General features: G+C 43.7%; 1 protein-coding gene across 1 annotated transcript; it reads right to left on the bottom strand.

The window, feature by feature from the left end:
- Positions 1-14931: 14931 nt before the first annotated feature.
- On the bottom strand, positions 14932-68411 carry RYBP (RING1 and YY1 binding protein). The gene is made up of 5 exons (XM_083493506.1): positions 67701-68411; positions 66248-66373; positions 23475-23651; positions 22928-23026; positions 14932-19194 (listed from the first exon to the last, which is right to left on the bottom strand). The coding sequence occupies exons 1-5, from the start codon at positions 67730-67732 to the stop codon at positions 18942-18944; spliced, it is 687 nt and encodes a 228-aa protein (XP_083349632.1). The 5' UTR covers positions 67733-68411; the 3' UTR covers positions 14932-18941.
- Positions 68412-72089: the final 3678 nt, after the last annotated feature.

Genomic DNA, 72089 nt, shown 5'->3' with positions numbered 1-72089 from the left:
GCAGAATTTTATTCCTTGTTTTTCATAAAATCCAAAATTCAACAGTATGTGAGGGAATGGGCAGAATAATGTGACTAAGCTTTAACCTTATTAAAGAGGTGTAGGGCAGAAATCTTACACCATTGCGGCCACCGTCTCCCCTTTCCCCTTCTTTCTTTATACTAGCAGTGGGGGTGGGGGAGGGACATGAATAAAATGGAAATGAAACGAGAATGCTGGACGTACAGTTAGGAGTCCTTGGTCCCGATTTGGCTTCAGCAATGCCAGATGTGCTAGGTCTGTTTAGCAACCCCTCCTTGATGGCTCCAGATGCTGAGCTGACCCCCCACACTAGCGTCACTCTGACAGTCTCTCATTTGCTTTGTAACATTCTCAGGGGCATATTACTTGAAAACCGATCCACACAGAATTGAATTCCATTTCACTAAGGAATCGGCTTTCCTTTCTCTTCCAGTTTATTGGTGCTCAGTCTGAGTCACGCCATTAATCTTAATGGACTGTCGTTTAGCTATGCGAGGGAGGGAGCTGCCCCTTGCTGCTTGCGACATTTTGTCAACTTGAGGATGGACAGAAAGCTGCTCTTGCATCTTCCTGAGAAGCAGCTGATACTCAGCATGAGCCTACACAGGTCAACTCAGAGAAGTCCTATTAAGCTCCACAGGACTTACTCCCCAGGTAAAGTGTGTATAGCAGGGATGACTCACTTTTTTTGACCCAAGGGATGCAGTCACTCCTTCACCAATCCTCCTAGTGAAGCATGCCAGTGGCTGGTATAAGCATCTCTCTCTGTGTGTGTGTGTGTGGGTGGGTGGGTGGGTGGGTGGCGCTGTGGTCTAAACCACAGAGCCTAGGGCTTGCCGATCGGAAGGTCGGCGGTTCGAATCCCCGTGATGGGGTGAGCTCCCGTTGCTCGGTCCCAGCTCCTGCCAACCTAGCAGTTCGAAAGCACATCAAAGTGCAAGTAGATAAATAGATGCTGCTCTGGCAGAAAGGTAAATGGCATTTCCGTGCGCTGCTCTGGTTCGCCAGAAGTGGCTTAGTCATGCTGGCCACATGACCCAGAAAAACTGTCTGCGGGCAAATGCCGGCTCCATTGGCCTGTAAAGCGAGATGAGTGCTGCAATCCGCGAGTGGACCTAACGGTCAGGGGTCCCTTTACCTGTTACACTCTCTCTCTCTCTCTCTCTCTCTCTCTCTCTCTCTCACACACACACACACACACACACACACACCGCACACACCTCTTCATCTGATCCATGTAGATCAGCTGAGACTTATGACCTCTTTCCCCACTCATCTGACCATTTGTCTAATTACCAAGGATGGGGCACTCATCCCAGCATCGTGTTTGCTTTCCCACCCTCCCACTTTTATCACAACTTCCCAAACTTCAGGAAGCCAGAGAAAAAAAATTGTGTTAGGGAGTGGATCCATCCCTACATTGAATTTTGCCACCTGTGGTGTAAAGGATCACACCTTTAGTTTGCTGAAGCAAGGCGACCAAAATGCAGTGGCATTCTTAGAAACTATGATCCCTTGTAAGAATAAGGCAGCCCCAGGCTGATCGACAGCTGTGCAGGATGGCTGTTGTGGACATCTGCTGACATCTGCAAGAGGCAGCTGGGATTTTATTCCTGTCATGGTGCTACAAATGTCTACCAAAGCAAGTAGAAGTAGCATCAATGCTTGGAAAGATAAGTTTGCAGGCAGCAGCAAAGTCCAGTCCCACATTGATTTCTAAATAATAATAATAATAATAATAATAATAATAATAATAATAATAAATTATTTATACCCCACACATCTGGCTGGGTTTCCCCAGCCACTCTGGGCAGCTTCCAACAGAATCTTAAAAATACATTAAAACATCAGTCATTAAAAACTTTCCTAAATAGGGCTGCCTTCAGATGTCTTCTAAACGTCAGATTTTCTTGACATCTGATGGGAGGGCGTTCCACAGTGCGGGCGCCACTACCGAGAAGGCCCTCTGCCTGGTTCCCTGTAACTTCTCTTCTTGCAGTGAGGGAACCGCCAGAAGGCCCTCAGCACTGGACCTCAGTGTCTGGGTTGAATGATGGCGGCGGAGACGCTCCTTCAGGTATACTGGACTGAGGCCGTTTAGGGCTTTAAAGGTCAGCACAAACAGTTTGAATTGTGCTTGGAAACGTACAGTGGTACCTCGGGTTAAGTACGTAATTTGATCCGGAGGTCCGTACTTAACCTGAAACTGTTCTTAACCTGAAGCACTATTTCTGGGTTAGCAGAGTCTGTAACCTGAAGCGTATGTAACCCGAGGTACCACTGTACTGGGAGCCAATGATGACCAACCATTGGTCATCACCCTGCGCTCAGCTGGGTGGTTCCTAGAAGCTGTCAGCATGCAATGGCAGCCACACCCTGGGAATGGCTTTGACTGGCTGGCTAAACCAGGTGAGGGTAGCTGATGAGTCTCAAACCCTTAGTGAAGATAAGCTCCAGTGGATTGATCAGATAAGACCAATAGTGGGTCCAATGATCAAGAAGGTGGTTTCTGCATGTGCTGTAGAGGGAGGTGAGGGGAAAATGGAAAACTCTGATCCTAAACCTTCTCAGCATTCCATGATATCTTCAAGAAGAAAAGCCTGCACAAATCCGCAGTGGAGTCCCTAAGACTGTTGGCTGGTGCCTTGAATGCCTCCTTCTGGCAACTCCTGCAGCCAAGCTGGTGCCAAACATGCTGCTGGTACAGGAATGAAAAAAACTGAGAAATTTGGAGAAATTGTTTTAATTGTCACACAACAATGGCTATTACTCATGTGTATGTAGATAAATAGATGATAGATATCCATCCAATTTGCATGTAGTCTTGTCCACCTATTCATAAGTCACCATTTATACTCATTTTATTATGAGTTGTTGTTTTTGGTTCCTGCGACCTTGTCTGTTGCTTTGAGACATACACAATAAACCCATTTAAAGCAACCATTTCCTTAAAAATAACGTTAAAGGCCAGCATCAACCATGCAAAAATAATAAAGCAGTCTAACTCTTAATATTTAGGAGCCAGACCACAGTTTGCAGTTTGCTCAACTCAAGAGAACAGCTCTGTCCCTCCACTCAACCTTGTCCCAAAGATGGAAAATGAAATACATTTCAAGAAAACTGACTCATTAAAGGATGGTTTCTAAGGAGGGGGTCTTGGAAGCATGTTCTTCACACAACAGCATGTGTCAGTTAGAGTGGGGCTTTGAAAGCTCCCATGCATAACAGAAGTGAAGAATCCCCCTATTGCTTAATGCTTATCTAGGACCAGAGGAGTGCTAAATGCGCCATCGAAAAAGCCCTCCAGCACAAGAGAACTCACTTTTGCTGGTTAAGATGATTTCCTGTTTTCTTCTGTGGCCTGAACATAAAAGATAGGCTCACTCCAGCCCCCCCCCCCCTTTTGGCAAAGCAATGCACACAAAACACATTATCACAGAGAAGCTGATAGTGCTCTATAGTGCTGTAGGCTACTGACAACACTCACCATTATAATATTCTTCAACTGGTCCTGAGGCTCCTGTTTCCTGCTGAGACTGAACCAGAACTTTTTTCCTCATAAGAATGTCTGGATGTTTTTCCACTACAGCCAGAATCCAGAAGAGAACCATTCTGAACTGGATGCACATTCTAGTACGTGAAGAATTTTCATTTTATTTTCGGACACAAGAAATGCAACAATTTAAGGAACCCAAACTCCTTTTCCTTTTTGTTTGATATCAGAGGTATCAATGTGGGGTGCTTGGATCTTTTTTTGGAACGGCAAAAAATAGTTCAGAGCAACAGCTGATGAAAATAGAACCCAGATCTTCCAAATGATATAGCAATTACTGCCATTTGGTATTTGTGTTTTAACAGTCACTTAAGGAGTGTGGAAGTTTGTGGGTTAACAGGCAAACCTGTGGGGAAAGAAAACCTGTGCTGTTAGAACTGTTTCTGAGCCTGCTTCCATATTTAAAAGATCTACATTTGTGGATTGTGATCTTTTCGCTAAACGTGTTAATATTCTGTTCTAGGTAGGAAAGAAACAAATAGAACCTTAACAGAAAGCCTAGGTGCCCAGGATTTTCTCTACTACCAGTCGGTCAATGTGGCACCACTGTGGTTCACTTTCCATGCTGTAACGATCCCATCCACACTCAGTTATAATAAAGCTAAGATTGATGCTCTGCATACAGCCATAGAAACATAGAAATGGTTTTTTTAAGCATCCAGAAAAGAGCATGCTTTGCCGATCGTAATCGTGCCATCTGTGTCTTCCCTGCCTATCTTTTTCTTTCCCCAAATGCCACAATTTCAGGATCATTTGCTATCACGAACATTTCACATCAGTAATTCCCCACTTTCCTTGCTATTGTACTCCAATGTCTGCAAATTACATTATTGTCACAGCATGCATGTCAGGCACCCATCACACTTGACATCTCTATGACTATGAAACCCTCCCTTTGGATTGGCAAGCACAGCACAGCAGTTATTTCTAAAGCCTATCCTTGTTTCACACAAAGCACACTTTAGATTCCAGCTCTGCTTCTTGCTTGCAAATTCATAGTAACATGTGGGTTTTCCATGGAATGAATGGAATCCAGCAGCAAATAATGAATGAGGCATCAGAACATGACTTTTTGCAGTGAGCGCCATCAATATTATTGTGTTCGCCAAAGTTATATTTACACCAGGGGTTCTTATTGCTATCACTTATCAATCACAGTTCTCACTTCACTTATTGGGTGAAAACACTGAATGGTGGGAGCAGCTAGGCTGGCTCATTGCAAAGAAATCTTTTAGAAAGATACCTGCATATTTTGCTTCGTAACGTACTTTGAATTTTATTTATTTATTTATCTATTATGTTCTTATAGCCTATAATAACATTGCACAGTAATAAAATATACTACCCAGATGATGGTGTTTAAGGCAACAGGTCCACAATAACATCCAAATAACATAGTAAGTTCTTATCCCAGAAAACCAATCTGTATAGAAAGTGATAAAACAGTTTGTGTTAACCTGTTTTCATATTTATTTGTATACATAATAAAGCTTTGTCAATCAGTTACAAAGGAGTCTTTGTGCTTCAAACCATGTGCCAATTCCAATTTATTAGTCTTTTTTTTGGGGGGGGGACATATACTATTTTATTGGTCAGAGAAGCAAGAACCCTCTAAGCAAGAACCCTCTAAGTTCTTCTACTATCTCATTACTACGAGCCTTGTTAACAAAAGAGAACTCAATAGAGGTTTGAGCTGTAAGTTAGTATTACTTCCCATGAAAAGATTGAACGGCACCAGTCTGGACATTTAGAGACATTTTGACTCCAATGCATAATTTTCTTTCTAGGAGGGCTAGAGACTTACTTTTTATAAATGAAAACCCAGAGCCTGAAGCATCTGCTGGGGGCACAATTGGAGACCTTTATGATGCGGGTGGCGCTAACCACTGAGCCTTGGGGTTGCCGATCAGAAGGTTGGCGGTTCGAATCCCTGCCATGGGGTGAGCTCCCGTTGCTAGGTCCCAGCTCCTGCCCACCTAGCAGTTCGAAAGCACGTCAAAGTGCAAGTAGATAAATAGGTACCGCTCCAGTGGGAAGGTAAATGGTGTTTCCAAGTGCTGCTCTGGTGTTGGGTGTTCCGTTGTGCCAGAAGCGGCTTAGTCATGCTGGCCACATGACCCGGAAAAACTGTCCACAAACATCAGCTCCCTCAGCCTGTAAAGCAAGATGAGCACCGCAACCCCAGAGTCGTTCGCAATTGGACTTAACTGTCAGGGGTCCCTTTACCTTTACTCTTTATGGACAACATGGTACCCACAGGCACCAGGGTGTCAACTTCAGAGCCAAACAGTGGAGGCAATGGCCTAGATCAGGGACCCTCTGCATGTTGTTGAACTCCAACTTCCATCAGCCCCAGCTGGTGGACCAACATCTGGGAAGCTGACAAGGTGCCCATTCCTGGCCTAGGCTGTCTCTTTGGTGGTCCCTCTCAGCTGGAGGAGTACCCTCCTGCCAAAGCTTTTGTGGACACCCCCCCTTTCTCCCATGATATGAGGCTTTAAAAAAAAGCACTGAAAGAAGCTAACCCACTTGTCAAATTTGTAAAAGAAAGGGGAGATCAGCATTTTACACAGCACAGCTATGAATTCCTATCTGCTCCAGACTTAGACTTTGGAACAATAATGTGCTCAGACTGTATCAGACGAAGAACAGGAATCACACCCCTGAAGGGTCTGTCCTCCACCCCTAATATTAAAACTACCATACAAGTAAAATACTAGCACATTTAGAATAAAAGTTATCTGCTATAGCCTTCTTGCAGCTGGGTTGGTCGTTTTCTATTCACAAGTCAATTTTCACACTGTTCACACAGTCTGAATTGGTCCAGGTGCTGGAGGTCAATAGTCTATTGTAATTCTGAATGTGTAGATCAGCTGACTTTGGACCTGAGAATGCACCGTGCCTGCCATGAAGATGCTGCCGCAAACAGTCCCTTCATGGCCACTAATCCACCATCCCACCATAACAGGAGGAATCACACTGTGATAAAGGCACCAGATCTTCAGTATGACAGCCAAGCCTTAGCCTGAAATTACCACGATGGAGTTCTCTCATCAGGGTGTATTCTAGTTATTCCTCATTCTTCAAGCCCCTCTGGCACATCTCCTTTCTCCTCTTGTCCTACTGCCCCTTGTCCTATGCCCAGTTTTCTTCATTTTGTCCATCCTCCAGATCTGCAAGCGGTGATAAGTTTCAAAGCCTCCATTATCAGGTTTCATTTCCTTTGGACGAGGGCACACTTGAGCCATGTAGCACATCCTCACTGCAGTATGTGCTTGGTTAACAAATATCCCAGCAAAGGAAGCAAAAAAGCACACCTTCCTCAAGCTATACCTGAGCACTAGGTTTTTTGCACCGGCCCCCAGATCTCCTATCCCTTCTATTTTTTTAAACATACTTTGTTTACTGGACAGCTTTCTCCCTGAATGTTTGCCTAAATTTACAACTTATACAGGGTCCCACCCCCCCAAAAAATATTTGTGCCATGGATCTGTGCCCCAAGTCTTGTAAGAACCTAGCCATACTATTGGACTACACCCCACGTTCTATTTCATTGCAGCCATAAACCCTGAGGCTGCATATACAACATACATTAAAAGCACATGTCTTCTAAAGAATCCTCGAAATTAGTTTGTTAGGATGCTGGGAACTGCAGCTTTGTGAGGGGTCGGCTACAGGATTATTGGGGGGAGGTCATGTGCTCTAAATGCATGGTGTGTGTGTGTGCAGCCTTAGTGAACGCTCTCTTTCTTTCTTTCTTTCTTTCTTTCTTTCTTTCTTTCTCTCTCTCTCTCTCTCACTCTCTCCCTCCCTCCCTCCTTCTCACAACTCCTCTTTGCCATTTCTCTCTAGCTTCCTCCTCTCAGCTGGAGGAGTGTTATCCTTTCAAGGCTCTGAAGGGTCTCTCATTCCAAACACTTGAGAGAGAGATTCCCCACTTATCAAGGGGCAACCTCCTTCTCATTATCTCCCACTGGCGAAACATCAATCAATACCCCCTGGGCTGGTTGCCAGCAAAGGAATGGTAAGGCTGCAGCCATAATACTCTGCAAAACAAACCTTCCAAACCTGAACTCTTCGCCAAGAAAAACACAGATCCCACAATCCCCAAAAATGGTGCACACTTGCAAAGATATGCACTATTCTCCTGCTTTCTTCGGAGCCCCCTGTGTGTGAGGTTTTGAACAATTTGGACTGCAAGGAACGCAAATTCGTTTTTTTGGGTACAGGGCTGCACATTGAATTTTACATGCATGGAATGAACAAATATGACTAGCTCTGTGTATAACCAGTAGATCAGTATTGGAACTGAAGAGTATGAGTCCAAATCTCTCCGCAGCCATGATGCTCAGTATGTGACCTTGGGCAGTTTAATATAATTCAGTCCTGCCAGATTTAAAGTGTTGAAAGGACAAAATGGGACCATCCCTTCAAGGGATGCCAAATTAGATAAAATTTTGGCAGAGCTCGTGTAAGTGCCATCACACATAACTGACCACAAGACATATGGAAACCATTTGAATGGCAGTGCCCATCAAATTTAGGAGGCCCTGACCCCCTCAAATATTTTAGGGCCCCCCACAAAAGGATCCCAGCCCCTAGGAGGTGGTCCCTATAATCCCTTCTTAACTAGGGTTGCCATATTTCAAAGTGAAGATCCAGACAGAAAAGTTGAGCTTTTCTCTATTTTTTTGGTCAAAGTTGTTGAGCTTTTAAAGCTATTTTTAGGGGGGGGGACGGGACAGCACTGCTGACAGCCCAATACAAAATGTGGCAATTGTCACTCCCTGGAGCAGAAGTCTATTTGCAAATGCAGTTTACTAAACTGCAAAGGCCTTGTACTCTCTTCCTGATAGAGATCAGGAACAGAAACAGCTGTTCGGTGAACTTTGAAAACACGTGACTTTTTGTTTGTTCCAACAATGCTTCAATATGGCAACACCCCATACTACGCGAGGCCCTCACCTGAGGAAGAGCTGATGAAAGAAATATTGCAACAAGGAGCTGGTACAAACACAGCTCCAGGCTGTCAACAAACAAACACGTCCTCATCCACACACCCAGCTGTGAGCATGTGCAACAGCTCTTTAGACCTTGGCTAATGGCATGTCCCACCAGCTGCATTCATAAAACAGGCGATTTGAGCAGCATTCTCATAACCCACTTACCTAAGAATAAACCCCCTTAAACGCAGTGGGACTTGCTTCTCAGTAGACAAGGACAGGATCACAATGTGTGTTACTATTGATTCATGAAAGACCTTTTACTTATATCTCAAGGGGATTTACAAACAAGCCATTTGAACAGCTAAAAGTAGTTTTTAAAAAGGTACAACACCACTGAAGATATGTAGGTTTCAAAAAAATAATAATACAAAGTGAACCCCTTGTCATCTAGCCGAAAAAGCTTGCTGAAATAAAAATACCCGTGTGTCTGGAAAGTGCAAATAATTTAAGTGTAACCTTTTCATGCAAACAAGTTCCTAAGTTCTCTCTTCTGAAGGAAGTTCTGAATCCAACCAACCCACAAATTATTCACTCAGTGGGATCTAGGATTATGCTTGCGTGAGTAGCCAAGTCAGAAGCCTTTCCTGTACTAGCATTAGGCTTCACACATTACATGAGTGGCATGTGAGGAGACCACACTACAGTAGCATTGATGCCAACTGGGTAACATCAGAAGAGGGAATTGGCAGAGCATGCAGAACTGGAACAATGAGCACACCAGTGCTATGTCTGCAAATGGTGAAAAAGAAACTAGGCCTCACAACCTTCCTTCAGGGCTGCAGCTCACAAAATGTCAGCTTCATGCCTCCAGATTGAGCATAACCAACCCCATCTAGAGAAGCAGTTCTGGCAATCTCTTACCACCATTTAAAGCACAAATTGGCAAACTACGCCCCCCGGGCCAGATCAGACCCACCTGGGTCCTAAATCTGGCCTGTGCCATGAAGCCAGAACCCGCCACGAAGAAGAGACTCCCGACGATGGCGACAGGAGGAAGAGGCCGAGCGACGGCGGCTCTGCCACTCAAACGCCACACCTGGTTTACCTCAGCGGCTTGATTGGCAGAGACGTCCCCGCGCTGCGCTGAGGTAAACCAGGTGCGGCCTTTGATTGGTAGAGCCGTCGCCGCTCAGCCTCTTCCTCCTGTTGCTGCTCGGCCTCTTCCTCCTGTCCCCGTCCCCACCCTGGTGCTCCTATGGGCCAGAGAGCGGAGCGGACAAGCTCGCTCTGCCTACCTATGAGAAGCAGCAGCAGCAGCCCCTGGGAAGGTAAGAGCAGCGGCTGGGGCTGGGGAGGACTACTTGCCCCCCTCGCCTCTTCTTCCAGCTCCAACCCCCCCCCCCCGGGTGCTGCTTCTCTGGCCTGCCACAAGGTCTGAAGGACAGTGGACCAGCCCGCTGCTAAAAAAATTTGCTGACCCCTGATTTAAAGAGTTGCACTTGCCAGGAATTTTTTTAAAAAATTGTCTTGTCTTGCAGTTCAGGTACACAATTGTGAAATAAGGAACAATGTAACTCCCCCGACAATGCAGAACATGAGACCATGGCCTTTTCACAACTTCCCTTTCCCCATCATGGGGGCCAACCATCTCCAAGACTCCCACATTCTCACATTCAGCCAAGGGTGGGATGAAATCTTATCTGCTCCCAATTATTCTGAAATCCAAAGAGGATTTTTTTTTTTTTGGCACGTTGCCATCTTGATAGTGACGCCTCTTTCAAGTTCTGCAAGTCAGATGACCAGTTCTTGGATTACAACATCCAAGCAAGTGCCCTGTGGGGTTCTGTTTTGTGCAAACATCCCTGAAATGAACAGACGTTTGGCATGGCCACCTGAACAGAGTTTGTAAAGACCCTCAGTAGTCTGCGCCCTTTTAGCAGAGTTCAGCTGTCTTGACTTCCACGGTGCCTTATGAGCTCAGGCTGCAGGACTAGATGGGTCACTGGCCTGATTCAGCAGGCGCTCCTTATGTTCTTCCCTTGGTGTTTAGGAATAAAACAGCAGCAGAGGCTATGCACCTCTTTACAGGAAAGAATGCCAGTAGAAAATGGGAAAACGGCAGAACACCATTCACCTTAAGTTATTCAACTTGCCCATGAAAACAAGTAAGGCAAAACAATACTTAGAGTGGGGTAGGTAGAAACGAAGTGCTAAAAACAGATTTAGAAAAAGAACACTGGGGTTGCTTACAGGTGCCTAAACGCAGCTAAACACCACCTCTTTACTCATGGTTTCTTTAGTGTTGGATTCCTGTGTTGGAGAGACAGCAGGTGCCACAATGGTCAGAACCCCATCGAATGCTATATAACTTTTAAGGCATGCCAGCACAGTTTAAACTCGATAGCTCCACTGGCACAGAGTCTCAGTCCTGAAAACCTCTTGTATCTTTCTACTTTCTTCATAAGCCTTTTCCTGTAACTCTTGCAAACTTTTGGAGTGATTTACTTATCTTGCTTTTCTTCGTGACTCTCCAGAGTATTTGTTTCCTGAAATCCCAAGGTATCTGGAAGGCACTCCGGCTCACCCATCTTGGTTCTGAGGCTTCTAGCATCAATATATCAACGTGTTTTCTCTCTGTGTGTGTCTCTCTCGGATTTCTTCCTTGTTATCCCCTCCCCACAATGCTACTTCTGTCCCTAGGGGGTCAGATAAATGGCAATCTAGCTTCTGTGAAGGAGCCGTTGTCGAACATTCCTTATCCGAGTCATTGAAATGTTTGTGAACATCCTTCCGCCATCACCCCAGCTCAGTGAACAGAGGTTACAAACTTCACTGTTACGTGCAGCGCAATAAAGATATTTTCCCCACCCCCGGCATTGGACAGTTGTAAAAACAAAGAAGGGAAGGTGTTTCAGCCACGTTTACATGGACCCAATTGAGTGCACTCATCTAAAGGAATTAAAATGGTTGACCGCACAACCATCTCTCTCAGTAGGCAAGGTGAAGAACATGGAACAACAGCAACAACACATTTCAAATTAACTCCACCCTTCTATAAGGGTATGGCCATTTTCAGCTCTGTAACAGGAACTTTTCTTCAGAATGAACTGCATTTTCAAAGCCAAATAAAAAACTAACCACTTTTTTGCCTTCTAGCTTTCTCTGGCGTAAACTTGGGATTCCACTAGTTTGCAGCTTTCCTGTCTCAACATCCCAGCCAGCTCCGGTAGCTGCAGCCAATTAATACTTCCTAAATGCTACCGGTTGTGTGGCACACAAATGTGTATTACACAGGGAATTTCACAGTACTTTAGTGAAATCTGTCACATTACACGCTTCAGATATTTGTGACTCACCTGCCTGCAGGAGGAAATGAAGGCCAAGCAAAGCACGGCGCTTGCAGAATGATCAGGGTTTTCCGTTCGCTGGCTATGCTGACCGGATCATTTTGTTAAGCATCTCTCGGGAGTTTTTTTCATTTTCAGGAAATCTATGGGCATGTTTCTTCAAAATACAGTTGGGGGCTGCATTTATAATCCTCTGAATGAATAGACGAGCAAGTTGTTCACAGCAAGAAGCTAAACTGAAAATCTATTGTGACTCTGTGGGTCGCAGCTTATCCACACAATTTTCAACACCTAACTTTAATGCACATATAGGAGACCTGTAAATATCAACAGATAATCAAAATCACCAAGTTCATCCAAAATGTAGCTGCTCATTTTTGAAGGAATCGTAGGACTAGTTAGAATATTTCCATTTAGAAGAATTTATGGGGCAGTAATTTTAGAAAACTGGCTATTTTAGTGCCCTACCCAAAAAATATGTCTGTAGGGTTGGAAAGGCAAAACACTGCACATACACACTGTATGAAGTCGCAGAGAATAACTGGTCTTGTGACCCTCTTCACTATTAGCTTGGAGAGCAATTCCAAAGCCTGCAGTTTCTACAGAAACCAGTCTCCCACTAAGCTAGACTGGGAATGGGGAACCTGTGGCTCTCCGGATGAGACTGGACCCCCAACTCCCATCAGTCCCAGTCAGCAAGGTGAATTGTGAGGGATGATGGGAATTGTAACATCTGGAGAGCCATAGCTTTCCTATTCCTTTCTAGGCAGTCCATGGGACACACAAATAGGAACGCACATTTGCTGCAATGGGAGCGATAACTTTCATCTAGAAGTCACTTTGCCTCCTGTTGCTTCCCAGCTAAAAATATATATAACTAAGTTAGGTGGGAGTATAAAGAGATGAGCGCCGCAACCCCAGAGTCGGCCACGACTTGTCCTAATGGTCAGGGGTCCCTTTACCTTTTTATCATGTGTGCAACAAAAGTTTGTGAGAACCTGAACATTTCTGTAGTAAAAGTATGATCTCAAGAAAAAACGTATTGCTAAGATCTTGCTCATTTAATACAAATTGTTCCCTTTCTTGCCTGTCAACTGTGTAAGGCGTGTTCCAGGATGTGTCTAACATGTGCTTTGGGCTCCCTAGAGGAATAGCTAGCTCCTTATTCTTGGCACAAATTTTGACAAGCTTCCAACTGAGATTAAAGCGTGTAATGGCTTACACTGCTCCTTTAAGCACTGCCTCTACAGCTCTTTGAAGCAATTTCTATGTACGCTGGTTCTCACCCACTGGAGGATCTTGAGTTAATAGTTTTATGGATGTTATAACAGATTGTGAACTTTTTGACAAGTATTATAAACTGTCCTTTCCTATAAATGAGGCAAAGACTAACTAGTTAACATTGCCTCCTTGCTCCTGACTCAAAGTCACACTTGATAACCAGCTCTTGCTACTTTTTAAGAAAAGGCTGTTCATAGAAACTTCACCCAGTCGTAATGATTAAAGTCTGCCTGGGTTATGTAGCCTGGGAGAGCAGCCCTGGTTCTGTGGCTTTTCTCTAAAAAAAAAAAAAAGCAGGTTCAGGTTGGATTCAGACAACCATTTTACCCAACAGTAATTTACATGTAACTACTTGATACTGGTTACCTTAGCCCAGGCGTAGGCAAACTCGGCCCTCCAGATGTTTTGGGACTACAACTCCCATCATCCCTAGCTAACAGGCCCAGTGGTCAGGGATGATGGGAATTGTAGTCTCAAAACACCTGGAGTGCCGACTTTGCCTACGCCTGCCTTAGCACATATAGAAAGACCAAACTATGGGTGATTTCTCTTAAACAGGAGTAAGTTCCTCAATGGGATAGCTCAGTCAGTAGAGTATGAGACTCCTTAATCTCAGTGCTGTGGGTCTGAGCCCCACATTGGGCAAAAGATTGCTGCACTGCAGGGAGTTGGGCTAGATGGCTCTGGTAATCTCTTCCAGCTCTACAATTCTATGATACACTTGAATAGGATTTTGCTGCTGGTCACTTTCATAAACTTGCCATGCCAGATGCAGATATGTTGTATAATAGTACTCTATACCGACACTCAAACTCTGGTTGCTGAAAAGATAACACAACTCTACTACTGAATAATGGAGACATAGCAATTCCCTTTCAACAGAAATTGCCACCTTTGACAGGTACTAATGGGCAGGAAAATTTTGCCTAACCAATATGTGGCTTTGCTCTTCCAGTCACAAGTGTTTAAAAGCTAGCTTTTGCTGCTGCTGTTTAAACCTGTTTCCACTACTGAAAGAGCCAGAAAAGCACAAAGAATTTAAAAACAAAAACAAAAAACTGATGTACTACATGGCCACAAAGCAGTATTTCAGAGAACGAAACTGTCAGCATATCACGATGCTACCTTAAAACGTTTCAAATGATCAGCTATCTAACTGTCTCAAGGTCTTTGGGATTCTGAGTACAGACTGTCACTCGTAGGATTAAGTACAGGAAACAAAGTCACCTGGTTTGGACATCAGGCTAAGCTAAACTAAGGGCTTAGGACAAACATGTGAGCTCACAGGACAGAGAACACAACCATCTTGCTTCTCTTCTCCTGGGTCAATTTCCTATTGCATCATACTAAGCCACACTTGGCTTAGCACATAGACTGAACCAGGGCTCATGGTTTAGCTCTTTCCAGACTAAGAATGAGCCCAAACCAAAAACAATCCTTCATCACAACTTGTGATAAGTCTGGAGAGCGCAAAACCATGAGCCTTGGTTGGCATAACAGCCATCATCCAGCAAACTAAGCCAAGCTGTGGCTTAATTCAGTACAGTGCAGGCAACCTAGCTTATGTGTTCACACTAAAACATTTCACTAAGCTTGACACACAATCCAATCTAACAAGATCAGCTGTCTACACAGATTTGCTTAATTGAAATATCAATAAATATACACTTTTTCTTGCAAACAAAGTAAATTAAGCAATACCAAAATCAAACACGGTCTAGAAAAATGCTAGCACAGCAAACTGACTAGTCCTTTCCTCAACACCAAAGAATAGAAATTCAGGTTTAATTAAATGTTACTATTTTATTTGTGAAAAAACTACAAGCAGAATTCATAAATAGACATTTCTATTTAAAGCAGGAAAATGATAAAGTGGCTTCTAATAACAGTCGTGCACATGCCGGTAACAGGAATATATTAACATCTTTTATTTGCTAGACAAAGAGCAGTGTCCAATATAAATTTTCCGAAAACATTTAAGACCTGTGAATTTTTCTGACCAGTTCACAAAACCACCATTGACACTTTTAGCATGAAGATTAAACAAACTTAACAGGACTGTCAGCTCTAAAGACTTTACAGAGCAGAAAACTTTCAAAAGCGTTATACAAGCTGTCTTTCTGGGCAAATGAAAAATATAGCTCGTATAATACATTAACGTAAAAATCCACAAGATAAAATTATGTCTTGACATACTTAAACAAGCATTCTCTATTTGTCTCCAAACAAACAAAGCTAAAGAAATAATGTAACCATCTTTACACAGTAAATTAAGGTTACAAGTCATACACAAGAACAGAACTGCTTGCGCATTAAAAACTGTTCAGCTCCATTGTCATATTCTAAATGTTGGCTCTTAAAACCATTTTTTTTCGGTTACATACAAGCAAAGGTTATTATAGTCAGCAAGTAATAAATTTTCAATAATTTACGTTTACGGTTGTCGTTTTTAAAAAAGTAGACTGAAAATGGTACTGATAAGGCAGATGGAAGTGTCTCAATGAGTACAACTACTGCCCAATTTTTAAATCTAACTGATTTTTAACAAGCAAAAGATTTTCAATTAAAACTGCCTATCCAATTGGTTTTCTTCTTATTCTTATTGTTCCCTTTGCATGACTATTTCAAACTGAGCAAGTCAAGCAAGCTGTTGTGCGTATGGTGTGCACGTGTGTGTGTGTGTGTGTGTGTGTGTGTGTGTGTGTGTCTGTGTGTATATATAAAGTGTAAAAATTGAAACTTGCAAATGTTAACACTGTGCTTTGTCCTCGCCTGCTTTCTGTGCCACTTGCTACGAAGCATTTCTGGCCCTTCTTCTACACTAGTATTTTAAAAACATGCTCTCAAAACTACTGTATGGCTAACTGAAATGCAGAAAGGTGAAGGAAATTCCATTTTTAAACATGCTTTTCTTTAAAAGAAAAGGGAGGGGTTGTTGTTATCGATTGCAGAGTTCGCAACGCAACAGCTAAAAATGCGGCCCAAAAGAAGTTTGAATGCTTAGCTGACAATTTCAGCCAAATGCAGTTTCAGCAGTCACACCACTTGTGCCAAAGACAGATTTGCATACTTTATTCTAACAGGTTAACATGCCAGAGGCACATATTATTATTATTTTTAAAAAGGGAGAAAACTAAAGAAAACCCAAAGAGGATTTCATTGAATTGGTAAGCCAGTGAGCAGTTTGTTACTGTTAAAGCTTTTGTTACCTAACCTAAAGGGCATATTCCACCAGGCAGAACCCGCCAACCCCTGCTGCTATGCACTATTTGAATGACGGCCCACAAAAAGCCGCACTAAAATGACTGGAGCAGCAGCGCTTGGTGGGTGGTGCTCACCATATTAAGCAATTTCATTCAACACACACAGTTTTTTTCCTACTCCAAAGGCCTTATTCTAGGAAGCCACCGAAGATGCACTCCTATTGCCCATGCCCGTAGATCAGGTTTTTGCTGGGAAGGGGCCAAATGCATACAGGCCTAATTCTTTCTGGTTCATTCATTTAAAAAAAGCTGTGCAAAATACACACATCTGGGACTTAAGTTCAAAACATCTCTTTAAAAATTATTTTTTTTCTCTCTCCAAAAATAAATTATGGCTGACCAATTTACCTCCCTGAGATCCTTTAAAGGAATAGGAAAACTTGGAAAAGGAATGTCTTTACAATATCATACCAATGCTAAAAAATGTGGATTGATGTGGACTATTAAAAACTACACTTATTGTATTTCAGAGCTTACGAGAATCATCTGGTTTTCCTTTGGTTTTTGTTTCTTTTTTTCTTTTTAATAAATACTTTTAAGAATAAGAGTTCAAAAAAGAATAATTTGATATATGAACAGTGAGAAACCCACCATGTTCAGAATTGAACTGCAGCTGCCAAGGCACTGCTCTGCTAATCTTACCTCTTTGAGCAGAGCGGCTTTTATTCAGTTAAGCATAGGTTAAAATTTAAGATTGATATGAGAGGAGCTTGTGTTTGTTGCTACTTAAAACTAATCTGATAAAAATGCAACTCTATACAACAGAAATAATTTATTTCAAGCAAGAAATTAGTACAGTAATTTTTCTAGCACCGAGTTCTGCCAAGTGGCCCACCAGGTATCCATTTTGATAATTGGGAAAGGGGCTACTGAAATTACAGCGAAGCACTCTGGGTCGCCTAAAAAAGCACACACACCATGAATTTTCTAAAACAGTGTTCCATCACTTCATTCTAGTGTTTTAAGTAGGGTAACATGTGAGCTAGGAAAAAACTGCAACACAACTTGAAACTGGAAAGCAGCATACACTCAGAAAAACCTTTCTAGAAAAGAATAAGAAGCTATTTGGCCATTCTGCTCCTAGCTTGCCAGTATGCAAGTTCTTCTCAACTTTAGCCCCCATAGCAGTTTATTTTATCTAGACATGTCTAAACACCAATAAACCCAAAGACATCATCATTCGATGACGGACTGTTGTTGTTGTTTTTAAAAAAGAGATCGCTCAGGATACACAATGAATTAATTAGAAATGAAAGAGCAGAGTCAGACATAAAATATTTGCATTGAGAATAAGCTGTGTGGCATAGTGGCCTAGTTATGATAGCAGGGGCAAGGGTGGCACCCTTAATATTAGGCTGTTGGCTGCCTTAAATCACAAATGCTAGCAGATATCCCCTGCCCCGTAGATATTCAATGTTACCCCCATAACCGATACAGAGCTGGAAAATGGCTAGATAAAAAGTTGTGAAACAGTTAAAGTGAGATCAGTTATGCAAGAACTAGGCAACGTTAATGTGCAGCCATCATGTACATTAATACTAGGTATTCTGAAAACAGTGTAGACTGCAATTTTTAAAATTTGTACACTACTGTAGGAAAAGGCTGGAATTTTATTGTTTTGTAGATATCCTACTGGGAATGCAAGTTACCTGGAGCACCTTTTGGATTTAAAAAAAGGAACAGAAAATAAGAAAATAGACATCTATCTTTGTCCAGTACTCTTCAGCCAAAGCACAAGAAGAAAGCCAGGTCCTATCTCCATTTGAACCTCCAGGAACACTCTCGTTAATCTAAAACTGGTTCCGGTTTTGTTTAAGCACTTTCCAAAGGGCACTCACCGTCCCAGATCTTAAATTGTTTCACTTCACAGTGTTTCAAGCACCAGCGTTTCCATGTATTGGTTTCAAATAACCCTATATATATATTTTATTTATATATATATATTTATTTATATTTATATTTATATATAATTTATATCAAAACTGATAGTACACAGTATAACTGGAAGAATAGGGAGAACTGAACTCAACAGGATATGCTGGGGTGGGGGAGAAGAATGAGAGGATGTAGTTTGTGAATACAATAAATAAAAATCCTCCGGCAGCCCTCCCTTCCCACCCGCATCATATCCCCTCACCCAAAACAAAACAAAAAGCTTCCAATATTCATGGGGGCGGGGGGGGGGCGGGACGACTGTGCACAGCAGATTTATAAAAAAGTAGAGTCAGGAGCACATCCAATTATAAATGATTGTTAGGAAAATCATATAAAACAATGGAATACGTAAGTGTCAAAAAGTAATTGTCAGGGTGCGAAATTCGTCGGTGGCCGGATGCCGGTAGCCTTCTCAAACGATCCTGGTGTCATCAGTTCAAGGGGACGATGTCCATAAAGTACGTTGAAGCACAGGAAGAGGAAGAGAAAAAGTGGCACTGGCAGCTTTTCCAGGACTACAGCCTAGTGGACAGATGGAATATTTGAATTTCATACCCTGATTTCATTGAGTTCCCCACAATTCCATGTGCAATTCTCAGAAGGATTCATCGTTGACTACGGACATGTCGCCCTTTGGCGTGGAGGAGCGGGACGAGCCCTTGTCTGTGCTCTCTGAGCCCGAGCTGCTCTGATTCTGCTGTTCTGATCCTGCACTGGAGGTCACTGTCGATGAAGATGTGGAGGAGGAGCGAGTCTTTTCTTTAAAGTCTGTGATAATTACTGTGACGTTTCCCACTGTGACTGCCAGCTGCTGGGCGGTACTTCTGTCCACATTTTTCAGTCTGGGCCTTAACAATAATAAAGAAGAATCATCAAAAAGAATGCCAATTACAGACAACAGATGAGCCTTCTGTTAAAATGTGTGTTTTTTCTCTTGGCTAACTTACAAGGAACAGGTCAAAAGACAGCAGAGGTATCAGCGCACTGATGAATGGCTATGCATTAAACGAATCAACTGCTGCCCCTCCCCCCACTCAACACCTGACCTTTTGCTCTCTCTAAATGATGAGTCCAGAAAGGCTTCGCCAAAGCATGCTCAATCCCCAGTGAGCACACGTAGCTGGGGAATCAATTTTGGGAGCTTAGCCAGAAAGAACGGAAATATGACAAGAGCAATCTAGGTATCAAGAAAGCCTCAGGGTCCCTTCCGGAATACAAGGATTCTGTGCTTGGAATTTGTTATCTTGTCAAGTGCCCCAAAGCCGTGATTTTGCAATACAAAACCACAAGAAAGCACCTGCGAGTGGTGATGTCATTTGCAAAGGGGATCTCTGCCGCTACAAACACCACAGGCACCAGCACAACTTGGCATTCCTTTCCACCTGCTGGGAATTTATACAGAGAAGCAACCCAAATAAGCCATGTAGAAAATTGCTCAATAGTCCCTTCTGAATATGCCTGGAGAAAACAAGGTTTGAAAAATTCACAGTCATTATGCAAATCGTTAGTTCTGTCCTGTCTAGAAATAGAAAGTTGCAGTTTATAGCTCATGAACCTCTTAAGAGAGTTCACGCTATCACGCAATCAACATGCCAACTCATAAGGCATCCGCTTATATTACATGTACATTCATCCTGTAACAACAACTCAGTACAAAGCGTTTGTAACTACTGTAATTAAGATTTTAAGAAACCGTGAGTGGCTGCTTTGCAGCAGCTAAAAAATGTACTCTATGGGGAGATTTGGGAGGAGTTTAAATCTTAAATAGCTGACTCAAGGTAAGAAGGGTTAATACAACTAGAACCAGTAGCAGTTTTAAAAGGAGTTATTTTTATAGGGATGCCAAATTTAGTCCAATGCAGACTCTTCTCCTAGTTTGGCGATTCTGCAACACCCAGACCTCAATTTAAATATATGACCACTTCAGCTAAAGATATGAGGTCAATCTCCTGCTGGGAAGTATGGGTTGTGGACAATAATCCTTAATCAATCTTTAATACACATATGAACACAGTCAGCACCACCAAACTTTATTCTGCAAATGAAGGTTTGTATACAAGTAAGTTCTACTCAGAGTAGACCCTTTGAAATTAATTGATCTAAGCCACGGTCAGGAATTTCAATGGATCTACTCCAAGTAAGATTAATATTAGGTATAGCCCGCAGTTTTAAGTACCTTATCTAACCATGCCAGCAACAATGAGAATATTGACCCTGAACCTCCTTTCACCCTTATCAATTCTTAGTAATCCCAGTTCATATCTATATTGGATTTGAAATTGTTTGTATATATGCAATTGCTCTAAAATTATTTTTATTGTACTGCTAAATTGCTTTGAGATGCTTCATAGGAAGTGATTCAAAAATGAGTATCTTATTATACAATAAAATTAATAATACAAAGAAGTCACTGAGATGAAGGGGGAAATATGTCTTCTTCAACTAAGCCTTGTTCCTAGTGCCAAGGGAACAAAAAGATTGCTTTTTTGTGCCAAGGTAACTAAGTGGTCGCTTCCCCCTTCCTGAAATTCTCAACTCTACAGGAAACCATCTCCTAGACCCACAGTCTCCAGCAATAAAACAAATGCATAGGGAAATAGTTTTGTCTCCTCTCCATTGGCCTGTTCTGGAGGTTCTTCTCACCTGCCCATCTCAAGCCAATGGGGTGCCGGGGGAAAGCCCTGCTGCTCAAGCAGAAGTCCTTGCACAGGGCTTCCACTGGTGGGACTCAGCTGGTTGTCAGGCAAACCAAAGCATCAAGCATAGGGCTTGTAAAGCCCCTTGCACAACATTTGCAAACCACCCAGAAATCAGTTAGTTGCTGGATGCTTGGGAAGTGCTGCGAAAGAGGCTTTGCAGACGCTGCCAATTAGGAGTGTCTGCTAAACCCCTTTTAGCCAAGACCCACTCTTACCTGCCACCTGTAGGTGGGTGTGGCTTGCCCTGAACAGCCTAGCAGGCAAAGTGAGGAGGCCGGGCAAGCCAAATTTGGCTCGTAGGTAGGATGTTCCGCACCCTGCCATATAATTTCAGACAGGCTGGGATGCTTTAATAAAGCAGAGAGCCACATCTCATCTTTCCACAGCCCATCTTTCCTAATTTCAATGTGCTTATGCTTGATGATGCACCACGCTGAGGAACACCCTCATGGCGCCCTACTTTTACTCATGCAGAGGAAAAGGAATTTCAAGTCAGGGTTTGAATGGCTCAAATCTAGGTTTAACATCTCTCAGTAATTTTGCTTGCTACCTACTTTAAGCTCATAGGGTATTCAAAAGTCAAAGTTAAAAATATGCCATAAAGTAGTAGCCACAACTCAAAACAAGGAAACAAAATATTGTGAAAAAAATTGCAAATACCGTTTCTAGATGAGTAGAGCTTGAAGTACTTGAGGAAGTTACTCAGTTTTAAAAGGATTAAAAACAAAAGGAATATCCAGTGCTGCATAGCATTAAAAACATTTTCATCCTATTACTCTACAACTGCCAGCACAGTAGCTTTCCATTAAAGCCAAACTTGCTGGTAGTTGCCCCTCCACCCAAAAAACAAATTAGAGAAAGGAAAACTCGGTTTACCAACTGAAATAAAGCTTTAAATGGTTCAAATCACATCAGCTAAGGTGCTACAACTGTCTGGAAGACAGTCTGTCTGCATGTTTTATAATGAAAGAAACAGCATTTAGATAGCATTAATGGTCATTTCACATGTTATCTCAACAAGGTAACTCATAAGTACTGCCAGAAAAAGAAGTTGCTATAGAATCTGGATTTGCCTCCTTGTTCTCTCTGGCAATGATTCCCCCACCCCACCCCCACTCTGAACTGCATGCAAGAGCAATTAAAAGAAAACTATAGACATTGTGGTAATTTTCTTTTTTTTTTCTGGGGAAAGCGGGTATTATGCTAATGAATAAGCAAGTGGTGGGGGGTGGGGGGTGGAAGGCAAAGGAAGGACTGAAAAAAGGACTGACAATCAGAGTCACCTGTGGCAGATCTTTTAAGAAGGAATGGTGTTAAGCTTCCTATTTGTTTTACCACATGTACATTTTTTTTCTAGGGTATTGACACCCAAGCCTCAAAGGAAATATCCTTTCTTTCCCATTTTGATGAGAGGCTTATTGATGGGCAATGGAATCAGACCTCGCAAAGGAGGCTGCAGCCTCTACTGTGGGGGGTGATCTTGTGAAAGGGAAACTGCAATTACCACTATATAGGTTTTAGCCTGCCTGACAGCCTGCAGGTCCCAGCACACACAAGTTATAGAAAGACCCAACATTCAGTGTCCACAATCTAGTATACAGTATCTGAATTGGTGAGCTGAAATTATCCCTAATTATAACACCACAACTACCAGAAAATGGCACTGCAAAGTAATAATAATAATTTGAGGCACAACCCCTTGTCACACTCCATTCCCTGAAGCTAGTGATTCAAGGAAGTAAGCTAATGCATGGGTTGCAAGGAAAAATTACCACCCCACTCCCCGTTCAGTAGCATGGAACCTAAAAATTTTCCCACTCCAAATAGAAACACTAATTCAGCAATCCTATAATCACGCAGTTCTTTACTTTAAAACAGTTACCTTGAGGTATGATTTGAGTCACTGGTCTTTGTTGTCATATTCCCAGACTGTATGCTGTTTGCTTCACTTGGGGGATCTTTCACAATATCGGACTTTGGCCTGAAAGAAGGAGACAAGAAGAAATGCTAAAGGGCTTTATACTGTAAAAATATCAACTCTGAAACTTTGACAACTTGTGCCAGAGTGCGCCTTCACACACCCAGCCACGATACAATGAACGCATGCAACCCTCCCACTAGTCAATAAAGCTACAGGCTACAGTTACAGAAGGTAATAATATACTTTCCTCTCCACCCACCCTGGAAAAGGACAAAACATGTCAAGTAAATCAAGAGATTGTGGTGACACGGGCAAGGGAAGAATGACTGAATAAAATCATCTGAGCGTCAGTGGAAATGTGCCTGGAAATTAAAGGTATTCTGGATCTGAGTGATATTTCAAGGCTGAGAGAACAAAAGTGTACATTTCTAGGAATTAAGCATAACATATTTGATGAGATCATTTGCATGAGGATACAGAAGGGGGAAAGGAAGGTCCAGAAACGTACTTGGTCTTCTTGCTGGTACTCTTCTTTATAACACTTTGACTAATTTCTTTTTCTTTGTCTGGTTTTTTCTCTTCCTGCTTTTCCACCTTCTCTTTCTTCTCCTTTTTAGGAGGCGGTGGTGTAGCATATTGCTGAGCAACTTGTTGTGCAACAAGCTGAGAATTTATCCTAGGTTTCCTAAGAGGTGAGATGGGGAGAAAAAAAAGTCAGTGACTTTATTTATAAAACGGGTGTGTGTGACTGTAACCAAACATCAATAAAACAAACCTATCAAAACAAGCAGTATTTCTAAGTGGTACAATAACATGTTAAAGGAATGGTTCATGGTACTTAAGAACTTTCTGAATATTCCCTGTATATAAAATTGAGGATCCTTGTCATCATTGATTTTAGTGAAAATCCCTCTACAGATCTTAACAGAATATAAATGAATGAAACCCTGCCCATTATGTGCCCAAACAGAAGCAGCCCTGGAACTTGAACCTGCCACACTGTATTCCTTCTTTAGGAAATTTCTAGCCATCATGGTTTCTGAAAAACTGCCACTTCAGAAGTTTGGGGATGAAGATGTGCCACACTGATTACCGAAGGCCAAGAAATCACACTCATTCAGTCTACACTTTGAAGTGCTATGCCAACAGACAGCTTTCAGACTGCTTGTATTGTTTCATTAAATGGACACTAGCAAATTGTTAAACATATAAAGCAGAGTTAGTAATGTCTCATTCAACTGTAATTATTCAGAATAAATCCTTCTTCCCTAAAGCTACAAGCCTGACAACTACAACACAGCGATTGTCAATCAGAGCAAATCTAAAACAAATGGTACATTGAGTGTGCCATTAGCAGTCTTGTCTCTGCCAGCCTACAACTGGCACTGTGTCTTAACATTATTTCCTGCAAACTCCCATGATCATTATAACATATTGACATGTAAACCTGCATGGCCAACAAGAAAGCAACAAATATGAAAGGCATTTTTAGCAAGTTCTGCACATAAAAGATGTACTGAAGTTGATAGGACCCTGTTGTTGTACTGACTAATAAGTAGCTGCTGTAATAACAGCTAGCAATCTTTCAGTCTATAGATCCAACACATTTTCAAGCCAAAGTACTTGGAGGTGATGGTGTGGTTTTTATTTGCAACCACAGGCATCTACAGACCCCAGTAGGTAAAGCAGTGTGAGATATCATTCTGGCAGTGTGTATTCAGAGAATGGAAATTGATCTGGTGAATGGCATAAAACTTTCGTGTGTAAAAAAAAAAGAATGGGTTAAAATCCACCTCAGATGCACTTTTCATTGCAGGATTTACATAGAAATAGATATTCTTCCTCATTGGTAACATAATGTTAAAAAAATATGATCCCATGTGTTTTTTCAACCAAAACCCAACCAGAAGGTCCTCCTTCTGATATTCTCTATAGTACATGGCTTTATTTTGGGACAATTTACTAGACCCGAGACACATTTGAATTATGCTTGGGCAGAAAAATATCTCTGAAATTGATTCAGGGGAGAAGATTAAAGTGCTATTCTCCTGACACAACACACATGAGCTCTGTTTGGCGCATTCTACTACTTCAAGATACACTGGAAGGTATCCTGGGGTAGAAAACTAACCCTAGAACTGTCTTTGTAAGTTTTTTAGTTTTCCTGGATGAAAATGAAGATCGCATGACCTGGCACATGTCCTTTAGAGGATTTATCAAATGTATACATAAGTTAATATATTAACTAACTAAAACAGGGTACCAAATCTCAAAAATTAGTTTATAGTTGTGTTGAGAGGGCTGCAAAGAAGCTTGCAGCAGCAAAGGAAGCAGTCAAACCCATTCCCAAATTCCTCCGTGCAGCCTCTCTCCAGAGCAACACTGCATCTAGAACTCCTCTTAGGTGCCAGGCAGCAAGGGCAGAGCACCCAGAGAAGCTCAGACGCCTGAGTAAGCAATGCCTCTGCGAAGAGTCACTGAAGAGCAACACTACAAGGGTGGGAGCATTGGTGAAGACTCCCTTGCTTGCAGCAGTGCCTCACAGCTCTTTTCACAGTGCCAAGCAGAAGGAAAAAAATAATTTTAAAGGTCCCACCCAACTATGAAGGCAGCTGCACTACACTGGATGGGCCCCTTTCAGAATGCTTTTCTTCTTCACTTGGTGCTGAGATGTTCCAAGCTGAACAACAGAATAACACTCTGTTTAATCCTTTTCTAACGTGGAGCTACACAATGTGAGGGACACTGAGGGAATTGAAGTAGCATCTTCCTCACCTGTATCAGCACTTCTCCTTCTGCTCTTCTTCTGATATGTCTACTAGGGGCATGGTCATTTGGGGAGGGTGTATCCTCAAACCTGGAGTGATCTCTTCCCCCCAAATTAAATAAGTACATTCCACTTAAATAAACAGTAAAAAAAACCCCAGTTACTCTTCTAAGTAAAAAGAAGAAGAGTTTGGATTTGATATCCCACCCTAAGGAGTCTCAAAGGAGCTAACAATCTCCTTTCTCTTCCTCTCCCACAACTAACACTCTGTGAGGTGAGTGAGGCTGAAAGACTTCAGAGAAGTGTGACTAGCCCAAGGTCACCCAGCAGCTGCGTGTGGAGGAGCGGGGAAGCGAACCCGGTTCACCAGGCTCTCAGCTGGAACAAGAGCTAATAATAAGCCACTTCATTTGCTTGATATTCAAAAATGACAGGCCCAATTACAATTAAGAGAAGACTACTGCTACTGATTTCCTGAGTCCTGGATGAGGTTTCACTTGCCACTGCATTAGGAGCCTTGCTAAACATTTATCACCTGAAGTGCCATGTATATATACAAAGCATATAGATTTCCATCGTCAAAGAAATAACAGCATGCAAATATCTCATTTGCTCTCAGGATTTGCAATATCCCTCATATTTTGCAAAATGGATTAACTGGACATTACTAGTTTGATCTTTCACAGCCTTGTTCTTTACAATAAAGTATTGTATAATAAAGGAGAAATCACCCACAAAACACTATATCCTTGCAGAGCTGACACCACATTTTTTAGATTATCCTACCCAAACTTACAGAGCCTTGGCTATTTTTAGTACTTATTTAAAATGGGAGCTTCCAGTAAAGGATGCAGATATGAACTGTGAAAGTATCAGCAGAAAAGTAAGGTGTCAATCTTCCACTCCCTTGCTGACCAAAACATTTTCATCACTTCACGGGATCTTGATTTCCTTTTGCTGGTGTTACCCAGTTTGCAATGCTTTTGCTATATAATTTGAAGCCAGTCTAATCTGCTTAGGTCTACAGAATACCTAGCACAACATGTGATTTCTTTTTAAACATCAAAACGTGACAGAGAGAAACAATATGCAACAACAATATGAGGCCAATGCTTACTGGAGAAAACACTGAAAATAGATATTTACTTAGCATGGAAAACCGTTATTGATAAATGTTTTCACGGGCTAATAACATCTATGGATTTATTTGCAAACATGACTTTCTGGCAAAAGAAACTACATTAAACACTAGCTGAAAACTACTTCAGCACTGAGGAATCATAGAATTGTAGAGTTGGAAGGAACCATGAGGGCCATCTAGTCCAATCCCTTGCAAGGCAGGAATCTTTTGCCCGACTTGAGGCTCAAACCCATAATCCTGAGATGTAGAGTCTCATGGGTCTACCAACTGAGATACTCACAGGATAGGCTCTGGTCTCCCCTACTTCTGCTTTGTGCATCATGGTTCTACTAGGGCACTCTACTAGTAAAGTAGATTTTAAAGTGAAATGGCAGTACTATGACCCTCTCTAGAAAACTAAGTAAAGGTTTAAAAACGTAACCCAAATTTCTAGCAAAGTTCCAAAGAAGAAAATAATCCCAAGTGAATACACTGCATAAAAATCCTTATTATCCAAGGTAAATGTAAATTCAAGTTTTAGCCACAAAATGTAAAAAATTGTCACGGGCCAAATTTGACAGGAGTGGGTCACAAATGAATTCAGCGGATTTGGTGCTTTGAAGTCCCAAAGTCATGACTGCAAGGCAGGTAGCAGGCAGCAAGGTGCTACTAATGGGAGCTCCCCCCACTTCCTTTCAAAGGAAGAAACCTTCCCATTGGTAGTGCCTTACTGTCTGTTACATGCTCTTCCAAACTGGCCGGGTTCATGTGCGTGAGAGAGAATTCCCTGTAGAAAGCTTTTTTGTACACTTGAACCTATAGCAGGATCCTTGTCACATCAGCTGGTGCCCAGGGGGACATGGTATGATCCTGCTGAGTGCTGGGTTTGGGTGTGCCAGAGACCTCCATGCAGTAAGCTCAGGCACGTGCCCAGAACAAGCTGGCTCCCCCTTCCATTGCATTGGCCAATTGGGGTGTCTGTGTCCTGCTTAGTGCTGGAGGCTCCCTTAATGTGCTTTGCAAAAGCCTTGCTTGAAGCAGCTTGTACTTGTCCTTTAAGTGAAGAGGCAGAGGCAGTGGAGGAGTACAGGAGAGTTGTCTCCCCAACCCTGGTGCCACTAGCTTGAGGCTGAAAGGAGAATAGTGAGCTGCTTCAAAGGGCTTTCATCCCCACTCCGTCTACAAGGTTTCCATTATTCCCACTGTATCTGTGCAGTCCTCTAAGACCAAAAATCCATCTTGACTCAGAAGCTTCTAGCATTAGCATATAGATAACTTGTACATGTTGTATCTCTCTAAATGTCTTTGGCACACGTTTTACCCTATGGTGCTATGACCTCTCTGAATTACTATTATGTGTCCCTGAACTCTCAATGCCAAATTCTATCCTCCTCATTTGAGCAATAATATACATTTCCCCTGCATCCCCGGGGGATAATTTGTTCCAAACCAGATGCTCTTCATAATGGGGCCGGACACCATCTCATAATAACCCTCTATTCTATTCCACCCTATACAATGCAGGCATATTTTCAACCTATACAATTTACCAGGTCTTTTGCCTCTTTCCCCATACGTTTAATTTTAGAATAACTCCTGCCATATTTTGAATGTATGTACACATTTCCCCAAATTCATTACGCTGCCCTCACACTAAACAGGTAGGCTTTATCAATTTAGTTGCCTTATGTAAAAACGTATGTCTACTACTTGAAATCTGTTTGGAGGTTTGTTTTGGCATTGAACAGTATAAATAATAGTGCTGATTAATGATAATGAATTAATTATAAAGAGCATTTTGTTTGAGGGCTGTTGATGCCTCTTTCCTGGAGTGCCTATTAGATTGCAAAGGGAATCGCTGCTGCTGCTGCTGCCCAACTCATTTCAGACCATATTCCACCCCCATCGTTCTGCCTGGACACTGAGGTCCAGCGCTGAGGGCCTTCTGGCAGTTCCCTCACTGCAAGAAGCCAAGTTACAGGGAATCAGGCAGAGGGCCTTCTCGGTAGTGGCACCCGGCCTGTGGAACGCCCTCCCACCAGATGTCAAAGAGAAGAACAACTACCAGACTTTTAGAAGACATCTGAAGGCAGCCCTGTTTAGGGAAGCTTTTAATGTTTAACAAACCATTGTATTATAATATTTTGTTGGAAGCCGCCCAGAGTGGCTGGGGAAACCCAGCCAGATGGGCAGGGTATAAATAATTTTATTTTTATTATTATTATTATTATTATTATTATTATTATTATTATTATTATTATTAAATCTCCTCTAGGAAAGGTTAACCTGGTACCTTCCAGGTGTTGTTGGGCTGCAACTGCCACAATCCCTATTTGCCATGCTGGCTGCGACTGATATGGGTTGGAGTCCAGCAGCATCTCCTAGGTATGTTATAAAGAACATCACAGAGAACCCTAGGAGCCATTTCTGAGAGTCAGAGGAAAACCCTCTGGCCTCTGCTTAGCTTAATCTAAAAGGGATTTGTTTTAGTATTTTAACTTCTGTATGTTTTAAAGTATGGTTATAAATTTTTCTTTTCACAGATCTGGATAATTCCAGCACTCATCTAAGAGTTCAAAAGCCACCAAACAGGGTATAACCAGACAGAATGGCAATGTTACAGATATAACCTCGGAGATGAAGCAACAAAACATGAAAACACAGAGCTGCCAAAGTGCTACTTATGAAGATATTTTAGTAAGAAGGGTCCCTAAACATTTATGAATGCGATTCTCTTCCTGTAACGCAAAGCACAAAGCACATCACAAGTTTACCTATTGACTTTGGAAAATTGAACTACATTCGCCCAACTTTGTGCTCCACATGAAGAACTCTGTTACAATGCAATTGTGTACTACACAACCAGATAAACTTTTGCCATGTGCTTGAAAAGTAAACTTTATTTATTATTTGTAATTATGAATGGCCTAATAAAAATTACCAGACAAAGCATGTTCAATAAAATACTCTGTAAAAGCCAAACCAGAATGAAACAAAGCAATTTTGAGAGTTCCACCCCCTCCCTAACATAAAGACACTCATCTACCATAAGAAATACAGTATTTTGTTTATCTTTCAATTGATGCTGTCAAAATGAATCAGTGGCTCAGAAAAAATCAGTGTAATTTTTTAATGCTGCTTGTTTCAAAAACTGCACAGCACATTAGATAATATAAATTAGTATTAATTCCAAAACCTATGGATACAATCATGCTTTGATATGAGATTCTAAACTTCACTTCATTCTATCTTCGATGCAAGTACTACTACTGAAGAATGCTTAGCAGGTGCTACTTTAAATACTGCTATACAATATGGGCATTTCTTGTCAAAATTTTGTCTTCATCTGCCATTTCATGCAAAACCCTGTTTTTAAAACAAAACCCAGGAAAATCATGATATGCAGAAATTCACATATATCTGACAGAATGGAATGAGCATCAGCATTAATTTAGCATTATTCAAATGCTCAAAAAAGTTGATAGAATCTGTTATTTCTTAATGCTTTTAGACTAACAGAAAGGCATACCCCACAGGATCTCTACAGTTAAATGTGTACCAGTCTGCAGATTTCAACTTCCTTCCCATGTCAATGAAAATTTGGCAGAATTACTAGCTGCATTAAGTACTGAGAATGATAAACATGATCTGTATTGGATTATTTAAAGCCCAATTAATGATCTGTATTAGATTATTTAGAGCCCAATTAATCATGTCATCTTCTTGAAAAAACTGAGCTAAACTCACAAAATCTAAATTGATACACATTCAACACAGAAAAATACTTGTCAATTCAACAAATAGGATTCTAAACCTTTTAAAAAAGCAAACTGATTCCACTCAAAAGAGTTTAATTACACCAGACCAAATAGTATGCTATTCTCCTGTGCGAGTCCTCTGACCCCAGCCAGCCTTTTCCAGTACATCATAAGAGCGCAGAAAAACTTAGTGTTGCTTACACAGAAAAATCTCAGTAAAAAATAGTTCATTCTTTATAGGAAACTGCTTTCTTGTGTAAAGGGGCTTTGCTTTCTCTCAGGTGTGATTTAGATAAAACTGGGCAAATGAGTTGGACGCGGGTAGCACCACTGAGCCTCTTGGGCTTGCTGAACAGAAGGTCAGCAGTCCGAATCCCCGCGATGGGGTGAGCTCCCATTGCTCGGTTCCCGCTCCTGCCAACCTAGCAGTTTGAAAGCATGCCAAAAAGTGAAAGTAGATAAATAGGTACCGCTCCGGTGGGAGGGTAAACAGGGTTTCCGTGCACTGCTCTGGTTTCGGTGTTCCGTTGCACCAGAAGCGGCTTAGTCATGCTAGCCGCATGACCCGGAAAAACTGTCTGCGGACAAATGCCGGCTCCCTCGGCCTGTAAAGCGAGATGAGCGCCACAACCCCAGAGTTGTCTGCGACTGGACGTAACTGTCAGGGGTCCTTTACCTTTGAGCAAATGAGTTATTTGGGAAAACTCAGCCAAATGGACAGGGTATAAATAAATTATTATTATTATTATTATTATTATTATTATTATTATTATTATTATTATTAGCAGCTTCTCACTCACTGGTATATAAAATCAAGTGAACCAGGTGAGGGTGAGGAAAGAGTTTCATAGATAGGAAACAGGGAAGAGTGGAGGGATGGAAGCCTCATGCCTCTCAAACTGAATCTTTGACCTAGTTTTTCAACTTTTCCTTCTTTGAAAGAAAGTACTCCCTCTTCCTACACCTCTGTTATGCACAAAATAAAATCAATTTTGTATACTTCAGGAGCAGATACATATATATTTGAAGCTTTCCATACAAAAAAGAAAATAGATACATGTCACAAACTCAGAGTAGTAGTAGTTTTTATTTTATTTATTAAATTTGTAGCCCACCTTTCATCAGAAGTTTACAGAGCGGTTATTATGAAGCATGCACTTGGGTCTTGCTTACTGTGGTCTGAAAAGTGTTAGGATATTTTGCACAATAGAGAAAAAGCTAACATTTGTCATATATGCCAATTAAACACATACTATTTTGTATGTTTTACAAAAGAGACAACACAAAGCCTGCTTAGTAATAGTGGACAGAGCTCCAGCAAACACTGATTTAAGCATGAGTAAAGAACTGTACATTCTACAGCTCTAGCCCAATCTTGAAAACCGAAATTCTACATTCACTTCTCATCTTGGGACACGAAATAGATTAGCCGAGTGTTTCCCAACCTTTTTCCAACCATGGCCCCCTTCCGACCTGGTTTCTTTCCTGTGCCCCTCCCCAATGGACGTAGCCAAGGGAGGGCAGGGGGGCAGCTGCCATACCCCAAATAAGTAAAAATCAATACAAATCAATACAAATCTGAGGTTCTGCCCCCCCAAAAGCCTATCCCCGCTAACAAAAATCCTGGCTACATCCATGCCCCCGTCCTACCAGTAAAAAAGTAGTCATTTAAATGTTTTGTTTGCAAATAGAACATGTTTTATTTATATTTTTTGTAATTTATTCAAAATTACCCTACTGGTCAAAATGGGAGCCTCAGCAATCATCCTCTCCCACCAGAAACAAACCAGGATTGCTCCAAGAAAATGCACGTGGCAAAAAGTAGCACTAGGCTCTTGTGAGCCACCCCCCTTACCCGCTTGTGATTGGCCAAGCATCTTGTATTACAAATACCCTGTACAAAAAGTACATTTCCCCTACAGCTGTGATGTTCAAAAAAAGGAAGATGACCAAAAGTTTCAAAAATGCACGAGTCCTGACTTATATGCTGCTAGTATTATACCTACAGTCTAGTCTGCACGACAATTTAGAAAAACCTTATGAGGAAGATGGAATCAGAATTCAAAATGACCTGAACAAAATGAATTTCAGTAGGGACAAATGTAAGGTTCTGCACTTAGGCAGGAAGAACCAGGTGCACAAATACAGGATGGGGGACATCTGGCTTACTTAGCAGTACATGTGAAAAGGACCTAGGGGTCTTGGTGGACCACATGAGTCAACAGTGTGATGCAGCAGTGGAAATAATCAAATGCCCTTTCCCTTGCTACTCTAAATTACCCACTCTCAAAGCAGTTGTGTTTGTGTCACTTTTTTCCTTAAAGTTATTGGGAGTGCTGTTAATTGTGTACCTAGCCCCACTTAGCTGTATACCTCTTTCCCCCAAGCTTCTTCCATCTACTGCCTATTCTGCACATTTTTTAAGCCTCATTTTCTTTGGGCTCTCCGATCCTCGGAAACCCTATTCTCTCTTTCCAGACCCCACCTTGTGTGTTTCAACTGAACTTTTCCTTCTTTCCCAGATATTGAACTGCTTTATTAACTCATCAAATGAACATTTCAGCTCAGCCAACCCGTCACAGACGTCATTGCTACAAGCAAATACAGATGTGTCCAAAGCACCTCACATTTCTACTATCAGCTAAAAATTAGTGAAAAATAAGTAATTCCATCTGTAGGCTAATTCTAGCTCTGCAGCTATAGCTCTCACGCAGAATGAAAGCAATAGGGAGAGCTGACTCAAACAGAGACTGTGTAGATGCCACAATCAATGAAATAATTAGCTCTATTACCACAATTAGGACAATAATTTCTATGATGAGAATTCAGAGCTTGAAAATGCATCAAGTTAAAAAGAAGTAGTTTTAATTGGATTGTCATATGCTGTATTTTCCTTTTGAACAGTCATCTTCTGAAGGCATGTAACAGAAATTCTAGCCATTTCTATAAGAAAACGAAGTCCATTTTATTAACTGGATTACTTTGCTTTAGGTTCCTCAAGTGTTCCAAGGGTGCTTCAAGGGGCTTTGATAGATCAGGAAAGAGAGGCTTAGAAACAGGAGGGAGACATTGCAGGGGGTAGGAGTAGAATGTTGCCTTATTTATCCCCTCTGTAAATGGGCTCCCACGGCTGAGGGTTAAGTGGTGAATGGCTGTTTCCAAGCTGTCTGGCTTCTCTCCATGATTTCACAGCTGCTCCAATACAGACTGCTGCTGGAGAATTTCACATGTGCGCCACAGGCTCTGACAGCAGCCTGCCAAGCTTTTCTTCTCTGCTCCCACAGCATTCATCACAGTCATTACAGCACATGCAGCCCTGCCCAAACTGTCACCAATGAACACTGCCAGTTCTCCACAACCGAGCAGTAAGTGGCTGTCTATGTCTCGCTAGACGCAGCGGCAGCAGGTGTGAGAGGAGGAGAGAAAGGAGTAAACAGTTAATGGCAACTAAACCAGAACATAAAAAGAGGGAACTCTGAGAACAGTTTGCTTTATCCCGCATCTCTTGCCCTCTCATTCCTTTGCTTAGCAGGTTCCAAATCATTCTGGGAAACCCTTTTCATTGCCAAGCAGAGCAAAAATATAGGAAGACCCTGCTGAATCAGGCACCAAAAGCCCTTCTAGTCCAGTACTCTGTTCTCACAATGGCCAACCAGCCAAAGGCATAACCCGAGAGCAAGAGGGCTCTCCCCACCTGCAATTCCCAGCAACTGGTATTGAGAAGCATACTACATTTGGAGGTAAGAACACGACCATCATGGCTAGCAGCCATACATAGCTTCATGCTTCATGAATGTGTCTACTCCTATGTTAAAGCCGTCCAAGTTGGTGGTCATCAGCACCTCTTGCAGGAACTAATCCCATGATTTAACTGTGCACTGTGTAAAGAAATACTTTTGGCCTGAATCTTCCAACACTCACATTTATTTAGTATTTCAGATTAAGTGTATTTCTGTGCCACTTTCTATTCAAGTGAATCCCAAAGTGGTTTACAAGTGGCAGCTGGTAACATTTTGACTTGGTAGGGTGAGAAGTTTTTAACCTGCTGCTGCCTGAGTCTTGGAAGAAAGACCGCTCCCTTTTTACCTGGCCTAGGGGGCAGGGCCCACACTCACTTTGAACAGCTAAAAGAGGCTCCTGGGAGGCCACTCGGATGTTGCTGGAACAACTCTTGGGTTGAGGCAACTGGCTAAAATGTTTTAAAAGGTTCTAATTTTGGTTCCCCTGTTTGTGTCAGGTTGGTCTTGGATAAATATTTAGTTGGGGTTGGTAGTTACTTTAATTTGGGTATAACTGTAAACTGTTTGTTGTTGGTGGTTTCTATTGATTTATTTGTTGCTTGTATAGGATATTTTGTTTTTTCATGTCTGATGTGTTGTAAGCCGCCCAGAGTGGCTAGAGAAACCCAGCCAGATGGGTGGGATATAAACAAAACAAAAACCTTGTTGTTTTCATCACAATATGATTTGTATAGCACATGTGCAAAGTGTCATTGTCTCCTCCTCTCTAAAGCAGTGTTTCCCAACCACTGTTCCGCGGCACACTAGTGTGCCGCGAGATGTTGCCTGGTGTGCCGCGGGAAAAATTTAAAAATTCGAAAGATTTTTTTTTTTAAAGTCAAATTTTCGATTGGGGCGCCGTCACTAGATGACCCCTGGGGTTCCCTCCCTCCCTCCCGCTCTGCGCCTCCCTCCTCCTCCTCCTCCGGGGAGGCCCTTCCTGGCTCTCGGCCAAGGCTTGGCGGCTGCCACTCACTCACTCGCTCGCCCACCCGTCCCTCCATCCCTGCACCTGGCCTCTCCCCCTCCGTCCCCGGCGAGGGGGCTGCTGGGATCCGTAGTCCCCTTGCCCTTGGGCTCCGCGCCCGCGAGGGGTGCGCGAGCTACGTTTCCCAGCGTGGCCTGGCGGGCCGGGTGTTTTGTTTGAAGCGCTCTTCTCCTGGCCATGGAATGAGCGCAGCGGCGGCGGCCGGGCGGGCAGGGGCTCTTCCGCGCAGACCCCGCGCAGCCTGCCTGCGCCCCCGCGGAGATCGGGCGGCAGGATGGAGCCCGGGGATCCCCGCGGAGGCGGAGCGGCGGAGGCTGCCCCCCAGGTAGGGCTGCGTCGGGGTTTTTTATTTTTGCAATGCTGCATCCGCGCCGGAGGGGACGCATCGGACCGCGGGGAGACCCCTTGGTGGGCGTGCAAGGCAATGCATGCATGCAGGCGTTGCATGGAGTGCAGTGCAATGCAATGGCAACGCGGCGCCCTGCATGCATGCATGCAACTTCCACCGGCGCTCCGGACTTGGCAGGTGAGGGGGGTCCCCAATGGGCGGCAGAGAGAGCCGGGAGGGCGAAGGGGAGCCGGGGGGGGGGAGCAGCGCTGCTCCCCGAGCCGAGCCCGGGGGGGAACTTCGGCGTCGTTGCGCCGGGTGTTGGAAGCGGAGGCTGGCGGGGGCCCCTCACCTGCAAAACCTGGTCGCCTCTCATATATTTCGTGCATTGCATTCATCGCCCGCTTTCTCCTCCAAGGAGCTCCCGGGGGCGCGCGTGGTTCTCCCCGTGTTATCCTCGCAACAACAGCCCTGCGAGGTGGGTCAGGCGAGTGGCCCAAGGGAGCACCCAGGGATTGTCCTGGCCAGGTGTGGTGATTTGAACCCTGCTCTCTGCCCGGTCTTCGTCCTCATTTAGCCCCCACATGTGCATGACTGTGCATGACTGAGGTTTTCCCCCCTCGTCTTGGCTATGGTGTGAGTCTGTGCTGTTAATTAATGGGGTTCTGCCTTCGGAGAAGATGAGCCAGCCCTCAAGGAGGTGATTATGTAATTTGCTAGCAATTCATGTCCCTCCCGGCGTGACGCTGCGCGCTGACGTCACGGGGCTGTAATGGTGGTGTGCCTCGAGATTTTTTTCATGAAACAAGTGTGCCTTTGCCCAAAAAAGGTTGGGAAACACTGCTCTAAAGAACAAACAACACAATTGTTCTCATCTGTGGGCAGGGGAAAAGCTTCCATTTAGAGAGGGCCTAAGTATGATTTTCAGACAAAACTGACTCCATACCTCTTATTTAGAAATTAAGTCATACCACATGACGCAAGTTTCTGAATTCAAGTATTGTTTACATCTAAACATCCATTGCAAAAAAACTGAAAACTTTAAAAATGTAAGTAAAACTTGCTTCCAGTTACATACAATTTTCCGCCCCCAAAAAATCAATTTAATTATTCATTATCCAGAACAAATTTTCTCTAAATTAGAAGAACTGAGTACTCCAACCAACAGACAAAAAATGTTTTGGGGTTTTGCTTTTTTTTTCATTTGAGCCAGGGTACACCAGAGCACAGCAGAACATATCTGCAATGCTTGGTTCAGTCCTGAAAATGTGAAATAATAATCTCTGCTCATGTGCAGAGTTCATCACACCAGATTAAACATAGTCAACCTCCATTATGTCTGAGTTTTGGGAGACTATCTTCCTGGTTTGGTGAAAGAAGTGGACACATATTCAGCCAAGCACAGAAACCGAACTTCTCTGCGATAGCTATACTACTGCATTAGGATCTGCTGAGTGATCCACAGCTTCTAAGTGTGTAGGACAGGAAAGAGTGTATGGCTTTGAGATTCTGAGGAGGAAACGTTTAGAAATGTTTTGCCTCCACTGCAAATGACGACGACAAAATAACAGATCATAATAATTGCAGGTTAAACAACAAGATTCCTAAATCTTCAATAAAACAATACTAACAAAACACCAGCTAAACATTGTTATGTTCACTCTCCCCCGACCCACAAGCTCAATAATTATTCACTCTCCTCATTTCATAAAAGCAAACAGAGGGTCCTGATCCAAAAGAAATGCCTACAAACTGTAGTGTAAAGGGCACCCAGTCGCCTACACAGCAATTACACAGATGTGTGTTCATGCCCTACTCCCAAGCAGGCTGCTGTCTTCCAAAGCCAGGTTTTCACTGAGAGAATAGGGTAAAATTCATTCACTCTTCCTTAGGTATCCACACGCTCACTCAGTACTGCCACCGTTGTTCTCCGCAAGCAGTACCAGCAAATCAAGAAAGGTGGTGATAGCCTTTAATCGATTTATGAATTGGGTTGCAAACAACTGGCAGCACTCCATACCCCATCATTCTTACCAACAGTTTTGCTATAACTCAAGGCAATGCCACAGAATGCCATAGAATGCCATTCTAATGCAGATGGTTAACTAGTCATTAACTAGTTTTCTTGAAGGCCCACTTTATGGAGAGAGTGGTGGACCTGTGCTTCAGCCTAAATCTCTTAAAAGTGATCTGCCAGAAAAGTTCTGTTTCATCACAAGGGTAGCAACGGTTGGTGTGCAGGGGAAAGAACATGTCACTTCTCAGAATCCAGGAGCCTCCAGTTGTTGTATGGGCAACAAAATTAAGCCAAAGTAAAGAGTAAAGTCAGCAAGCCCTAGGCTCTGTGGTTTAACCCACAGTGCTACCCACGTTCAAATCCCCGCGACGGGGTGAGCTCCTGTTGCTCGGTCCATGCTCCTGCCAACCTAGCAGTTCGAAAGCATGTCAAAATGCAAGTAGATAAATAGGTACCACTCCGGCAGGAAGGTAAACGGCGTTTACCAGCACTGCTCTGGTTTGCCAGAAGTGGCTTAATCATGCTGGCCACATGACCCAGAAGCTGTACGCTGGCTCCCTTGGCCAATAAAGCGAGATGAGCATCGCAACCCCAGAGTTGTCCGCGACTGGACCTAATGGTCAGGGGTCCCTTTACCTTTTAAAGAGGAAAGTCAGTATCTCCAAAGCATTGGGGGGGGGAGGCAACACCACCCACCCAGCCTCCTGTCAGCAGAGCTGCTGCCACTTACTGACAGGGCAGGGGCCAGGTGGCCAGAAGGCCTGTGCCAACCTTCCCACTGGCTCACCTCTCTGTCTCTTGGTAACTGTAGAAACTTTGCTGGCAGAAGACAAGGTGTGCAACAGCTGCTCTCCTCACTGGCCACTACTGCTTCACATACGTTCTGGGAATTCCTGCCAAGCTAGGCTACTGAATTACCATTTATCTGCCACTAAAATCTTCTCCTTGAACATTTCACATACCAGTGTTGCTACATACAGCAAATATGTTATGTCACTACAAGCACACCTCCTTTGCTTTACCTGACTAATAAATGAAACCTGCAGATTGAGTCATACTGTAATGAACAGGCGGATCCCACCAGTATTACTGTGATTACAAAACATGAGGACAATGCCTGCAGAGATATGCAGAGACAATGCTTGCCTTTCCTCTGTTTTTCATTGTTGGTGGCTAAATTCATTATTAAGATGAAAGACTGAGGAGTCTACCTTTTCAGAAAAGACAATGTCTAAATCTCTTGGGACGCCACTTGCAAATCATGATTCGAAGACATTTCTTTTCAAGCAATTTAGGTAATGCAATTCACGACCAATTATAATCAGTAGCATGATCCTTAAATATAAAAGCAAAGCTTCAACAATTGCCAATAGAAAGGAAACAAGTATAAAGGCAGGTCTCCTATGCATATAGTGTAACATTCAATTTCTCCTGCATTCTTTGCATCTCAAGTTTTCTATAGTGTTTTTAAAAAATAAGTCTTAAATTTATATATTGCTTCTTAACAAGATTCTCAAATTAATTTGTGAGAATGCTGATATAAATATCTTCAGCAACAAGACCTGTCAACCCCAATCCACACTTCATACGGATTATTCAAGGGAGAAATCTGGGAACAGACCTTGCACTCATGTTTTTCCTCAGTTAAGAGATTGGGTTGAAAATGAGCAGAAAGGGAATGCAATTGTAGTCCACAGCAGTTGGAGGTATGTCAATGGGGAGAAGTTAGGGGGAGTGATATTCAAACAGGCTCAAATATAAAACAGAACATAAACTACAGAGCACATGCTAGGAAAAGTTAACAGGACGGAAAGCTGTAATATGTTCTCAAAATGTGCAAGTCTGGGAGACTTCTGACTCAATTTTTTTGCAGATTTAATCGTTCAGGTGGTCCATTCTTAACCCAAAACTGTTCTTAACCTGAGGTGCGCTTTTGCTAATGGGGCCTCCCGCTGCTGCCATGCCATTGTTGCACGACTTCCGCTCGCATCCCAGGGCAAAGTTCGCTACTAGGAGACCTACTTCTGGGTTAGTGGAGCTTGTTACCCAAAGCGTTCTTAAGGAGGACGGTATGTGACCAGAGGTTCGACTGTAGTTAGTAATCAGTTCAATAGACTGATCTGAATTTTGGCAGAGTAGGCGACAGTACTCTTGACGATGGCATGGTCATGCCAAATTTGGGGCAGAAAGGATAAGAAATGGCTTGTTTCGAATGAGCTATTATGTTTGATGAGAGACTTTGGAATCTGACAGGTGGTGCGCCTTCATAAGACTTTGTTAGAGTGGTTTTTCTGGATAGACTTCTCCATTTGTGCTGCATGCTCTGAGAAACAAGTTGTGTTAGGTCAAAAGAAATACCTAGTATGCACTTTTGTCTAATAGTGTAGCATGTTTGGAGTTTTTTTAACTGAAAATTGATTTTTATGATTGATAATCGGTGACAGTTCATGAGGGCGTCCCCTGCACACGCTCAGTATGAACCTGTTTTGAGATAAGGTTAAGTAGGGGAAGGAGGTAAACGAACAGAATTTTCTGGCTAAGCAGTAGCCTATTGGTTCTGACCCAGTGCCATGACCAGCAATTCTGCAAAGGTGGCCAAGAGACAGAGAGGTTGGGGAGGGGGGCTCCCTCCCTCTGAGGGAAAGTCACCAGGGGAGGTGTTGAAGGGAATTAGACAGATAAATAAAATGTTGGGGGGTTTTAAGTAAACTGAAGTGAATGTAATAGGACGAATGATAGAAAATTGCAATTTAGGAGAAGGAGATAAGCATAAAATGATAAGGGTGAGGGAAATGGCAGATGAGTAAAAGTGGTTTGAGAGGCACAGGGTAAGAGAAAAATATAAAACAAAATGCCCTCTTTGTTTAGACCACAAATTCTTTCTAAAATGAGGAGCTGAATCAGAATACCCGCACAAATAAAATGTGTATTTAACAGGAAACCCATAATTCTACAGGTGCAGCTTTCAGAAACATTCAAAATGTGAACACCACAGCAACATGTAATGGTAATTCAGGCAGAAATTCTACAAATTGTTTACACAATATGGATATGACACAACATCCTGTGTTGTGGTTAGTTCAAGCTTCACCACTACTTTGGGGGTAGATGCCTGTCAGTGTCAAAGAGAGCTAGACTTAAGTCTTAAATTGGTGTGAATAGACTCATGGAGTCTACACAACAGAAACTACAGTGGTGCCCCGCAAGACGAATGCCTCGCAAGACGAAAAACCCACTAGACGAAAGGGTTTTCCGTTTTTTGATGTGCTTCGCAAGACGAATTTCCCTATGGGCTTGCTTTGCAAGACGAAAACGTCTTGCGAGTCTTGCGATTTTTTTTGCTTTCCCCCCCTTTTTCTAAGCCGCTAAGCCGCTAATAGCCTTTTAGCAGCTAAGCTGCTAAGCCTTTAATAGCCGCTAAACCGCTAATAGCGCTAATTCGCTAAGCCACTAATAGGGTTGCTTCACAAGACGAAAAAACCGCTAGACGAAGAGACTCGCGGAACGGATTATTTTCGTCTTGCGAGGCACCACTGTACAATTCCACACTAAAAGCACCCAACTGGCAAACAATACTATCCACACAGATTGGCAAGAAGGGGAAGGGCCTTCAAGGTCACCTACCATAACCCCCTGCCTAGTGCAGGGCCACAAGTGAAACATTCCTCTTAACCCCATCTGTACATTTCACACAGGGTAAAATCCTGTACTGTCAGTTACTTTGAAGTACTATGTTTATGCCACAGGAAGGATTTAAGTTTTATGTTACTGAATTGCACTGTAACTATATGCAAACTTAGTAAAATGCAAGCCATGTGTAAGGACTGGAGTTAGAACGCTGAACAACTGCACATACTTTATATTAGTACAGTGGTGCCTCGCAAGACGAAATTAATTCGTTCCGCAAGTCTCTTCGTCTTGCGGTTTTTTCGTCTTGCGATGCACGGTTTCCCATAGGAATGCATTGAAAATCAATTAATGCGTTCCTAGGGAAACCGCCTTCAGACCAGGTCCGGGGACAGTCTGACAGGCTGGGGGGGGGACAAGGGCTTTTCTTCCCACCCCCAGCATTTTAAAAAACCCCGGGACAGCGGAGGACTTCTCCGCTGTCCGGGCGATCTTAAAATGCTGGCGGGCGGCATTTTAAAATCGCCCCGGACAGCGGAGGACTTCTCCGCTGTCCGGGGCGATTTAAAAGCCCCTGGGAAGGCAGGCAGGGGGGACAAAGACTTTTGCCCCCCGCCAGCCTTCAGAAGAGGTCCTGGACCTCTTCTGAAGGCGGGCGGGGGGGGGAAAGTCTTTGCTCCCCCCGCCTGCCTTCAAAAAGTGTCCCCGCGGCGGCGGGAGGTGTCCCCTGCCCCCCGCCCGGCTTCGGAGCACCGGGAGAAGCGATCTCCCCGCAGCCCCTTGCTTCAAAAGAGGTCCGGGGGCAGCGGGGAAGAAGCGCTTCGCTTCCCGCTGTCCCCGGACCTCTTTTGAAGCAAGGGGCGGTGGGGAGAAGCGATCTCCCCGCAGCCCCTTGCTTCAAAAGAGAAGACCCGCTGTCCCCGGGGCAAGCTTCGTTTTGCGAAGCAAGCCCATAGGGAAATTCGTCTTGCGAGGCAACTCGAAAACGAAAAAACCTTTCGTTTTGCGAGTTTTTCGTTTTGCGAGGCGTTCGTCTTGCGGGGTACCACTGTAGTAGTATTTCTCTTTCCGTAACTTTTGTTGTAAACCTGAACTCCCATCAAAATGTTGCCCTCATTGGGAGAAGGAAAAAGCCTGAGGAAGGGGCAATAGAGTTCAGAGAGCTCTGAACAAATTATATGACAAGGTATGAGAAATGAACAGCAGTCCACCAGAATTGATTCTCTATACTTAATTAGCATATCTGCTCTCTAAAAACAGCAGGGACTTTTGGGGACTGGGAACCTTGCAAGGAGGTACAAAGCTTTAAAATGAAAACTTACTCCACTGGTGACACATTTAGGAGAAAATACACAACAATTCCATTCAGGCATCAAAGCATCCTTAATTTTTTTTTAAAAAAAACAGTCAATAAAACAATTTAAAATCATTATAGTTAAAACAATAAAACCAGAAGTTCAGTGCTTTATCAGGGGGTTGAACTATTTGACCTTCAAGGTCCCTTCCATTCCCCACTATTTTGTGTGGGTGGTTTGATTGCCATTTGGGCACTGGTCATACAGAATGGTAGTTTCAGTTGCATAAACTCCATATGTCTATTCCAGCAGACAGACCAATTTACCCTTCTGCCAGTGACATCCATCAATCTCTTGAGGTAACGGTGAAGACTGAACTAACTTCAACATAAGATACCATATCTTACACATACTGCCTAAATAATACATCTATTCGGGGCGTGGGCACTTAACAGTTGCAAATCTCCCAGCATTTTTGGAGCTCAAGTGAACACAAAAAGTCATTAACACAACATGAACTGAATTTCCTTCTTAATTGAATATATCATCTGGAACTTCTCAGTTTCTGTCCTCTAATCCAGTGTTTCCCAACCGGTGTTCCGCGGCATACGAGTGTGCCGTGAGACATCGGCTGGTGTGCCGCGAGATGCCTGGAGGGAGGCGGGCGAGTCGGGCGGCGAGAGGCGGGGCGGCGGCGGCGAGGAGAGGCCGCGCCTCCTGCTGCTGCCTGGCGCTCCTCCTCGCAGCCGGCAGCGCTGCCTGGGCGCCTCCGCGCGACTCTGCCTCGCTGGGTTTGGTCTCCCAGCAGAGACGGGTCACACGCGCCCCTCCCTCCCTCCCTCAGCCTGCGCGGAGGGAGAGCCAGAGAGAGGCATCGCTCCTGCGCGGCGGGAGAGGGAGCAGCCGGAGCGATGCCCCAAACGAGCCCCAAACGAGGGGGGAGGGAAAAAAACTTTCACTTTCGTGCGTCCCTCCCGGCGTGACGCTGCGCGCTGACGTCACGGGGCGGGGCTTTAATGGTGGTGTGCCGCGAGATTTTTTTTCAGTAAACAGGTGTGCCGTTGCCCAAAAAAGTTTGGGAAACACTGGTAGAGTGCAGAACAGCTTAGCACATAAAATGCTTTATTTCTGTTACATTAGCACTTTTTGAAAACCTTTCTCAACAAGGTACTGTACTGTATATGTAAAAACCTAATGGAAAACCATACCAGAGGAACTCTTCCGTTCTAACAATACGAGTGTTAGAAACCAAGTTGAGGAGTTCTCGCTAAGAACTCGCAGTTCTGCTGTGAGGCTGTGCCAACTGTAAATTCATGCCAACCATCCTGGCACCATCAGTTATAGACATTTTCTATTTAAAGACTCTCACATCAATGCCAGTGTAGCCTTTCATTATCCAACCCACTTAATACCCACAATCTCTCCGCAGTTCACTTGCTCTGCCTCTCCACTGACCAAGGAATATAACACAGGCTGATGTGTGGATTATTGGGATTCCTATTTTTTCCTCTCCTGCTGGCTAAGTGCTAAGCACTTGGCAGTGTGCCTGACCCACAACACGTGTGGAATTGTCAGCCTAAATATGTCATCTGGAGAGCATTGATGGGAAGCATAACTAAATGTTGCCGTCTTAGCAAGAGCTCCAGGCTTACAAACTTTGCAGTTTTTGTAAGTTCCATTAAAATTAGTTTGTTTGGTTTTTTTTAAAATGTGAGTAAACATGAATTTTCCCTCCTGTGTTATGCAACAGATGAAAAGTCAGGAAGAATGTGATTTCTTACTATTTGCAAAAAGCAGGTTAAAAAGAATGCAAAAAAACCGAAGTCCCTCTTATACTCTAATTTTCCCACTCATAGGACTTTTTTTTATATGTTTTGCGTGGGGGTTTTTAAGTTTTTTATTTATATACAAAGAATGGATACAGCATTTAACTAGAGAAATGATAAAACTATCAATGGTTACTTTAGTAGACTTTTCTGAAACAGGAAAATCACAAATTATAATCTGGTAAGCATAGCTCATGGTCTACTCTGACTGGCTTTCCCAAATCACAAGCAGCAGATCTTTTCTAACACCTAGTACAGGCATAGGCAAACTCGGCCCTCCAGATGTTTTGGGACTACACTTCCCATCATACCTGACCACTGGTCCTGTTAGCTAGGGATCATGGGAGTTGTAGTCCCAAAAATCTGGAGGGCCGAGTTTGGGGGTGCCTGACCTAGTACCTGATCATTTGAATAGGAGATCCCAGTAACTGAATTGGGGGTCTTCTGCATGCAACGCACATGCACTACCACTAACCCATGCCTCCCCTCTAACTTACAGCCAAATTAGCCATGCTACAGTTCAACAAACCAGGAGGAACGGAAACAATGGCCCACATGGGCAAGCCCATACAGACCAGAGGTGTGGGTTGGACAGCATTTGGGGCTACAATATTTTTTGGTTTTTTTAATAGAAAAAAAAATGGACCAATAAAATAAAAGGCAGATCTGGCTGGCTATTAAAATTAAAGACTGGTGCAGCATAATCCTAAGCATGTTCACTCAAAGGTTCACCAATAGTGCAACAGCATCAGACCTTGCTCCTTGCCCTCCATCCAAGACAGCCTATAAGAAGGGTGCTCTCCTTGGCTTCCGATGTTCTGTTAAAATTCTGAGGCTGAAACATTTTTATTGCAATGATGGTATGAGGAAACACAGTTTTAAAAGTTACTTGCAAACCATGGTGTGCACCTTTTGGGGGGGGGGTCAGAAAGGCAAGTTAGAATTTTTAAAAAGTGGCTTTAGCACAAAACACAATGAGAAACAAAATATTTTTCCCAGTCTCCTGCAAAATCATAACTTAAGTAAATAAATGAAAGCTGTTTGATCTCATTTTATTTCAGCAGGCTAAAACATTACGAGTCCTTATAAGCAGTCCAAATTTTAAATTTTTCTAAATATATCTAGGTTAACTGTAACTTCACTCTGTGTATTACAAGTTCACAGGAAAACAATTTATATTTAAGTATTAATATTTTCTTCCAAAAAATGACAGTATGTATGCAAGAAAAACTACTAATTCTAAAATTATTTTTTGCTTCCCTTTTGCCAGAACGTATTGACCTTTTTTTAGGGGGAAAAACCACAACCAACCAAAATTGTTGAACTCTGTTCCGGAAAGTTCCAGCTGAAGAAAAGCCCTGCCTTTATTCCATGTTCCCTAGCCTCTCCCCAAACCTACACACCTTATTTCTGTTAGTTAAAATGCTAAACAGGCTTCTCCATTCAAGTGGTATTCTACACATCAGCCTGAAAGAAATGCTATGTCCATTTCACACATATACAGAATATAGAATACAGTGGAACCTCTCCTCACATACGGAATCCGTTCCGGAGGTCTGTTTGTGAGTCTATCCCGGTCGCTGGGAAAAGCGCCATTCTGCGCATGTGCCGTCGGCAGAAGCCGCTTCTGCGCATGCTCAAATTGTGGCAAACCCTGTATTTACTTCCGGGTTTGCTGGGGTAGCGAGTCAGATTGTTCACGAGTAGGGGCGGTGGTAAGTTGAGGTTCTACTGTAATCTATTAAAAAACTTGATTCTGCCAAAAGGCATGAACAAAAGAGGAATTTCTAGATCCTAACACCTCTTTATTTCCTACTATGGATACAAATGCACATGCTGATTAAGCATTGTTAGATTTGCACAACTGTTAGTTTTGCACAAACACCAAGTTTTTTGGAGCTCATTACGAAAAATAGCCACTTGCCTGAAGTGACTCAAGAACTGCCTTTAAGCAGGCAGGCAAGCAGGTTCTACAAAAGAATACGGTATTTTATAGCAGACCACAAATGATGAACTAATAAATATTTTGGGGTGATCATAAATATTATGTGCAGAACAATCCATGTTTACTAAGAAGTTAAGTTCCTCTGAGTTCAATGAAACTCACTCCCAGGTAAGGGTGTAGCCTGCGCGGACTTATTGGGATGACTGCTTTAATACCACATTACTCATTATGTTTTCATTGTTTGTAAAGAAAGGAAGGTAAAGTAGAAGTTTTCATGATAAACAAAATCCAGGCCATACTTTGCTATACAACAAATAAATACAGATCAACCAGCTGTTTCTTCCATTCTGGCCACGCATAAAATGTCTTCTTGCAGCGATAAGAACCCAAGAGAAACCTTGCCGGATCAGGCCAAAGGCCCTTTTAGTCCAGCATCCTGTACTCACAGTGGCCAACCAGATGTCTAAATCGAAGGCTCTCTAAATCTTCACTGTATTCCTACTGTTCAGGTATCAAAAACCAAATAGACCATCATTTATTAAAGTTTGGGGCTTTATAAACTAGCTGTAACCTTTCCTTCAAAGGGGAGTTGCTCAAATCCCTTGATCGTTTATGGTTTCCCATTTCTGAATTTCCCCCAGCTCTACAATGCCCTTTTCGCAGGGAGGTGACCAGAACTGTATACAGTATTCCAAACATGGAATCACACTCAATCAGAACTGTATACAGTATTCCAAACATGGAATCACACTCAATGTGCATAATGGCATTATTATATTGGCAGTTGTTTTCAATCCAACCCTTAAGGCTCCCTAACATGAAATTCATCTTTTTTACAGCTATCACACACTGGGTCAACATCTTCATTAAGCTATCCACTATGAGCCCAAGGTCTTCTTCCTTGTTCCAGGAGCTCAATGCCATGAACACACACTCACAACTTCTGTCTGACTGGTAGATAAATGTACGAGTGACATTCCAGGAAGTACACTGAATAGTGCCCATACCCCTTCTAGCTTGCTCCGTGCATCTCTGTAGTTTATTGAAGTGGTGACCTAACAAATTCCAAGGTCCAAAATAAACTAAAGGGAGGGGCAAAGCAGTTTGCCCTGGCATCCCACTGAACTCACTCCATTCCTTATTGCCTTGACTCTTTGTCAGTGGGGCAGAAACACTTCATCAGCTGGGCCTTGCCTCTTGCTTGTTCATGGCACATTACTGCCTATATATCTCACCCAAAGGTAGAATCAAACAAGCTCAGCAGAGAAGAAGCTGCAAGGGCATCCAGTAGTTGTTGTTTAGATTGTACCACAGAGATTGACCTTTGGTGGGGGGAGGGGGAGTATGACAGTAATTTACTTCATGTTCAAAATTACTAGAAGCCAGAAGAGAAAGCTGGTAGGATTTTAGCCTACAGACATAAGCAGGCTAAAAATAGCATGGTTCTCTCTGGAATTAAGCTAAGTGATGGTGCAATAGCTCATAGTTCAAGATACAAAATGATTTTATTCAGTTCTATAGAATACCAGTACAGTGGTACCTCGGGTTAAGTACTTAATTCGTTCCAGAGGTCCGTACTTGTTGTCGGGGACCGCGGCAGATAAATCAAATTGCACAGTACTTAACCTGAAACTGTTCTTAACCTGAAGCACCACTTTAGCTAATGGGGCCTCCTCCTCCTGCTGCTGCTGCTGCTGCTGCCACGCCGAAGAACAACAATTCCTGTTCTCATCCTGAAGCAAAGTTCTTAACCTGAAGCACTATTTCTGGGTTAGTGGAGTCTGTAACCTGAAGCGTATGTAACCCAAGGTACCACTGTACTTGTTGGCTTTTCAGCATTTTGATTAATCAAGCCTTCTAACAGTAACAAATGTTCAGATCAAAATCCTAGAGAAACTTGTAAACAGGCTGTTGCCTGCAAGGCTTGCGGACACCTGCATGAAGCACGGGGTGTCCTCTGGAGGACGCCCCATGCTTCAGGCTGCAGGCTGCCGCCCGCAAGCCTTGCGAGCCCGCAGGAACTCCCCCCGGGCGCACAAGGCTTGCGGACACCTGCGCGAAGCACGGGGCATCCTCCGGAGGGCACCCCGTGCTTCGAGCTGCAAGCTGCCGCCCGCAAGCCTTACGAGCCCGCGGGAACTCCCCCTGGGCGCGCAAGGCTTGCGGATAGCTTCCTGAAGCCTGGAGAGCGAGAGGGGTCGGTGCGCACCGACGCCTCTCGCTCTCCAGGCTTCAGCGAAAGCCTGCATTCGCCCCATAGGACACACACACATTTCCCCTTCATTTTTGAAGGGGGAAAAGTGCATCCTATAGGGCGAAAAATACGGTATCTGTGTGAATAGCACACGTTTAACTTTCTACCACTATTTGCAAAGAGTGGTCCACAAAAATTTGGCTTGGCTTACTAGCTAGTAACAGTTTTGTGGTTGCTGTTAAGACCTTCCTTCCCCTCTTCCCCTAGTCCTTTGTGCATACCTTGTAGTGTCTGTGTCCTGTTGCTCTGAACTTTGAAGCATGAACATGCCTGTTTAAAAGTCTAGTTCAATATGAAATTCCCCTCTTTGAATGGGTGGGAGGAGAGAAAAGCAGAATGAGCCAGGAAGCCTGCACAAAAAGTGCAGTGTGACATATGAAACCCTCTTGCACTCTCTAAAGTAAACAAAAAAGAGGGTTTCACGGGTATTGAATGGGGGGGGGGGCTTGCACCTCATGAGAAAATATTTAGAAATCTCTTTTGAAGTATTACAAGGAAGAAATTGATGTCAAGAGCTTTAGCCAATATTGTACTATAATAGATTAGCTATAGAAGGTGTCATGCTGTGACACGATTGTTTCACATCACACTATATGACATGACATGATGTTTTCCTATCATGTAACGAGAACAGAGGCTTTTGACAAGAACTGACAACCCTACACCTATCCTGACATAATGGTTACAGAATGCATCACAACTGCAATAGTGACTTGGCTGCAACTCTGAGAACCAACCACATGAAGAACAGTAATTCTGTGCATGATTTTCTCCAGCATTTGTTGGGGGAAGGGGGCCAATGAATTACGCTATGCCACAATCTGTCACTGTAAGTTTCTCTACCACTCAACTGTTAGACTTGAGTAGCAATTATAATATAAATCAACACCAGCTGACTGCATCGTTTCTCACAGAACAATTGTCCTAATACTTTTAAGAAGTTTCCACAGACAATGAATGCAGATGTGCTAACGGTTTGTGCCAAAATAAATAATTAAATAATTGCTTGAAGCAATACGCTTACCACCTTCTTGTATATATTTTTAGCTACCCCATGAATGCCAATTGACACTGAATATACATTTTATAAAATGAAAAAATAATAAAGCTAAAGGAGCAATAAAAAAACACCCCTATACTGGGGAGGATGTGTGTGTGTGAGCAGAGGTCTCCTTCCACTCAACTCCACCGGCTAAGCAGCCTCCCGCTGGCTGCAGAAATGAAGGAAGCATCACTGCATTGGCATGACACTCCTCCTTCTGCACAGGCCTACTCTGATACACGGGCAGGGCCACTCACCTGTCAACCTTTGGGCATCATAATGTTGTGACACTGATGGGTGTGCAGGGAATCCCACCCACCTGTGAAATTTGAGATGTGGGGAAGGGGGTAATAATGGTAACTGACAAAGCTGGATTGAACCGTTGAGTTAAATTCTGCTACTTTGGCTGCATGTACCAGTTCCCCATGGGGAGGGCACAGCCAACAAAAAAATTAACCCTACCCATCAGCTAATTATCATTTATCCATTGTGCTGACAACAGCTGATGGGACAGGTGAGAAGGGTTTAGGAAAATTTCATTACAAGCTAGACTACACCTCCTGGCAGGCCAAAATTTACCTGCAGGCTGGAGGCTCACCACCCTTGTTTTATATTAAGAATGCAAGAGGAACCTTACAGGGTCAACCCAAAAGCCCACCTAGTCCAGCATCCTGTTCTCACAGTGGCCAAACAAGCGCCTATGGGAAAGGGATAAGTTACATCTGTCACCTAAGCTCTGGTCACCTCTAGGTTAAATAACTGCTATGCGCTATATATATGTGGGGCTGCCTCTCAAGAAACTTCAGCAGGTGAAGAATTCAGCGGCCAGGTTGCTCACCGGTGCAAGATAGTTTGCATATATACTGCCAATTCTGGAACTGGCTGCTAATTACTTCAAGGACCTCCTCTTCCCATACAAACTGTCCCAGACCCTGCAATGATAATTTGAGAGCCTTCTTCATGAGACTCCTCTGCAAGAGGCCCAGAAGACAGCAACATGAGAATGGGCCTTTTCTGTGGTGGCTCTCCGCTTACGAAATGCTCTCCCCATGGAAGCTCACCTAGCTCCTTTGTTACATACCTTTAGGCGGCAGGCAAAAACATTCCTCTTCTCCCAGGCCTTTGGCTAATTAAATAACCAATAGCCTTTTAAACTGGGGGGGGGGGTGTTTCTGTTTGTTACTATGTTATGTATTTTTGTGTTTTTATATTGGTAACTCACCCTGCAATCCTCAGATGAATGGCAGTATACAAATTTAAATGAAAACAATAAAGATAACAATAATTCCACAAGCAGAACCTGAGTGCAACAGCACTTTCCCCACTTGTGATTCCCAGCAACTTATTTTGGGAGGTATACTGATAACAACAATGGAGGCAGAAATGGCTATCACAGCTAGAGTCACTAATTATCTTTTCCCAAAAGGAAAAGCTAATTAGCCCTAGTTTGGGACCTTAGTATTTTCAAGAAAAATTAAAAGCATCATACACTAATTATGAAAGTAGCACAAAATAAAGTGAGAGAGACATATTCAAGCCCCACCTCTTCAAAGGACTCACTGCATAGCTCTGAACAAGTCACTGTCTCAAGTCCCACTTCCTACATATAAAAATGGGATTATCAGTCACTCATTTTTTATTTTATTTTTTAAATGATATTTATAAACCATTTTCCCTCAGAGTTCCCAGGGAAGTAAATACCAAAATATTCAAATCAACTGTTTAACAATATTCAAAACTAAGAGCATATGAATACACATATTTGTGGTCAATGAAGTTAACTTGGTAGCAGGACACAATACAAGTGTCTCAATCTATAGTGTGCTTGCCTGAAATGAAACTAAGGATAAAGCATGTCACGCATCTAAAGGGAGGTCAGGCTTGGTGCCATAGCAGAGAAGACCCTCTCACAGACCACCCCCCATTACAGTGGGACAACCACAAAAAGGGTCCCTTCGGCAGATCTTAATGCATGGGCAAGTTGTTCAGGAAGAGGCATTCTTTCAGATATTTGGAGCCCAAGGGCTTTATCTATCACTATAAGCACCTTGAATTGAGGCTGGAAGGTAATAGGTAACCTGTGCAATTCTTTCAGATTAATGGTTATAAGCAGTATATATAAGCACCCTAGCCACAATTTGAACTACCGTATTTTTCGCCCCATAAGACGCACCGGCCCATAAGACGCACCTAGATTTTGGGGGGGGGGGGGAAATAAAGGGAAAAAAATTTATTTCCCCCCCAGGTGCGCTGCGCTACACCAGGAGCTTGGGGCGTGCGGAGCTCAGGGCGCCCCAAGCTTCTGCGTGCCGGCAAGGTCTCCGCTAGCGTGGGAGAGCCGGGCGCCTCTCCCAGGGCTAGCGGACCCCTGCGCTAATCCAGAAGCTTGGGGCAAGCTGAGGTCAGCGCGCCCCAAGCTTCTGCGTGCCGGCAAGCAGTCCGCTAGCCCTGGGAGAGCCGCGGGGCTCTCCCAGGGCTAGCGGATCGCTGCGCTATACCAGGAGCTTGGGGCGTGCTGAGCTCAGCGCGCCCCAAGCTTCTAGGTGCGCGCAAGCAGTCCGCTGCCGCCCCAAGCCTCGCGCACCCGGCAGGAGGCCCCACCGGGTGCGCGAGGCTTGGGGCGGCAGCGGACTGCTTGCGCGCACCTAGAAGCTAGCAGTCCGCTGCCGCCCCAAGCCTCGCGCACCCGGCAGGAGGTCCCACCGGGTGCGTGAGGCTTGGGGCGGCAGCAGACTGCTTGCGCGCACCTAGAAGCTAGCAGTCCGCTGCCGCCCCAAGCCTCGCGCACCCGGCAGGAGGGCCCACCGGGTGCGCGAGGCTTGGGGCGGCAGCGGACTGCTTGCGCGCACCTAGAAGCTAGCAGTCCGCTGCCGCCCCAAGCCTCGCGCACCCGGCAGGAGGTCCCACCGGGTGCGCGAGGCTTGGGGCGGCAGCGGACTGCTTGCGCGCACCTAGAAGCTAGCAGTCCGCTGCCGCCCCAAGCCTTGCGCACCCGGTGGGACCTCCTGCCGGGTGCGCGAGGCTTGCAGACACTCGCCCGAAGCAGGGGGAGCCCTCCCGAGGGCTCCCCGTGCTTCGGGCGACAGGCTGCCGCCCCAAGCCTCGCGCACCCGGTGGGACCTCCTGCCGGGTGCGCGAGGCTTGGGGCGGCAGCGGACTGCTTGCGCGCACCTAGAAGCTAGCAGTCCGCTGCCGCCCCAAGCCTCGCGCACCCGGCAGGAGGTCCCACCGGGTGCGCGAGGCTTGGGGCGGCAGCGGACTGCTTGCGCGCACCTAGAAGCTAGCAGTCCGCTGCCGCCCCAAGCCTTGCGCACCCGGTGGGACCTCCTGCCGGGTGCGCGAGGCTTGCAGACACTCGCCCGAAGCAGGGGGAGACCTCCCGAGGGCTCCCCGTGCTTCGGGCGACAGGCTGCCGCCCCAAGCCTTGCGCACCCGGTGGGACCTCCTGCCGGGTGCGCGAGGCTTGCAGACACTCGCCCGAAGCAGGGGGAGCCCTCCCGAGGGCTCCCCGTGCTTCGGGCGACAGGCTGCCGCCCCAAGCCTCGCGCACCCGGTGGGACCTCCTGCTGGGCGCGCGAGGCTTGCAGGCATTCGCCCCATAAGACGCACCCCGATTTCCTCTTCATTTTTGGAGAGGAAAAAGTGCGTCTTATGGAGCGAAAAATACGGTAATTGCAGCCTCCAGACTGTACTCAAAAGGCAATCTACCCCAAGGAGCCAAAATGGCTCCCCCAGCCCCCGCCAATGGTGAACTAGCCAGAGTTGGGAATAAGCTCTCCCATACACTGAAGACACTTGGGGTTCAAGTGAGTGACTTCAGAAGTATTCTGAAGCTATGAACCTGCTTCTGCAAGTGTAGTGCAACCTCTTCTGGAATAGGATGACTTCCCAAATCCCACCTGCAATAACCACACAATTGCAGCCCCTCCATTTTGCCTGGGTACAGTTTCAACAGGAGACTCATGTTCCTGCCACAGAGGTACATTAAGCCAGGGAGGTTTAAGGCAGTGTTAAAAACTCAGATATACTGTATAAGCTAATCGCCAAATGCCACCTTAAACCTAGGTTACGAGCACTACAATCAAATATTCAAGCGCTTTTTTGCAGTGGAATTATTACTATAGTGGTACTTCAGAAGTTGAACGGAATCTGTTCCAGAAGTCTGTTCGACTTCCAAAACGTTCCGAAACCAAGGCACAGCTTCCAATTGGCTGTGGGAAGCTCCTGCAGCCAGTCAGAAGCAGCGGAAGCCCCGTTGGACGTTCGGGTTCCAAAGAGTGTTCACAAACCAGATCACTCACTCCCAGGTTTGCGATGTTCAGGAGCCAAAACGTTTGACCTACAAGGTGTTCAGGATCCAAGGTACGACTGTATTATTATTATTATCATCAATTTCCTTTCTATACTGTTTTATAGTTTAAAGGAAGAAATCTCAAAGCTGTTTACAACACATTAAAATATCAAATAAAACAATCCAGAATAAAGCAAATTCAAGCTTCAAGGAAAATATTTCACATCCTTCTCTAAGTGACATTTTGCTTTCCCCCTATTTATTTACCTACTTAATTTATACAGCTGCTTCACAGAAGTAGTACTCTAAGAAGCCAGTGTGGTGTAGTAGTTAGTGTGTCGGACTAGGTAGGGCCTGGGAGATCACGGTTCAAACCACCACTCCATCATGAAGCACACTGGGTGACCTTGGGCCAGTCACAGCCTCTTAACTTATCTCACAGGGTCGCTTGTAGGGATTAACTGAGGAGGGGGGTGAACTCCATGTACTCTTCGGAAAAAGGGTGGGATAGAAATGCAATAAATAAACTCTTCTCCTTACCTGCCAGATGGAGATGTTGGTTGGCCAACCCAGCATCCAGAGATCTCCACGTGGTCGCAACTGGACCTGCGCTAGTAGCAAAATGAGCCTGGCTAATTTCTAACGCTGGTTTGGTGGTCATTCCATTTTACCAGGGGACCCTGAAAATAGTTGCTATGTGTGTCTCCTAACAACTCTCAGCACCCTCCATGCATGCACTGTGGTTCCCAGGATTCTTTGTGGGAAGCCATGACTGTTTAAAGTGCTATGATACGGCTTTAAATGGATAATACAGGTGGGTGGGCCATGCATCAGTGAGGCAAATTTAAAAGTGAGCTCCTTCACACTTCAGAGAGCAGCAAGCAAAACCATCATAAAGATTACTATTTGTTGTGTGACTTAATACTACATTCTAAAATGCCTCGGTATTTGGGTTGCATTTCAAAAAACAGTTCAGAACAGTAAAAATCATTCTTTATCTGGGATGCGAGACTCCATGGCCCTCCAAATGTTGGGTTCCAGCTCCCCACAGCCCTAGTCAGCATGTTCAGTCATCTGGGATTATGAGTGCTGTAGTCCCAACTGTGACCAGAAGGTCACAGATTCACAACAGCTGCTTTAGATTAATGTATTTTTAAATGTTTTGCTTTTTAGAAACCCAGGTTTTAAATAAAAAAAATGAGGAAAAACTTGGCATGTATTATCTGAAACCAACTTTTCCTCAGGATAAATGCCAAATCTGTCATCAGCCTGGTCTGGCAAGTTCATTCACAACCAAACAGCTACGGGCTAAGCAGCATTTGTTCTCAAGCAACTGTTTCCTCATTAAGTGAATGACTGAATTCCTATCCACCAAACTTCCTTGATGTTACCACTCACCAAACTGGTTTATTCTGTTGCTGTCTACACACACCTGGAAGGTATACTGAAATTTTGTAGTGGGCAGTGTTAGAAACTCAGGTATATATGCTAGGCACCAAATGGCTCCTTGGTTCTAGGTTGCCACAATGGAATTCAAGGGGTTGGGCTAAATGACCCTCAGGAGCTCCAATTTCAAAGCTACAATTCTATGATCTTAACTACATTGGTTAACTGTAGCTTGCTCTTACAACAATTCACATGTCCCAGTATGCAGGAAGAAGAAATCCACATAGAGGAAATGGAAATGCTATTAACTATGGAGTAAGGCAGACATTTTTGAACTGTGGTCACCAACCTAGCGCCCAGAAACCTCTATGTGCAATTGGAACCGCACCAGTAGCAAAACATATATGGCAATTGGCTAATTTCAAACTCTGGTAGTGGGTACATGGTAGTTAACCCATTTTGGCAGATAACCTACTTTAATACATTCATACAAGGTCAATTTGAATCCTTAATCTATAGCCATTTCAGCAAGTTAGATAATAGAAAAACCTATCATGTTATGCAATGAAGGGGTTATCATATAATTTTTAACCTATTTACTTATTAGGCTGTCAACTGATTCTAAATAATCAGGACATTTACTCTCTTGCTCTTAAATGAATTAGGTAGGGTTTTTTTTTTTAAAAAATATCATTGTCTTGGAACATATATTTTGAGTATAAAAAATTAAAAGCAGTGGTTACTCTTAAAAAACAGCCCAGTTGAGTCTTGCAGCTAGCTAGCACCTTGCCAACTTAATTAATGTATAACAAGTCCTTCCAGGCAAATAGCTTGCCAGTCTCGCCTCTCAAGACAACATTCAATGCACACAAGTGTGCTGGCAATATTTCTCTTCCTTGGCTTACACTTTTATTTTATGCTGCAACATTTGGACAAATAAAATATTGCTCAGAATGCCACTGAAACACGCTGAAACGTGCAAATGTTGCCTACCACGCAGCAACATCTCTGATTAATATTAATTTAAGTTTTTCACTTTGTTCCGTTCTGCTAAGGAGTCTGGAAGATAACAGCAACTTCTATAAGCTTTGCTAAATAAAACACTAAAAATAATCATGACACCAGATGAAGTTATGTACTTGCTCTCCTTCCCTATCCCCAATGGAGCTGCAATGGCTCTGTAATAGTAGCACAGGGACAAGAGAGCTAATACACAGCATTAACATTACAGAGGAAAGCCTCCCCTTCTTCAGCTAATGATGTACTCCATACAAGTATGCCCAAGGGACAAGAGACTGTGCCGGCTGATTGACTCCATCACAGGGCCATCGTCCATCAATGTATTGCCTCTTCTATTGAAATCTTAGGAAGAGAAAGTCCTCAGCTAGGCAAGCACTTTCAAAATTAATAATGTCACAATGCAGCTGGTCAAACAACATAAGCAGAATAAACAGAATAAGTGAATAAACAGAAAACTTACCTTTGGCAGCCATGCACAGAAGTCATATACAGTTGTACCTCAGAAGCTGAACAGAATCCGTTCAACTTCCAAAACACTCAGAAACCAAAGTGTGGCTTCTGACTGACTGCAGGCAACCGGAAGCCACAGAAGCCCCGCCGGACGTTTGGCTTCCAAAAGAACGTTCAAAAACAGGAACACTCACTTCCAGTTTTCGATCGTTTGGGAGCCGGAACATTCGACTCCCAAGGCGTTCAGGAGCCAAGGTACAACTGTACATTCAATCTAAGAACAATGCGTCTAAGTTTTTGGACCCCTGAGCTTTACAGAATTACAAGTAGCCCTCAAACGACAACACAAAGGGTGACATCCAATGTTTCATCACATTTACTCACTGAAATCTCGGTATGACCACCAATGGTTATCACTCAAACTATTCAATCTATACTGTACTATGTTCCAAGTTAACTTGGAGGAGTCCCTGGAACAGATTCAGAAGACCTGCAAGGGGAAGAGGGGAAGCTCTGTTGGGCAAGCAGAATTACATGGTTAGTGCTACTCTAAATACAACTCAAAGTACAGTGGTACCTCGGGTTAAGTACTTAATTCGTTCCGGAGGTCCATACTTAACCTGAAACTGTTCTTAACCTAAAGCACCACTTTAGCTAATGGGGCCTCCTGCTGCTGTCGCAACGCCGGAGCACGATTTCTGTTCTTATCCTGAAGCAAAGTTCTTAACCTGAAGCACTATTTCTGGGTTAGCGGAGTCTGTAACCTGAAGCGTATGTAACCTGAAGCGTATGTAACCCGAGGTACCACTGTATTTGGGAGGGGACAATGCAGATATATCTTTAAAAGGTAACATCAGTCTGTCCCATTGAATTTCTCAGACTGAATCCATGGCACTAAATGCCACTAAAATCTATTACATGCTTGTCAACAAAAATCTGAGAACTGAGCTATTCTAGAACACCTGAGGAGAGGAACAAGATGTGATCCATGCAGTTAGGAGTCAGATGCCGAATGGTCTGTTAACAACAGATTAGGAGACTGTTGGGGTGAGCCAAAACCAATAGCCATAGGTTCATTTGGGAGGTGAAACAAGAATCAAAGAATGAAAGCATAGATATAGAATCTGCCAAAAAGCAGGATGAAACAAGGAATTAGGAGGCAGGCATAGATAAGCCAAAAACACAATCAGAAGATGGACTGAGATTGGTGCAAAAAGGCAAGAAACAGTGGCAGCCTGAAGCCAAGTTACTGTACTGTTTAGGCAAGGATCTCCAAACTGCTGTTGCTGAAGTTTATATCTAGCAAGAGTGATAGCAAGCTTGCTTTGCTTTGGCGGCAGAGCCATGGAAATTATAAAAGTCACCACATCAGACCCTCTTGCTAGAGTCAAACCTAACCTGCAATGGAGCTACCAAACACTGCCAAGGTTAAGTTTTCCAGTTTAAGTCCTGGTGTCTCTTACATGAAACCTATGACTGTGGTAAGCAAAATTAAGGCCCATTGACTAGACTTCTCCAGGTCTTATCAAATATTATACAGAAACTTATGAAACTTAGCCCAGAAACACAGGACACAAATATACGGGGGGGGGGGTCCAGTCAAATAAGAACTGCAGCAAAGTTCAATAGGAGCTTTTCTTTGATAATTAAACTAAACTATACTGTGCTTGCATTCATGTCCTGTCTTTCTTCACCTGACTTCCTCCATTGTATAATTCCAGATCCATGAAGGATGAAGACACCAAATAATCATAAAGAAACAAGATCATGTTTCTTCAACTTCTTTAAACCACTAGAAAGGTTAGTAGGTGATAATTTTTTCCAATGCAAAATAAGCTTAAACTAAAGAGCCTGCCTATATGCCAAGATTGTGGTGCCCTGCCTTCAGATATTAGACATGAGACTTGAAGGAAGAAACCTTTTTCCGATGTGGTGCTCTATTTTTGGAAAATCCCTTTCAGTGAGGCCCATTGTACATCTTTTCAGCACCAAGGAAAACGTTTTTTTTCCAGGCATTCCTAAATCTCGCTAGAAGTTGGTCATCTATTCCTTGATTATTGATATTTTTACTGCTCTGAGGTTTTATTGTTAATTTTTATTGCTGTTTTACCGATCAGGTTTTGTTTAAACTGAATTAACATTTTTATGCTTTCTTGAAAACTGCTTTGAAGATTATGATAAATGTGATTCAATGTTTATTTGTTCGGGAAGTTTGAAAACCTAACGATACAAAAATCATTGATTCCCCCCCTTCCCAGATACATTGGGCATTTGCTTAGGATATTGTATAACAGACCCTATATATTTTCTGTTTATTACTGAGCAAAATATAGACACATAAAGGTTCTCTTGGTTTGTCTAGAACATGTCACCTTTTAAAAATACATCCAATTACATCCAAACTATTTGCCATACAGCAGAGTAACATGTCAGGACCAGAGAGTCAAAAATATCTCTATGGGGGGAGGGGGAGAGAACCCTGAAGCTGCACATCTAACCTGTGTAAATTCAACGGCAGGTCAAAAGCTACTTGTTATGGAAGAAACACACACCTTTCCAAATGACCTACATTCTGCAAAGAGACCCACTGACCTACAGAACCATATGAAACCTCATAAAGTAGGTCACTGGGTTTCACTGTTTTTAAGCATTACACTTTGAAAGAGACACACAGTCACTAAATCTAAAGACAAACGCACATCACAGGGGATCGCCACATGCAGTGATATAGCAGTTTTTTAACCAAATTGCATAACAAAAAGCTATTATCTTTTAAGTCACATGACTGGCTTCCATTTTTCTTTTTCCTTTTTTTAAAAAGGATTGAAGTGAAAGACTATTTAGACCTAAGTTCTGCACAGGTGAATTTTATGGCTTTCTGGCTAGCCTACTCAACAATGAAACTGTCAGAACAGTGAAAGGAAGATACACACAGGAGTTTGTTTTCATTTAGGGGCCTACCAACAAGGACTACCAGCAAAAAGGATGAGCTGCCCGTACTTTATGTCCATAAAAGAAAACACCACTCCTACAGCACTCAAGACTTTCCAACTTTGAAATCCTTTATTTCATCCATGACAGCTTTCAGCCAAGGCATTTGGGGTTTATTTCCAAAGCTATCTGAAGGGGCAAAATGTCAAGCACACACCCCTTTATAACTTCCAAGAGAGCCATGTAGTTCTGGATACTCATTCTGCCAACCTCCCGTGCAAGACAGTGCAGCCTCGTTGGACACCAAGGTGTTGTTTGAGGTAGTTCCCCCTCCCCTTTCCAACACTGCCCCATCTAAGGCAGTGTTAGAAAATGGGATATGAAAGCTGGGAGCTAAATTAAACCTAGGTTACAGGCGCAAACAACAGATTAATAACAAGAATAAAATACAAAGCTGAAAATGAATGAACGGCAGCTAAAATATTATGTTCATTTTTTACATGGTCTAGTCCTTCCCCTGCCCACCCCCATAATATTCTTCAGAAAGTCTATTCTCCAATCTTCAGACAGTAGCTGGAAGTGGGGAGGCAGAAAAAGGTGCTCCTTTTTCCTTCCACTTTGCAGTTTTAACCTGAAATCTTAAGCGCAATACTGCGCCCAGAGCTCAAAAACTGCTCACGCTTATTAAATTCTCTGTTGCAAAATGCCCCTAGAACAATGGAAGTTTCTAATACTGATCTAAGGTGCAGGGAAATTCATTAGAAAAAGAAACCCATAAAAGAGGCATAAGAATTCTAGAAATAGGCAAAAGGTTTTCTGCCTATTTTCCCTAAGTCAAGTTATGGCCCAATTCTAAAAAGTATTTTTCCCCCCACAGAGGAATGCTCTTAAATTTTACTATGGGGGGGGGGCAGCATGCAAGCTTTGCAGAGATAGGCTGTAAACAAAAAGGATATTCTTGCCTACTGATTATTAAGAATATAGAAGGATTATTCCAGGGGGAAATCCACACGCTTAAAAATCCAATTCTTTACTCTTTCATGCTTTTCCACCTTTGAATTTTTATTTCCAAGATAGTTGTTCACATAACTATCTTATGTGCACATAAGATAATCTGGAAGTCTTGATTATAGAGATAAAAAATGCAAGACACACCAAGAACATGGGAATAACTTGAGTTCTGTGCTTTCAACTGTATTGGCAAACTGTGCTGCAATCAATTATACAGTGGTACCTCGAGTTACATACGCTTCAGGTTACAGACTCCGCTAACCGAGAAACAGTACCTCAGGTTAAGAATTTTGCTTCAGGATGAGAACAGAAATCGCGCACAGCAGCGGAAGGCCCCATTAGCTAAAGTGGTGCTTCAGGTTAAGAACAGTTTCAGGTTAAGAACGGACCTCCGGAACGAATTAAGTACTTAACCCGAGGTACCACTGTAGTATTATATAAAAAGGAAAGGATTGTTAAAGTAGCACTGTACTTTACTTTTACTTACATTGTGCTTACCAAGGAAGTTGGTCACAACCATTTTAAGGACAGGTCTCTCAGCATATTCAATCAGCTTCCAAAAAAATCTTAATTCACTCACTGGAAATTAATGCCTAACCATTCCAGGTCAAAGACAAAAGGTGGTTAAGATGTAGAAGAAGGAAAATGGGAAATAGGTCTCATTTGTTACAAACTGGAATGTGCCCTCGAATTTTTATTCTGTCTCCTTGCTTCTCTTTAAGAAAGATGGAAAAATGGAGGGGGATGTATAGAAACTTGTAGCTTCTGCACGGCTGGAATGTAAAAGGTAAGAATCACAGCTGTTGTTCTGCCCAGTTTTGCAGGCTAGGCAAAAGCACTTCAGGCGAGTGCAGAATGATAAGGGGCATTGCCTGGAGAGAATCCTAAGGAACAAACAGTTAGACCTAGAAGGCAGTAATTTGCCAGCAGACTAGAGGTCTCTTACTCCTGCTTTAGTTAAATTATTAAATTTAAATTAACATGTCCACTGATGTTGCATCTGGTTTGGACTACAGAGTTAAAAACAACTGCAAAGTGCCACTTTTCCCGGTACGTATAGTTATAGCTATACGAAACTAATTATGAACACAAGAATCCTATTCAGTTTTACACTGATGGTGTCAACAGAGAACCACTGAGCTGAATTTACAAACAAGATAGCTCAAAAGATAAGATTGCAAGGAAAAAGACAATATGACAGCAAGAACACGCACATCACACAAAAAGCAAGAACATGCACACTGCACAAAAAGCAAGCCGAAGCTATTAAAACTAATCACAGAAAACAATTTGCAGTTCTCGTTAACAATAGGAATGTGGTCAATAAAGGAGTTTAAAGAAAACAAGAAATGAATGCTGAAAAGATAGAAGCAAAAGTTTAGTCACAAGTAGCACTCCTGTATGAGTTTACTCAGAAATAAGTTCCGCTGAAATCAGTGGAGCTTCTTTCCAAATCTGTGGTACAGAACTGCAGTATAACTTTTCTGAACTGTATGTAGCTGTATAGAAAATGCTATATGAAAAGGCAAAACAAAATACATGAAAAACAATAAAATTATTGGGGTAACTCCATAGAGAGCCTACTTTTCCTTGAATGATGTGAACTGTTGTTAAAACTGACTGAGTTGTTGAGTTTACGCAAGTCACACCTTTAAGGTTGCTTATTTTTGTTTTTTAAGAATTTGCTCCTTGACTCAGCTATTCAGAGCCTACCACACCACTGTAACTGGTTCTACTATTGTTCGAAATGCTCTTACCCAATGTTTCTCCCAATGTTGAACCAAAATCTACCCCCCTGCAACTTGAGCCTGTTAACATACAGTCCTGCCCTCTGGAAGAGCAGAAAAAAAGTTTTTGCCCTGTTCTGTGAGACAGACCATTAGGTATTTGAAAAGTTCTTTGCATCACCCTTCAGTTCCTTTGATTTTGCCTCATCGGACTTATCCATGCCACTTACCATCCTGACTCCTCTTTACTCATTCCTATTTGCCTAGACAGTGTGCAGAACTGGGCAGCACTCCATATGAGATCTGACTAGTGCAAAATAACATTACTTTTGATTTTATGGGGGTTTTGTATATAATTTGTTTTTATTCTTAATTATTGTAAACAGCCCAGATACCTTTATGTTATGGGATAGCATATAAGTGTCATTAATAAACAAAATGGAACTATTTCTTCCCATGACTTGAAAACTGAGTCTATTAATGGAGACTAAAATTGCATTAGCTTTTATTGCAGCTGCACCACACTGCTGACTCATGTTCAGGTTGTGCTTGACTACAATCCCAAGATCCTTTTCACATGCCAAGCCATGCTTCTGAAATTTAAAGTGCATCAGGTACATTCAGTAAACCATTTCCAGGTGCAGCTTCAGGTAAATTTTATTCCTCTGCCACATCATTCACTATTTCATGTGAAAATAACTCAGAAACAGCAGAATCATTTCTTGAGTGAGAAAACCAAGTGAGACTTTCACTTTTGGTCATGACCACCTACCTCCTTCCCCAAAACACAGTATCTCAAAGATTAATCAGCTCACAATCCACATTAACCTTTATAACTGAACCCAAAATCTATTAGCTGGTGCACAAAAGACATATTCTGAACCCCAGATCAAAAATAAACCTAACCACCAAGACTACTGCTACCAATTTCATATGATTAGCTTAGAACATAATGCAGAATGAGTGCTTAAATCCTTCAATACTCTTAGAATATTTAGATGCCCTGGACTGAGCAGGTAAGACGAGGGAATATAGAAGGTGGTGCAAATCATCTTTAAGAGAGCTTACCTTCCCTATTCAAGTATTTAGATAAATAATAAATGCTTTCCGTTGTTGGACATTCCAGCTCATGTCTCTATCCCTAACAGTATCACTCAAAAACAGGTATCTTGCTGCTGATACTCTGGAGGACTGACTTACTGGTCCTTAAGCAATCCTAGTAGATATTCGCAACTGAGATTTTCTACAATACAAGCATGCACAGTGATCGTTATCATCAGATACAAATATTCTGAGTAATAGCAAACCATAAACCATAGAATTGTTGTACATTAAGTGTCAATGAAAAAAATGCAGGTTTCCTGAAACACCAACATGCGTCATATACAGTAACTCCCAAGCCACAACCAAAACTCACTGCAGAGTTTAGATAGTGTTCAGTTACTATCATTTGAGTTATTTACAAATTTATGTCCAACACTGACTTGGTTTATAAATAATACTTAAATATGCATTTTTATTATATATTTATTATGAAATATCATTGATAAGCACTTACTTTAAAAGCATATAGTGACATACTGAAAGAGTACTTTAAATATGGGGTGGGGAACTAGTAGCCCTCCATATGTTGTTGAATTTAAACTCCGTCTCCCTGGCTGGCCTTGATGGTCCAACTCCAACATACTGAAGAGCAACAAGTTTCCCATTTATATCTTAAGTGAATGCAATCATACTGACTTTGGTGAAACCGCACTCATAGAGGCAGAAATATAGCTAGAAACCTAACAAGAGGTCAACATAAGCTTTCTGCTGCAGGGAACACATAATGAGAAAGTAACGAAACATTTTTCTAATTCTAATGCTCACTTGACAACTATGCCTAAGCTGAAAGTTTTCCATTATTAATTGAATAATTTAATTTAATATGTAATTAAATGGGATAAGGTTTCCATATTAAGATTATTGTCTCTTCCCCTCCCCAAGAACCCATGTTACAGGACAGGTTGTTTTTCCTTAAGAGACAAAAATATGCTTTTTAACAAATAAGGATACTAATCAAATTACGCTACACAAAGGGGATGCACAACGTCTGTATCCATTGTGAGGACTGTTCTGAAAACTGTAAAATGAAGGCTTGGAGTAAATTTTGCCTCACAAAACCGAGTCCCTCATGAGCACTACAACAGCTCCCCAATAAAGTCTACTCTTAACAGTCAGGCCTTCCCAATTACAGATCTCAAGCATTATATACAACAAAAATGTTACATATACACAAATCAGAAAGAGTTCAAAGCTTACTTCACGCAACTTAAAAACATTGTTCTAGTCTGTAAGAATGAAACTGGTGGGAAACTTTTTACTACACCTTAAATTAAATTTGACACAGGAAGTACATCTAGCCCACAAGCTTCCAGTTGCCCATCCTTATTAAACACAATCTACAATATGCTGATGCTGCAAGTAGGTATAGAACAATACAACCCCAAAAGAAATCAACAGGTTTGTATGCAAGAGCCACAGGTGGATTCACTGACAATACTAAAGCCTAAATGAACGTGACTGATGTCTACACACACACACACACAAACACACACGTTCTAGACCGTGATATATATTAGACTTAAAATCAGTGTCCTCCAAAACAGTACAAAGTGTAGAAATACTCAAAATACATGCACAGTATGTACACGAGTGGACATTTGACACCTACTTAACTCGCTCATGTCACAAGAAGCCTCAATGATCCAGAAAGTTTTTCTCACTGGAAGCATGCATTTTCAGCTTTCACTCTGCCATGCTCAAAATACTTAACGAATACATTACCAACTGCTCCCAATCAACAACACAACCTGCTGCCTGCCATTCTGCAGAGTCTTCACATTAGAAAGTCTATTCATGGTAAAATTCTGTGATTATTCTAACATAAAAAGCATGCAACATATGACAAAGCTGATTAACTTTCCAAAAGTACTAAGGAGAGCATACAAAATAGAACACCCAATTCAGTTAAGACAACTTGTCAGCCTAAAACTTTGAAAGAATTACCTAACTCATACTTAACACTTTAAACATTGGGGGGGGGGGGAATCCATCACTAATACATACAAGTTAATCAAAAAAGCTATCTCAGGATCTCATAAATCTGCATTATTGCTATGTTTCTGTGACATAAATCCATGTGTTAGATGTCATATGGCAGCACTCCTACACATAACTTGAACATCTCTGCAAGTATGCATAACCCATAGTATTCTTCAGGAAACTGGTTTTCCAAAGTTCCTTTATTTTACATAAAATAAGTCATTATTATTAGAACAAAGCAGGACTTTGAAGTTGCGCTTCTGTTGTGCCTCTTTATCAACCTTCAGAAAACAAAAAAGGCACTCCTCAGACTATAGCCAAAAGGCTATGTCATAGAAAAAAACCAGCTTCCAATCAAACCTGACTGATCTGAAAGTCCCAAAGGCCTCTTTTTACCTACAAACATGACATACAGCAAATAGCATCAAATAATTATTATACAGGATACAGTACCTACAAACACTTGTTTTTAATGTGTACATGAACACTTGTAACACAAAACACAGGTTTAAACATTCTTTCAAAGGGAGTCATTTCTCGTTCCCACCGCCATGGTAAATCAACAAGTCAGAAGCATTACAGTTAGTTACAGGAGGAAAAGGGACGACTAGCACATTAGAATATGAACAATGTACCTTGTAGAGGTGCCTTTCCTGACATCACATATGCTGCATTTAAAGGCTTCAGCACTGTTCCTAAAGGTGCAGACACTACAATCCCAAAAACCTTCGTCGGCTGCAGGTTTTGCTTGCCTTTTTGGCCTTGAGAAGTATGTGTAGGAAGAAAGGGGAGGGGGGAGAGAAGGAGGAGGAAAAGAAAGAATAAAACATGTTAGAAACGAGATCATAAAGCAAAGCCGTTTCATACTATGCTCTGCTTTGCTTCGCCTGCCTTTTATTTATTTATTTTTTTGCTCCTTGCCTAAAAAGTAATCAAATTTTCGATGGAGCAGCGAGGAAAGCGTACAAAGCACCCATCAAGCCAAAAATCCGACTTTGTTCTCTCTTCTCACCACACACGTTTCTCATGCCTTACCCTGCAACCTTCCCCCAACACCATACCATGCCATACCCCCGTAGTAGCAAAAGAGGAAAGGGGAACATTTCCCCCTCCAACCTTCAATCTCAAGGCAATCAATTTTCACACAACAACAACTACCCACTGAATCTGGAAGGGCAGGGAAAAGGCGATGGTGGAAGGTATCCGAGCTTGTTACCCTCCCCTCTTGGGGTGTGCGTGTGTGTGTGCTTGATTGTACTTTAAAGGATTGTAGGCGTGTCCCTCCATGCGCCCCCTTCGTCTGTCTGTCTGTCTCCTTTACCTTGTTAAATCTCCCTTTGTCTGGAAGAAGTCAGTGTGAGGAGACGAGGAGCTGTGTGTGTGTGTGTGTGTGTGTGTGTGTGTGTGAGAGAGAGAGAGAGAGAGAGAGAGAGAGAGAGAGAGAGAGAGAGAAGCAGCCGCCATAGCTGCTCTAACACCAGATTAGCCCTGGCACCAACAGAGAGAGAAACACAAACACTTCGCCCTCCTCCTCCTTTTTGCTTCTACACACTCCCTCCATCTTAAGAGCCACCCTGGGCACAAAACAGAGCAAACACACACACACACACACACACAAACCTCCCGTCCCCCCCCCCTTCCTTTCAGCAGTTAGCCACACAAGGAGCTCTCTCTGGCTTTCCTGCCCCTACAGCTTCGCCTCCCAGCACAATTGGAAAAACAAGGAGTTTTCTGTACCTGGCTGGGAGGCAGGCAAGGCAAACAAGCTCTCTCTCTCCCCTTCTTTACCTACTTCCTCCATCTTAAAAAGCCCCCTCCCTCCACCACGACTCCCACCACCACTACTACAACCACCACCTCCTCCGCCACCCCGGGGCCTAGCCGTCCCCACCCCCCTCCCCTGAGCCTAAGAAAGCGGGGTGGGTGGTGGTGGGTGCTTTCGGCTGGCACCCGCGCGGCGCGCTCCTTCCTGTCCCCACCGCCACCCTCGTCTCCATCTTAGGGAAGGGAGCCTCTCCCCCCCCCACACACCTCCTCTCGGCTCCTCTGCCGACTCCCCCCCCCTTCGCTGGCCCCGCTTTCTCCTACCTGGTCGGGCTCTTCTTGTCGCCCATGGTCATGGATCGGTTGGGGCGCCGGCGGGGGTGGCGGCCCCCTCTTCTGCCTCGCGCGCAAGAAGCGGAGGGTTCGCAGGGCTGGCTCCTCCTCAAGACCAGCAGGATCCGGGCTGCCGCTGCCGCCGCTGCTCCTGAGCCGCCGCCGCCGCTCCTGCCGCTGCCAGGCTCCCCCGCTCCAGACTAGGCAGCGCACGGAGCGCAGCCTCGGCTCCTCGGCTCCTCTTCCCCCCGCCGCCGCTGCTGCTCCTCCTCCTCCCAGCCAAGGCGAGCACGGCTACAGCGGGCGGAGCTGGCGGCCCTCCGCGGCCAATCCGGGCAGCCCGGCCTTGGGCTCCGCTGGGGCGAGGGAAGGGGAACGTGCAGCTTCTCTCTCCCCCCCCCCCACACCCCACAACCAAAACACGCACACACTCCCTCCAAGCACCCACCACCCCTGAGCCCCTCGGTGCACACAGCGCACGCACACCCCGCTCCGTCCCGGGAGGAGGATCGGCTCCCTCGGCGACAAGGGCAAGGCTGCAGGGACGCCGCTCCCTCCCAAGGCTTGGCGGTGGAAGAAGCCAGCGAGCGAGGGAAGCGTGTCGCCGTCGCTGGGCGGCGCCTGGCCACCCACAAGGCCAGCGTGTGACCCCGCCTCGGTCGTAGCTGCTCGCGTCGAGCGCGGCCCCCCTTTCAGACGTGTGCGTGTACACACACACGCATATAAGTGGATTAGTCACGCGGGGGTGGGGTGCGGTGGGCGCGCGAGAAGCATGACGCGCCGCCCGAGTTGCCGCTCGCCCACTCGCGTGGAGTGCGAAATGTGTCGCCCGCCTGTCAGGGTGGCCCCGTGTCTGCTTCGCCCTTGTCAACCGCACAGTGTTTCACCCCCTGGTTGTTTTTCTGGGGGAACAAAGTCGCCCCCTGAACAGCGAGGCGGCGGCGGCGGGGGGTCCAATAAAGAGAATAACGTCACCCACACTGCAGTAGGAAATGGCCCGTGTACATTTAAGTGCCTCCCTCTCCCAGCTCCCCTTCGGAGAGGGAAAGAGAACACAGGCTATTGGGAGGGTGTGCGATGTGAAACTTGGGTCCGCCTGCAGGCCTCTTGCTTCCTCCCCTCAGACAGTCGCCCACAAAGAAGTGGGAGAGAGGTAGCGATGCTCAGGTGTAGGGGGGTCTATTAGCCACCCACAGGAGCAGCCTATGTCCCTTCAGCCACTTATCAAGTGCAAGAAGAACGTGTCAACATTTGCCCTTCCGTGTGTCACTCTCAGGAGGCCGCACACTCAAGGTTACTTGGGCTGCAATCCTGAACACACTTTGGGAGCACTCTTACGAATACCGCGGAACTCGCTTCTAAATAAACCCTCCCAGGATTGTGTGGCAGACATGTGGAATAATTACCACTGAAGCATCTTGTCGCACTCCCGAAGTGGTTAAAGGGTTATAAATCTCCACCCTTCCCAACTTCAGTTTGCTTAACAGGAATATTCTTTCTGCCTGCAAAACCTGTGGACATCATCCTGAGCAAAACCTGCACTTTTACACACCACTGCAAGCTGCTTCAAATGAAGGTTGTGTGGTGGCGTTCAAAATTACAAGCCCTATTCTGGACAAACAAGTCAAACAACCTTGTCGTCATGACCAGGGAGCTATTTTGGGCCCCCAAAATAGGATTGCCCCAAGCAAGGAGATCACATGTGCCTACTCAGACTAAGGCCTATAGGTGAAGAGTGGATTCTAACCATGACTAGTGATTTTGAAAATGGTACCAGGCTGCAGTAATTATTATAGATTTGTTAACACTTTGGACATATATTTGTACAGCCCAAAATATAATCTTGTAGAACCCCTTCAGTCTGCCACCTATTGCGGGAGGAATGTGCCACTTACATGCATTACTTCATTAACCCTCATAAAATCACACATGAAATAAAAAGTGTGTCATCAAGCTAGCATCTCATATGAACAGCATGCTTCTCGCTTTCCCAGAGCATTTGGGCCACTTCTCTTAAATATATACATGGGTATTTATTTACCACATTTATATACTGCCTTTCTGCCAGTACATGCAAGTGGAGAATGTGATATACTCACTGGGTATATTTCATACCTAACAGGAAATGAGCATTATCACCAGGTGTCATGTTTTCTTAGTGAGCTACACATCCCCAGAAGAAAATACTATTCCAGACATTCTCCCCGTGTGCATACCCACTCCCCCAGTGCACTTCCTTTTTACATCCTAAAATTGTTTTTCCCTTTAGCAAAAGACAGTGAAAGGTGTAGCACATGATTGCTCTGCTGGCCTGTGTTCCTTTTAGAGATGTAGGTTGATTCAATCACCAGAAGCTGAAATAATGAACATCACTGCTCATTCCACATTTTGAAAAGTGGATTCATCCTCTGAAAGTCCCAGTGACTGAGGAATACGCTTCCCATTCCAATGTTAATATGGTTTTCATTATTCCCCTCTAGAAGAAGAGAAGCACAGGCCCACTGGAGACATATTGAAGCACCCTGGAGACAATCCTCTTCCTGTGGAGAAGAAAATATGTCTTGTCCGTACACAACTTACACAAAGCAATGGTTGATACTCTGCCACAAATCAGTAGGAGGTGGGAGGAACCACATGGCTCCATACCCCTGCTGCACAAAGGCTTGATTAATCCAAAGGGCACCTGTAAGCCCACCAAATGTCAGAGTTTCACCAGCAGCATATCCAGAAATTGCCAGATCCCACTGTGTTGCAGGAGCTCTGGACACTTCTCATTGCTGTAGGCTGCCCACAGCCTCCTGTGCCAGCGCAACATCATTCCAGTATATGTGGCTTCTGTGCATATCTGATTTGGCCTACACCATGGTAACCTTCTGAGGTTGCCAAAGAACCCTTTGGCTTTGGTTTGAGTGGCTAGTTCAGGTTTCAGTCTGCTTCTGCTGCTGGCTGAGACCACAGATCCACAGCCAAATGTTGCTTTAAGTGGGATTCAGTAGCAGACATGTACAGGCAGACATGTCTCCCTCACTGACACATCTTTTGGAAAGAAAAAGAAAAATGGCTACTTCGATGACCAAGGGAGAAATAATCATTTTATTATTTTTCAGGTCTATCTATACCTTCCACCTACTCCCCTCAAGTAAAACAAATGCAAGTGAATCTCCCTCCCTCCCAAAAAACTCAATGCATCCCAATGCTAAACATGATATCACAGAATTCAGTGGGACTTATTACAAAATAGTTGTGTGTAGGACTCCAAACTAAGAAACTTAATTTATGAAAGATGCCTAAACTGGGCTTCTCAACCAGGTCAAAAAGAGAGTAGTGAATTAGGGTTGCCACCTTTGGTCGGGCAAAATACAGGACAGGTCGGAAGGGTTGGAGATTGGAGGGCACACACACTTCCATGACACCAAATCTTCACCCCCCAGTTTGTGGAGGAGGGTTCCCCACACCCAGCCTCCCTCACCACCCCAGCCCTACTCTTCCCCTTGACTCACATAGTCCCCTTGACTCACCATGCTGGTGGCAGAAGAGACTCAAGCGTGGAGGAGGAGGGAGGAGAGGTCAGGTCAGGGTGGCGGAGGGGCTCAAGCAGTGGTGGACCCTCACCATGCTAGACCAGCAGCAGCGATGACTGAGGAGGAGCACCAGCGAGAAGAGAGAAGGAAGGAGATGGTGAGGGAAAGAGAGGGAGTTGCTTCTTCCCCTTTCTCTCTATTGTCACTCACACTGGACTGGGCTCCTCGTCAGTCACACCAACAGTGACCCAGCCACCATTTTGGGCTGACTGCCTCCTTCTCACGCCTGATAGTGTCAAGGAATGGAGGGACTGCTCCTGGGGTTGGGGGGGATATAGTGATGAGGAGTAGTGATGAGGACAGTGAAGGGAGGCAGGTGACACCTACCAATGAACTCTCGCTCTCCACTGGACTCTACCTGCAGAATTTTGAAGAGGAGGAGCTCAAATATGGGGAAAAGGCATCCCGTTTGAAGTGCTAACAGGACAGGAGCCACTCTTGTCCCAAAACTGAATGATTCCCATTTTTCAAAGAATGTTTCAATAACTCCTTTAAGAAGAAGCTTCAATCATTTCCTCCCCTTCCTCTTGTAATAGTTAATGTAACCAGTCAGGAAGAAAGGCAGACCCAAGCTCAAATCTTGTACTATAGCTGTACTATCTTGCTTTTCCTAATTTTTAAAATGAACGTATGGAAGAAATAAGGTAGTTAGCTTCATTGCATTTATCCCTTTCCATCCTAAGATGCCCAGGTTGCCTTGAGCACTCTTGGAAAAGATTTGGAAAATGTGACTCAGAAATGTAATAAATAAGTATAGGGCAGTTGCTGGCTAACAAGCTCTATACCTGCCTTCGAAAAC

The sequence above is a fragment of the Podarcis liolepis genome (genome assembly GCF_965112155.1).
Source record: "Podarcis liolepis genome assembly, chromosome: 2".
NCBI classification, from domain to species: domain Eukaryota; kingdom Metazoa; phylum Chordata; class Lepidosauria; order Squamata; family Lacertidae; genus Podarcis; species Podarcis liolepis.
This window is presented reverse-complemented; position numbering and strand designations above follow the sequence as displayed.

Bases quoted from the DNA above. Each gene is read 5' to 3' on its own strand.
- RYBP (XM_083493506.1), bottom strand. From the start codon at position 67,732: ATGACCATGGGCGACAAGAAGAGCCCGACCAG. The intron at 23,027-23,474 runs GTACGTTTCTGG...TCCTTCTTTCAG, and splicing joins AGTACCAGCAAGAAGACCAA to GCCAAAGTCCGATATTGTGA. The intron at 19,195-22,927 runs GTAACTGTTTTA...ATTATTGTTAAG, and splicing joins GACTCAAATCATACCTCAAG to GCCCAGACTGAAAAATGTGG.